The sequence below is a fragment of the Dermacentor variabilis genome, chromosome 3, assembly GCF_050947875.1.
Source record: "Dermacentor variabilis isolate Ectoservices chromosome 3, ASM5094787v1, whole genome shotgun sequence".
Taxonomy (NCBI): Eukaryota; Metazoa; Arthropoda; class Arachnida; order Ixodida; family Ixodidae; genus Dermacentor; species Dermacentor variabilis.
Genome location: NC_134570.1, coordinates 175,832,291 through 175,904,379, shown reverse-complemented (window position 1 = coordinate 175,904,379; position 72,089 = coordinate 175,832,291). Strand labels below are relative to the sequence as shown.

The 72,089-nt window shown below is 45.8% G+C and overlaps 1 protein-coding gene across 1 annotated transcript; it reads left to right on the top strand.

Annotated features, from left to right (window-relative positions):
- The first annotated feature begins 22,188 nt into the window (after nucleotides 1-22,188).
- On the top strand, nucleotides 22,189-47,109 carry LOC142574920 (uncharacterized). Its single transcript, XM_075683913.1, has 3 exons — nucleotides 22,189-22,506; nucleotides 30,974-31,168; nucleotides 46,930-47,109. The coding sequence occupies exons 1-3, from the start codon at nucleotides 22,267-22,269 to the stop codon at nucleotides 47,107-47,109; spliced, it is 615 nt and encodes a 204-aa protein (XP_075540028.1). The 5' UTR covers nucleotides 22,189-22,266.
- Nucleotides 47,110-72,089: the final 24,980 nt, after the last annotated feature.

Below are 72,089 nucleotides of genomic sequence, written 5' to 3'. Positions count from 1 at the left end.
TCGGTCATAGAGGCTCTGTAACAACAGCAGGTGAACTGGTGATCCAATACTGATATTAGTGCTAGATTTGTGTATTTGCACAAGGTTTGAAATGCCAACCAATCTCGAGACAGTGGGATCCTGACTATCTTATTTCACTACAGTGTCTCATGTGGTGGACGCGGGCCGACGTTCTTTTCTTGTTTCTTTCGGTTTGGCTTCGGTTTATCGCCCTTTAGGCGCAGTGTGGAGCCCGCCGCGGTTGCCTAATGGCTATGGTGTTGCGCTAAGGTCACGTGTTCGTTCTCGACAGTGGTGGCCGCATTCCAAAGAGGGTGGCTTTGCGCCTATCAGAAGTCGTAGAATCGTCTACTTCATGTTCGGTGTTCAGTGGAACAGTAAAGAAAAAGGAAAAGCAAGGAATGTGCTTGCTTCTTCTATATGTCTTCTTCTGTATGAATTTACAACGTCCTCCCGCCGGGCCAAATTGGTTATTTTGAAGCTTTCCAGTGGTAGAGATGCTGCACAGTCCGACGTACCTTTTTTTTTCGTCAGGCCTTTTTAAGAGACATAGACGAACGTAATTATCTCGGCCTGGAAATGCCTCCACGATTAGAGCCAGGCCCCACAAATGTCTTGGACTTTTTTGTCCATAATAAGTACAACGTCGCTTACTTTTGTTTTACTGCAGGAAGTGTCATTGACGTAGTGAGCTGATGGTACCTGCAAACTATATTATTTTCGCCATCTCTTCCAGAAGATATCTAGACAAGCCTTCCCTCGTCTCCACCGTCTCTTTTTTCATCCTTTGTAGAATTTGGCTCCTTCTCCAACGTATTGTCTTCAGGAATGGAGATTAACCTTCAGCCGATCAGAAGCTGAGCTGGTGTAAGTAGTGGCTTTTCCAGCTGAGTTGATATTATAGTCAATGGTCGCGAGTTAACCAGAGATTGAGCTCCGTTCTATACAGCCTGTAATTCAACAAAGTTCAGAAAATTTGTCTTCAAAGCTTTTCGTAGCGCTGTCTTGACTGTGCGTATAATTCATTCCCTGAAACCGCCCCACCATGGGGAACATCCCACCATAAACTTCCGAAGTACTGCAGCACACGTTCCTTTCGAACTGACCCTCAGTGTCGTTTTAATTCTTTTGATGCTGTTTTTTTTCGTGAGGCATCTGTCGGAATACACTGTGCTGCAAACACTTCTTGCTGTGAACTGTCTAAATGCATCCAAAAAGTCTGCCGTACTGAGGCTGCATACAAGTTCGAGGGTAATTGCCCGTACAAGAACACAAGACAACGATATATGCTTGCGTTGGGCTGGAAGTAGTTGCGTGGTAGTACATTGGAACTGCAAAGCCTATACCCACAGTGGAAAATGGTTCAGATTCTTCCGCTCTATTTTTGGGTAGAGGTGGAAACGGTTTACTCATTCATTTAGGTGTAAATCGGCTGCGCACGCTCCAGTGGCCAATTATTTTTTTCACCATTTATCGACCTCTAATGCTCAACTAGTTTTGTCTTAATTGAGTTAGTGTGTCGAGAATTGCAGCGTGTAGACGACGTCGGTGTTGTCTTTTTATGACTTGGTGAATTCTTGCTCTGCCTGAAAGCGGTGGGATGCTTTTCGTTGTCGTGAATTACGAATTCTGAAGTCTTTCCCTCACTCTCATCAATTTTTCTTCAGCTTCTAAGGAGAAAATTACATTAGGGTAGCATTACACGCAAACCTTCGCCAAACGCCATTTCTTGTATCTTATAGATGCAAAATTTCTCTGCTTTTTCTTTCTCAATCGTTCACAGTGGCCCTCTTATCCTTACTCCCGGATTCCTTGCGTTTTCAACGGAGAGGAATATGCAAGCAGTGATGATCATACTTTTAGCAAGATTGTTAGTGCAGAAGAGGTCGAGCAAAGATGTGTTCTTGCTTGTCACCAGCAACATTTTCGTTTCTTCTCCAGCTTTCTCACGAGCATTGAACACTTCCGTTGGCCATAACAAGGCTTTCTTAATCAGCCACTCGGGTCCAATCCACCAAAGTTGAAGACGCTTCCTTATTAAGCCACGTGCTAGTAAATTTGCTGGGTTGTGTTCTGATGGATATTATTGGCACTGAGCCGGTAAACTCAAGGCCTGGATTTATTTTGCCCTGTTCGATACGAAGAGCGTCCATTTATCAAAATCTTAGTTTATCCACCCAAGAACGGCTATTGAATCAGACTAGAAGTACGTTTCCTAGTCTGTCGATGTGCATATGTGTTCAGTATGCATGACTCGTGCTGCCGTCAGAGTTCCCAACAGCTCATATCACGGAAGCGTTAACTCTTTCAGTGGTGCCACTTTTTATTTCGCAATCACCAGTCTTGTTGTTACTTCTGAATTTTCTGCCTCTGTTCGTGGATAAATTGCAGCTCCGCATGCCAATGTGCTTGTATCTGAAAAAAAAAAAACTTCGAAGGTTGGTTGGCAAGCCGGTTCTGCAGTAGCGATTACACGTGGAATACTTATCAAGTTCCATAGACGAAGATCTTTGCACCATCTGGCCCAGGAGTCACAAATTTCAACTGGAAGATGGTCGTCCTAATGCAGCTTCTTCTTCCACCACTGTTGAAAAATTAATTTGGCTATCACTGTGAACGGAGAAATAAAGCCGTGTGAGTCGTAAATTTGAGTTACTGTATTTAATACGTACGTTTTTGTTGCTGCGATGGATGGCACCAGCTGCATAATTTCGGAGGTCTCAAATCCCTATATATCATCTTCCGGTAACCACAGAACTCTTAGTATTTTCTTGGATTTAGAAACCGTTAACCCAATATCGTCGTTAACGTCTGTTTCTCTTTCTTCACTGAGATGTTGCATAATTGTGGAATTTGTTGTCCATTTACGCAGGTGCACTAGCGCTTCATTGATGACTAGCTGCATTATTGCAGAGCAACAAAGCTGTCTCCGTCGTGTCTGATCCTGCCACAAGTTGACAGAAAACGGTGCGTTCGTCGTCTCGTCATCTCTTGATCTTCTCCCTTTATATTCTCAAAGCGGTGATGAAGTGTGCCGCTTCGAAGAAACGGACTTGATGCAGCTCGGAATGGTACGCGATTCGTCCTCCATATGGCTTGTCTTGGCAATTCTTCTCCTTGCTTCAAGGGGCTTTTGTGCCATAAATACCGAAGTGCAATTCGGTCAACATCAGCGAGATGAATTTCCAAACAGGAAGCCTTCTCGATGTCAGCCGTAACTGCAGTGTTGTAGGTTTGGAACATTAAAAGAAGTTCGGTGACCGATGGATTCAGATTTGGTTCTGCATGCAAAACATCATTTAAAGACATTCTATCAGGTCTGCACGAAGAGGCGTCAAAGACTATCCGTGTTTTTTTGTTTCTCTTTTGTTGTTGATAGCTGCCCTGTGTGGTAGATAGTAAAACACGTCTGGTATCTTCCTTAATGGGTACTCGTTCCGCAGTCTTCTTCTTCTTCTTCTACTTCATCATCATCATCATCATCGTCAGCCTATTTTATGTCCACTGCAGGAGCAAGGCCTCTCCCTGCGATCTCCAGTTATCACTGTCATGCGCCAACGGATTCCAACTAGCGCCTGTGAATTTCCTAATTTCATCGCTCACCTAGTCTTCTGCCATCCTCGACTGCCTTTCCCTTCCCTTATACCTATTCTGTAACCCTAATGGTCCAACGGTTATCTAACCTGCGCATTACATGAGCTGCCCAGGTCAAATTTTTTCCTTAATGTCAATTAGAATGTCGGCTACACCCGTTTGCTCTCTCGTCTAAACCAATCCTTCATATTCATATTCTCGTATTGATTTGTCATATCGTGTCAACAACTCTTTGTTCTTGAGAAGTCTTCGTGTCAGCTTAACAAACCGGTCCTTTCCTTCCTCTGTATTGCTGCCTAGTTCATCAGCGTTATCCTTCCAAGGAAAGGAAAACTGATCATTTCTGTCAATTTTCTTCTCAGTTATATTCTTGGATAACTTTACCTGACGTTGTCGTATCTTTTTATGGTAGTATTCTCATGGGCTCCGCATGCCATAACGCTTCGAGGTGTTTTGAAGTGTTTTCATCTAGACTGCAGATTTTCACAACGACGTTCATCACAGTGGTGGTATGTGTTTTTCTGACAGTTTCCAAACTTTCGATAGAACCCTGCGAAATCCAAACAAACTGTTTCTACACTCTAAAAACAAAGAGGGTTGCGTGCACTATCTTCGAGGGAGTATCTACTTGTCCCACATTTCACTCTTTCCGAGAGTAGATCGACCCTCTTTGAGAGAGAGTAGGATAGCTCCTCCTGACAGTGTTTTGTGACTCCATCGCAAGGGAGTGCTAGTACTCTTCCGCAGAGTGCTAACACTATCTCCACAGGGGTAATAGTACTCCCCCAGACCGAGTGCTTCTACTCCTCCCAACCGAGTATTTCTTCTCCACCAAGCGGAGTGCTTCTACTCCCCCAAACAGAGTGCTTGTACTCCTTCAGAACAGAGTGCTAATACTCTTCCAAATAATGTGAAAGCACGATGTAGATTCATGGTCACGTTAGAAGGGATTCGCAATACTTACGTGTGGGGAATATTTCATTCCTTCATAAGCAGCTCGTGCACTTATGCTTGAATGAGATGTAATCTGTAGTCGCCGAGTTACTCAAATGAAACATTTCCTCTATTAAAAGGTCAAAACCTTTATTGATCAGTCACAAGACAAACTAAACAAGAATTGCAGAAACATAGTGACAAACACATAAAATCAGATTACAATGATGCCCATGAACTTAGAACACATCTTCTGGTGAAACATAAGTATGTTCTCTAATGTTTCATCAGAATTACAGTGTAGAAATATCCTTTAATTTCAATTGGCTCCTTCATTTCAAGAATAAAGTATACAATGGAAAGTTAAACATAGAAGAAACGTGTGCAAACTCGCAAAGTATTGACACAATGATCGAAGAGAAATATGCGCCACATTTCTGACCAGCAGACACATTTCTATCACAAAACGGATGCATTTATATGGCAGAGGTTACGAGATGAGCTGCTAAGCATGGGGCTGGTAATGTAGATAAACTGTGCAACGAACTTTTTTGTGTGCCATATAACACAGCAGCTCATTTGATAACGCCCTGTACGGTGTATGGATGTTCCTGAGCGAGAGTACAGTGAATTTAGAATTGTATTGTATATTGTCATGTGAGGCCGCAGGTCTAAATAGCTTTGCTTATATTTCACATGAAGTTATTCATGTATGGGCTGCACCCCACTGTTTATAGGTGTGTCTTGTCGTAATTCTGCAGCAATATCATGCCCAGTCTCAAAGCGGTACAGAGGCATATCATATTTCCTATTCGGTTGGCCTGCTCGCGAAAGTAGTTTCCTGGTGCTGTTGGGATTCATCCGTTACCCTTCTCATAAATAAGTAAAATTAAATTTACAACATTATCTAGTGTGTAGGAGATGACTATAACACTGCTAGGAGCCTTGGCATTAAGATCCCGCGCATAAAATTTCTTGCCATATATGGTAGCTTTTCATTCCCATTACTGTAAGAATGCTATACTTCTGAGGTGCAGCTTGCATAACTACGTGATCAATTATTGTGGCTCGTTGAAAATGCAATCCATCTAAAGTATAGCATGACTTCAGATGTGAAGCAAAAAATAAGATGTGATGAATATGATGCATCAAAGGCGACATAAGCATAAGTCCTGGCAGGGAAGTCCACGAAAAGGCAAACAAAGAAACAAGTCATAAATTGAGGAAGGCACCATCCTGTTTCACATATCCCTTCCATGTATGTGGATTTTGCATGCGACTATGCATATACTTGTACAATGAACCAACTACCTGAAAGCAAAGCTTTATTCCTGCTGAAGTGTTAGGATGTGCTAAAGTAAGAAATATTGTCGCACTTCACAGAATCTTCGTCTCAAAGCAAGTACATATGTGACTGGGAAGACTAATACATGGCCTCACTGTGCACTCTATCTTAAGTTCGGAAATTTAACATGTGCCAAAATGCTTTAATGTTATTTTACCTTATAAAAATTGTCTACGGAAGCCATGGAACTAGGGGGCTTTTGCTTAACACTATATGTTCACAACCACCAATTGATGAGCAAGTGTTCTACTCAGATGCTCTCAGTTCTTTACATTGAACACATCTCTCTCTCAAGTAGCATACTTCGTTGGCAAGTAGATTGAGTCACCCGAATAAAAATACCAAATAGCTGCCAGAGGCTATCATATGACTGTTTCACAGCAGGAAAAACCACAGTTTTACATTTTGAAAATAATTTTCAATTCCAAGTGACTTTCCGGCTTCTAAGACGTAAAGTGTGTACCACGGTGTACACAGTTAGAGGCCTTAATTGCTCCTTGCTTTCGCTTGGAGAGGCACGCGCGGTTCTATTGAAGTAGTTTCATGAGCATGCACGTAAACGATAATGACTTCTTAAACATGGGATTATCTTCCCCCAATGCTTCCCCTTTCTGGAACCTATAAGGAAGCCGTGCTTGTAAAATTGGGTGTAAAAAATTGATAAAAGGGAAGACATGAATATCTGTCTGCTTCATGTCAGCATTTAAAATACAGAATGACAGTTGTTTGTGTCTGCACCATTGCATTCACGTGCTGTTAAATGTAAGCTATTAAAGTTGTTAAATGTATGTAAGCAACTAACCAACCATGAGCTGTTGCTTTTTGTAGTGAATACAGGCATCGCGATCATTGCACGTATGTATCATATCACTAAGGAAATATGCGATTTCATTGTACCGCTATATTTTATCACATGATTATATCTGTTGAGAGGCAAGACAAAAAGCAGTCACTTCTCATAAAACTAATCAGCTTTTTTTAAACAGATTTCTAACTTTTAAATGACACTTGCTCCTATGTGTTTGGCCCCAGAGAGCATACTTGATTTTGACTTTCCCATCAGAGACATTACATAAATATACCGTGTTCAGATGACTGCCTAGAGCACGTGAGGATTTTCATCTTAGTGTGATATACTGTATTTTGAAAGTTTTGTTGACACTTTGTCAAACGGTACACCCAATACACCCACATTCTAGTTTGCTTGTCCAATTTTTTTTATTAGTATTACCCTCAGGGCCAGAGGCATTACAGAGGGGAATGAAACATACGGGGAAAAGACACGATACAGGTTTCTCGTCTGCTAATACTATGTTAGATAAAAAGATGAAATGCGGGAAGCAACAAAAATTCAAGCAATTTGACCGGTAACAAATATAATTACATAGTTGGTTAGTTGCATTGCAATACACTTGCGTTTAAAACATTATGGAACTGGGAACAGCGAGAAGTGGACGTGACTGATTCCGGAAGGTGGTTCCAGTCTTGTGAGGTGCGGGATACAAATGATTGATAAAGTGTTTGCGTTAAGCACGACATTATTCCCACATTTTGTGCATGATCGAAACCAGGGGAAATGTATGATGGAGGAAGAATGAGGCCGTTGTGTAGGGCGGGACTGTAGTATATTCTGTGGAAGAGACACGGGCGAGAAAACTTGCTACGACCGGCGAGTGACGCAAGCTGTGGGACATTTTCATTAAAGTGATACTGGCAGCACGACTGTAGTTTCCTAGAATGAAGCCGACAGAGTTATTTGGACAAGTTCGAGTGCAGAGGTTAATGTAGCAGTGCTTGGGTCCCAGATGGAAGAGGCATATTTGGGTTTACTTCGGACTAAGATTTGTAAAGGAGGAGTTTTAAAGAGACAGGAGCAGATGAAGAATTGCGCTGGAGGTAACCTAACGAGCGGTTTGCATTGCTAATTATTTTGCTCATATGAAGAGACCAAGGAGAGGAAGTTATGTGGACACCTAAGCAGCAATACGATGTCACCAATTCGAGGGCGGAATTCTCGAGCAAGGTGGGGCAAGACGTTGTACGGGAGATACGTTATACCTTACATTTCGTTGTGTTGAGTTCCATCAGCCAGGCTTTACACCAGTTAGATATAGAGTTGATATAGTTTTGAAGGATCGTAACATCATTTTGGTCAATAATTTCTCGGAAGACTACGTCATCGCCGGCAAATCAGTGAATGTTAGAGGTTACGCATTGCAGCAAGTCATTAATATAAATTAGAAACAGGAGAGGGCCGAGCACTGAACCTTGGGGCACGCCAGAATGAACTGGCCTCGGAGGGGAAATTAAAGTGTTAGCAGACACGAATTGTGAGCGTCCGGTTAGAAAATATTCTATCCAGGAGAGAAGTTTCATATCAACGTTCAATTTGCTTAATTTCAAGAGAAGTAGACTGTGGCAAACGTTTTCAAAAGCTTTTGCGAAATCTAGGAGGACACAGTCAGCTATAGAACTACGATGAATAATTGTATTTAGCTTGTGTGTAAAGAAGCCAACTGTGTTTCTCAGGAAAGAGATCGGCGGAAACCATGTTGGGCCTTCGAAAAGAACGAGTTGGCATCAAGGAAATTAACAATGTTTGTGTAAAGGACATGTTCGAGGATTTTACATGAGATACTAGTTAGTGAAACCGGGCGGTAGTTTAGGGGTGAATTTTTACTTCCAGATTTATGAACTGGAACCACCTTTCAGACTTTCCAGTCACATGGTAGTGTGAATTCATCAATTGATTGTTGGAATATTTTGGATAGCATAATACTACAATAAATTTTGGCACTTCTTAAGAATTTAGCATTGATAAGGTCAATTCCTGGGCTTGAGGTCACTTTCAATGATTCGATAATTTTTTTCGATGCGAAGGGGTTGAATAATTACTCGATCCATTGTTAGAGAATCAAAACACTGCACGTTGGGAAGTGTAGACGAGGTTGTAACAACATTACGGCAAAATATATCATTTAATACCACAGAGCAGTCGGCAACTAGAATTGCATCACCAGAAGAATCAAGTAACGTGATTTCGCCATTACCGTCGGGGTGAATGGATCACGAAAACTTTTTTGGATCATTACTTAGCATAGCTGGCAGAGTATTTTGGAAGTTATTACAAGAACATTTCAAAGCGGAGACATACGCATTATTCGCTTTCACATATGCATCCCACCGCGGCTCGGAGGGAGAATGCTTGGCACAGCGATAAAGCCGCTTTTTTTTTTTCTTACAAAGTCGTTTTAAATGCGAGTTATACCAAAGTGCTTTTGAATGCGAAGAAATAGTGCGCATAGGTACGTGCCTGTCGATTAGTTCATGTACTTTTGTTGTAAACATATTCCAGTTAGTTTCGGTTGTATGGCTTTCAAAATCATCTAAGAAAACGTTGAGAAACGTAGACAGTTCGTTATTAATAGCTTCTAAGTTGGCTTTACTGTAACTACAAAGGGACTTTTTGACTCTCCGGTTTATTGACTGGCGATATTTTACTTCGAAACAAAGCGCTAAAAGATCGCTAATACCAGGCAGATACGATAAATCAGAGACCATATCAGGACAGTTCGTTAGTATAGGGTCAAGCGTATTTGCCGTATTGTGCGATAGCCTAGTAGGTTGAGAGACAAGCTGATAAAGGGAAAATACCGAGCAAAGATTAATAAAGTCAAATCTTTCTGATGAAAACGGTTTCAAAGCCGGGGGATCAAAAGACCAGGAAATGTTGGGAGAGTTGAAGTCTCCCGAGAGAAAAATGAAAGCGTTAGGATGATGTGCAATAATGGTATCAATGGCATCATATTAATGGGCAGCAAAATTTGAGCAATTATTGGGTGGACGATAGCAAACCCCAAACACAAAGCTTTTATGACAAATATAAGCGTGCGCCCACAGAGTTTCCAGATTAGTTCGAACAGGAATATAGGAAGACGCAATATCTCGTGAGATAGCCAACGTAACACCGCCTCCTGCACGTGATTCACGGTCACAGCGATAAATGCTGAAGCTAGGTGCGTCAAGAAATATTTCGTTGTCCGTAATGTTTGGGTGAAGCCAGGTTTCCGTGAGCGCAATGATAGCTGAATTGCACGTGTCAACAACTGATTCAAGTGACTCACGCTTATTAAGTAAGCTTCTGACATTTGCCAAAACCACAGACACACTGGGTGCCGGCAACAAACCACCACGTCCCCTCGCGCTTACCTATGGTGATGTTTCGGAAGTCAAGTTTGGCGCTGAACGTCGCGATACACTGTTAGTTCAAGCACCAGAAATGGGCGGCGTTAGCTCTTTAATGCTGCTGCCGGCTGCGTCGAACATGTAGCGTTTATTGTGAACAATGACCTTGTTTTGCCGCAGCACCTTTGGCGAATTCAATCAGCTTTATTCTGGCATAGCCAGTGGTGGTGGAAAAGTCTTCGACAATTGACATTGTATCCTCTTTGAATTTTGACCGCAGGCCAGCACATTTTGTATAGTTTTAAAAGAAGTAAACTTTATAATAACAGGCCCACATCTTGATGCTGTGAAAGTACCTAAACGGTGCGTGCGTTCGATCAAGGATTCTGACATGCTACTGCCCATCATGGCGGACAACACAGTAAGTGCTTTCTTCTAGGTTTGTTGCCATACTTAACGTGCGTCAGGAATACCATGTATAATCAAGTTTTCGCGTCTGGTCCGATCTTCTAGATCGTCTGTGCGATTCTGGATTGTAGCTTGCTGTGACGTCAGGCGCGTGACAGTATCCTGCACGGCAGCTATGTGATGACTCATGGAGCTAGAGTCGTTGCTCTTACGCTCAAGAGTTTCAATGTGGTTAAGCATGTCAATGAGCCTAGATTCTAATGTTGCTTGGTTAGACTTGATTGTTTTAATATCGGTTATTGCAGTCGCCGGACCCAATGAAAAATCTTTTGATATTTCTTTGATGCTGTCATTTGTCTTTTTCAGCATCTGCATCATGAGACCTATCTGCGCTTGCTCCGAATCGCTTTCGGATTGAGTAGACCGAGTGCGGGCTGGACCAGGGTTAGTCTCAATGTCACCACACCAGAGAAGCAACAAAGAAGACTCAAAGCAATTACACAAGGTTTCATAAAGCACCCGTGGGCATGGGAGGACTACGAAGCAGCGGTCGTCCGACCTTCTAGCGAAGATAGAAAAGCGGTTACACACCTGCGGAGCGTAGAAAACGAAGTGATTAGCCATGCTTCCCGCGACGGCTGGCAAATGCAGTGCATGGCAATGCATTTTGATTCTTTGGCGTGCGCTCCTCTGCACTACGTGGAGTCGCGCTGGGCCGGCTCTTTGACATCCTTGTGTCTTTGCAGCTGCCTTCTTGCGTTATATAAAGCGGGTGACTGAAAAATATCTTGCGCAAATATCAACATGAGGACATGGTATAAAACAACATCAAAACATTCAAGTAAGGTCATGGCACTAAAATAAAATCTTAGCGCTTTGTCTTCCTACTGAAACGCATGCGAAACATCTAAGTGACTGCAACAGTCAACTGCTAAACTAACTTAAATTTTTAGATTAAAAAAAAGAAATAACCAACAGTTCATCCTCCTCCAGCACCAACGTTAAAATACTCCTACTAATAAACAGAATATAGGTCATTGTTAGATGTCATTAGTCTGTCATTAGTCTGGTGTGTCGCAAACACCACTTGTGAAACATCATAGGTACGTACCCAGTGTGCGCCCCCGCACCATCTCTGGTTGTGGCACTGCTCAAGCCATAATTTTAGGATCATATCTGCAAAGATGATGCTCACTAGGGTTGAAAATATGGTCCTCCAGTTCAATGTATATGACTGGATGTGCCATAAGAAAAGGCAACAAGGCTTGTTATGGCAAGCTTACCCAAGTTTCAATACTAACAAGAATGTTCACTGCGGCCTGCACCTAAGCTTACTAAAAGGCATGAACTTACTTTCATTTATGAGGTGTGCAGTGGAGTTCATTTTTGAGAGATTCGACTACTGCTGCAGTTTGAAATCTAGCATTTTACGTTCTCGAAGGCATGTAAAAGTTGCAGTTGGACCGCAGTTATTAGAGTATTAGACCAACTCTTTGTTTTGTGTACGACAGACGACTGGTAAGACGGAATTAAAACGTCTTATTTTGATACTTTATTTCTCCGCTAAAAATATTAAAGCGACAAAGACATTTTGACCCGCCATGCAATAGCAAGATGCACACATTACGCTTGTAACCCCAAGAGGAAGGGTGATTTAGCTGTTCATATTACATAACTCTGAAACGCCATCTCATATTATCAAATGTACAGGCTACAGGCATGTCGAAAAGAATAAGCGTATGCAAAGCGCCCCTGCAATTGTAATTCCACAGAGGAGCCGTTATATTCGATGCCGATGCATAACTCGCTGCTTGACAATTCACCGAGTTCGTAGGCATAAGCACCCTTTGCGATTCGCACCATACTCGAATACTGCATCAGAAAACATAAGATCAGACATATAATCACACCATTTCAAAACATGAGCAAGAACAGTTCAGTCTTAGTGCTGAACCCCATGAGCGCGATTTTGTGCGCGACGGCGATGAGCGACGGCTCCGAGCGACAAAACGGGCTGTCACTTGAAGAGATCACTCGGTTCTGTATATCTAGAATTCGTCGCTTATCACCCGGAAGTGCTCTGAGCGACTAGCCAATCGCGCGAAGCCGGAACTGGACGTACATCGCTCAAATACTACCGATTGTCGCGCGGAACGAGCAAACGATTGAATTCTTATACGTGAAAGGGTAAGAACCTACTGCAAGACCTTCAGAAATATTTATGCAACTTTTTACAGTAAAATGCATCAGCTTAAATTACTAAAGCGCGCGTCATGCTAGTTTCGACGCGTATTTGCAGCCCTCATACCGGCAACACCAGTGAGACGTCGCTCAAAATCGTCGCTCGCACGGAGTACGACTTGTAGGCGACGAGCGAACGCGACAGCCGACTCCATCGCACCGCTTCTAGCTGCCGCACGCAAGACCGCGTATATGGGGTTTATACTTTATTCAGCATAAAACATGAATTCCTCATGCATATTCAGTAAGTTCAAGATTACGCGCCCAAGTGACTTCTTGCAGCATGCAGCTGAATGCCTGCGGCAAGATTTCTGACTAGCACTGGCGCTGCACGTAACTTCAGTGGTCGTAGGTTACCCATGGGCGAGACACCGTCAAGCGCGTGGCTTATTTATAACGAAAGTATGTCACCAGCCAAATGACGCCTTCTGTTATGTGACTCCTTATTTCAACAGCGTTCCGTACACAGTAGACTGCCAAACTGAATAAATTAAAACACACAAAACGCACACTAGGCACGCTTCGCATAGACTCGCCATCATGTTCTGGGGAACAAATAATTTTAACGCGATAGCGTCAAGGCGCTCGTCTCGCAGAAAAGCCGGTGTCGTCGGCGGCGTTGGCCGTGATCGAAAAATGGTAGAAGGTAATTCATAAATACAAACAACTTGCAAGATGGGCTGGGTGGGAAACGAACCAAGGTCTCCGGAGTGTGAGACGGAGACGCTGCCACTCAGCCATGAGTTCGATGCTTCAAATTGGGACAAAAGCGCCTCTAGTGAATGCGGTGTGGCCTTAGAAACGTGCCGTAGAAAGTTATACTCCGGTGTATATCGGTAATTATGTGCATGTATATTACAGAAGTCGCAGTTAAACGCGTAGCAAAGTAGGTTTCCGCTACATTTCTTCCGCGCTTGGTGCGCACGCAGAGCCATCTTGGGGCAAACGCAGAAGACCCCATCCTCGCAAGGTACGGCGCTGCCCCGACAGCTGGCGCGCCACTCGCCCGCTTCTAGAGTCGATCCCATCGAGGCGTCAGCCCCATGATCGCGTCCGCCTTCATGGCACGTCGCGGCCCGGCTGTCCGTGCCGATCACGACGTTTGGATCGCGTAGATCGTTTCTCCCTCCGAGACACCGAGTTCTTTGGTTCGTTCCGCTTGCTGAGGCGCACGTTTTGTCTTTGTGTGACTCAAGAGCATGCCGAGCGAATGAGTGGGCGGTGCGAACGGGCTGCCATAACGCTATTGCGTTCCACTCTTGAAGGCGAAGCTTAAGCGTCCTCTCGCCTCACGTCTTATTTAAAATAGCATGGTTCTGGCAGCGTTTGTGATTTTCAAAGCGCTTGCGGATAGCGACAAGTGATAAAATCACATGCAGTTATCGCAACGACTGGCTTTGTCGATTGAAATCAAGAGACACGGCGCGCTTGCCTAGTCCGCTGTCAATCGCGTCGGCTAAGCGCCCCGACGACTTCCTGGCGATAGCATTTCATATACACAGAATGTGCACCTAAGTGAGAATTCACTTACAGTGGAGGATATGCAACGAATGACGAACGACTGTCGTGTGGTCGTGGCGACGCGAGATGGCTGACACGAGGTCTCCCTTGGATGGCCTTCGTTGCAGCTCACTGGACGGATCACCCTTCTCCGGCGCTGTGCTGTTCCGCGATGTTGAGCGCGCGCGCGGTGGAGCAACTCCGAGTGAAAAACTAGAGCGCTCGCTCCGCGTTCCTTTCAACTGTGGCTGCCTGTTCTCTTAGAAGGAAAACGGCGTGTTCTATGCTCAGCGTGCGTGAGTGATACATCATGTTCGGAACCAGCCTCCTACAGTTGAAGCAGAAGCTTACGCAACGTTTTGTTCTCTATTGCCGCAAGAGTAGAATGGTCATTCTACTCTCTCTCAGAAGGGAAGTGTGAAAAGCACATTTTACTCTCTCCTTGCTGACGGAGTGAACTGCATTTCACTCCACTCGATATTTTGCGCGAGTAGAACAACGCTTTGAAGAGTAAATCAGCTGGTTCACTCCTGCGATACCGTCTCTCTTTGTTAGAGCGTATGGCAGTCAATCTATTATTTAGTCCTCTATTTTTTCCGGTAGCAACCTGCCAATAGTATTCAGATCCTACCAGAACATATATATTGTCGTTGCTGTCGTTCATGTGGGCACCATCCGCAATTTGGGCTGGCGTCTTTTACATGTCGGCGAGGTAGAATTATGTGCCGTTATAAATATAGAATTCTAGGGCCTCCACTCTGACCTGCTTTCCGTCATATCGGCTGTTTTCGTGTTCTCCTTTCCTGAAATTATGCGTTTATGTTTTCTCGACATGTTTTCGGTGACGAATGTGCGTTGACAACGTACGTGCATAAGGCAGGCTTCGTCCGGCATGAGAAGTATCTGGCACGGATTATACGATGTCTGAGCCCAAACTTTACCCGGTTGTAGCAAGATCGCCTTATCAGTTTTCGAACACGCACTTGCAACTTCCATATATTTCACTGCTTTCTGGTCTGAGTATCTCTGGCTTTTTGGAGCCACGCTCACAAAGAAACGCGGTACGTCTTCCGCGGCACAAGTCACAAAGTGATAACCTTGTGTTTTAGGACTCTTTTGCGAGAAGATATTTCTTAAAGCACAGAAAGCAACGTCCGCTTCATTTAAACTTTTCTTTGTTCTATTACAGGGACATCTCTTTGTCACACTGGGTGAAGGAATGTTGATCTGACTCGCAGGAAAGGCAAGCTTCTTTGTGACGTTCAAAGGTTCTCGTTAACGCAGCAGCTGAGGCGACACGCCGTTGAGTAAATTCCATCTTGTTTGCCTTGAATTACTTCTGGGTTGCATATCTCTGAGCAATCTGAAAAGCTTCTTCGCTGCTAGCCACTTCCCTCTTCAAAAACATGATAAAGTCAGAAAAACTGCTATTTGCGTCTGCTTTGTTGGATTTGTTTTGGCAATAGCGAAGCACAGTCTTCACTGGGACACACCTTTCAGCTGTCACTTTCAAAATGGTGCTGCACTCTTCCAGCTTTACACCTAAGACATCCAGACCTTTAACATGGTTGAATATTTCACCATAAAGAAGTCACGGAGAAATCACGTCGTCAGCGGAAACTACAGGCTTCAACGAAGCATTCGATTCATGTGTTCGTTCACAGTAACTTCCTTCAATCCAGAACGTTCTTTGAGCAAGTCTACAGCAAATTCACGATTGTTATCTGTCAATGATAGGCCAGTTATGCTTTCTTTTGCCTTGCCAACAATGTAGCTCTCCAAAGACTTAAATTTGTCAACGTTTGACAGATGCTGATGTTTGTGCATACAACACTCGTACTGATCCCAAAAAGAACACCAGCTTTGAACACTCCCATAGAATTTGGTGATCTACAGTTTCGGCAGTTTGATAGTAGCTTGGAATTTTTTATTCTGCCCACCAGTATCGCGTTCAGAGCTTGGCACAAGCACTTGGGTATCGCGTATGGACTTCTGCATTCCTTCTATGCGTCTGATAACATTAGAGTTCGCCAACCATATCGGTGTTTGGTAGCTGTCCACGCTTTTGAGTTCCCATTCAAATTGCGCGTCCACTAGCAATTGTTCAATTGCGTTATCTTATCCCCGTAGAGCTGCCTATTTCGTTAGTATAACGTTTAGGTTGTCTTGCAGCTCACCGACAGTGCTGAGGCAGATGAGATCAGCACGGTGAGGTCGTTGCTGACTTTCATCGCCCCAGCCCGCAGTGCACTCCGCTTCCTCTTTTGGCGATCCATTCTTTGGCGATGCATGCTCGCGGCGGTAGCTGCAGGGAGCGCGGAGGCCTAGTTTTTCTGTTGCTGTCCCAGGGTCGGATAGTAGTGGAAGAGGATGCCGGTTCTAGACTTCAATGGACATCCTTCGTGAGGGCAGCTTCTTGAAAGCCCAGGTCAGGTCGTCGTCGTTGGAAGTCGGGTTTTGGGCACCACACTTATCGGAAATACAGAAGTCGTAAACTCGTCTGCTACACGTTCGGTGTCTATTAGAACAGTGAAGAAGAAGAAGCAGGGCATGCGCCAGGAGAGTTAAGAAATATTCTTTGTCTTCTTTTATATAAATCTCCAGCAGGTGGAATTCAAGAATGCTCATGTACTAAGATTTAGGATCATGTTAAAGAGCCCTGGGTGGCCGAAATATTATTCCCAGTCTCCCACTGCAGCTTGAATCATAATCATGTAATAGTTTGTGAACGCGAAACGCCAATTTACTTTTTCTATTTGTCTTGGGGTATCCCAAAAAGCTGTGTTGAGGAGAGAGAAAGCACCAATGACATTCATGGCACAAATAACATGGCACCGGATAGGCTCAGCTGGGCGCCTCCGGGTTCACGTGGATTTGCATTGATCATGTGCCCCGCCGCATTTATTTGAGCCACTTCCACAAAGCTTCGCACAGCATAGATTAAAGGTGCGTTACATATGTTGTATTTTTCTTTACCGGAGCATGAATAAAAGCGAGCAGTATGCTGCAGCACTTCTCAAGCATAGCGCAAACCACCCGCCGTGGTTGCTCAGTGGCTATGGTGTTGGGCTGCTGAGCACGAGGTCGCGGGATCGAATCCCGGCCACGGCGGCCGCATTTCGATGGGGGCGAAATGCGAAAACACCCGTGTGCTTAGATTTAGGCGCACGTTAAAGAACCCCAGGTGGTCAAAATTCCCGGAGTCCTCCACTACGGCGTGCCTCATAATCAGAAAGTGGTTTTGGCACGTAAAACCCCAAATATTATTGTTATATAGCGCAAACCAGCATGTTAATGAAACCATCGGTAAACGTATACGCAGCGCCCGCCGGACCCCATGTCCGTGAAACCCGTGGAGTACGAGCAGCCCAGCCGAGTGAGCCAGGAGCAGTTCTGCAGGCGAGAGGTAGAGCTTGATCCTGCCACCGGGTACAGTGGGAAACTGCCAACGACGCCGGTTTTTAGCATAGCGGGAAGCAAACGAATCGCCCTTCGCCACGTTTTATGCCACCTGGACACACAGTGAGTACTTACTGCCTCATTTTCTTTCATGTAACGCGCTTACACAGTTAAAATTTGTGGAGACTGTCGCGAGTATAATAAATTCTTGGCTGGTGTATTACATCATTTTACAGTGCGTCGATGTAACCTGGCATTTGTGCGCACTCTGTAGCATGGGGAGTTAGATGACACAGAAACAAGTAATATAACATACACTGTGAGGAATTAAGGCTCACATTGCTTTGACCGGAGCAGTCAGAACGTGACCAGCGCAACGTTCCTTACACAAATTACAATGATTCGCGAGTTCCGTTACGCGGAATGCTTCTACAAGAACTAAGCCGGCAAATGGCTGGTATTGAAGGCAGTAATAAATATGATGTCCAATGTAGTTCAATTAAGAGAGCTTGCAAATAAGTAGATGTCAGTCGTAATTACAGCCTTGTCGCGGTTCCGTTTGAGATATGCGCGGAAAAAGCATTGTAGTGACATTACTAATGTATTCAATTTTGTTTTTTTCGTACTAAGAGCTAGCTTGTCACCGATTTCAGCGTGAAATAGTCATGTTCCCTGAAGCTCGATAAACTGATGCAAGATTTCCCCCTTCGAGAACGGCTTTGCAAGTCTCAACCTCATAAATTTGCAAGTCTGTCTCGTAATCTCGCAATTCTCAATGAAAAATAGAATTGAGACTGTTGAATAAAGTTTTAGAAATGCAAGTTTGGTTTGTGTCCCCGTTAATTTTGCGTTATTACCCCCATAGCTTCGTACGGACTAGCTTGATCAAATAGCATGTTATGGTATAATGGAAAGCGCGAATCATGAACCACTTAGAATGCGCAACGTGGTTTTAACAGCACATTTTATATATCCTCTCTAATATATGGAAATTGTCTCCTCCCCCAGTATTTGCACGACCCCTTTTAAGCACTCGAACAGGATCGACTACAGTAAAACGATACTAATGATCTTTTAGAGGCCCTTTTTATTCGAACAATATGTATCGTACTGCTTGGAGCTTTGTCACCTTTGATTTCTTGAAGTGCATAGAAGCGATAGAATATACGCGAATTCATGCCCTCATTGTTTAACCCACTTCGTCATGGTCCCCTGAATAGGCCTGCAGTATCAGCAACTAAACACATAAGTGGATAAAGAAACAATACAAACGATTTTCGCGATCAACCGGGCGCCGTTTGGCGCAGGTACGGGAGGTCCAAGGCGCCCTACCTTATTTCACTGCTGCCGACGCCTTTCTGCTCATCGCTGGTGCTCACCGGATACGCGGTCGATGCTCATAACGCCCACATCATCTGGAGGCCGATAAGTGGCGACCGCTATCGCCGTGAATTCTGGACTGCCCAGGAAAAGAAGCAAATCATGCACGATAACGTGGAAATGAGCATGTATTATACCATTGGCGGACGACGAGAGGACAGCCGGAACTTGTCCTTGGTCGCCGAAGATTCCGCCACGCAAGATCGTTTCGTGAAGAACGTCAAAGGGCAGATCTATAAACAAAAAGCGGTACGTGACATTTTTCCGGCCAGCCTAACTCGAAGCGTAAACTACAGTAAAGTGTGGCGGAAAAATGGTGCAAGAAAGGAATGGTGAAATGATAGTTCACACGTTTTGAACCGTCTCAGCGGTCGCCATGTTTCCACAACGCAAGCAACTGGCATATGTTCTCCCTTTGAACCGCGCGTCAGAAATCCTGACACGCAATTAAGAAATTATTGAAAATTACCTTGAAGATGAGCACTAAAATGTCCGAGAATTGACAATTTGCGGTAAGGCTTCCCAATGTGCAGAAATTTTGAATTTTGGCGCTCAAGAAAGAAAATTAACAAAAATGTTGCGGTGGGTTTTATTAAAATCATCTTGTGTTAGAGCAACTTAAACATTGCGCTAGCATGGCAGTTTATAAAGAAGGAGAAAAAACTAGCACCTTCGCTATCCATTCTCGTACATGTGGTTGTTCGCCAGTGTTTGATGATATAGTGCTTAGCGATTCAAACGCGATACGCGAACCGCAAGGCAGCCGGCACATTTAACCAGATAGCTTTAAGGGCCCCGTTTTGCAGAAAATCCGCTGTTGGCGTTCCCGTGACCGAAAATTCCCGTATATGTTTAGGTACATGTATATGCCACGCCTTGCTATATGACATGCAGTATATGCAGGTTCCATTTCCATACCATTCTATCGCTACAGTTGCTCATACCTTGTCTTACATTCTTGGCCAAGTTTTTACTCGGACTTTCGAGAATGACAGCCCACAAACAAACGTCACGAAACACAACACCGAGAGCGCGCTCCTTTTATGTGAAATCTTCTCCGAATGAAATAGTAAAAGTGCGAAACAATAACAGAAGACTGAAAATTATGTCAATTTTCTTTGCGCGGCTTCTCGCCACCGCCGGGATCGACCCACGCAAGACGCGGCATTTCTACCCGAAAGCTCGCATTTCTGTACAGTGCGCGGCCGTAGCGTTTCGCGGTAAACATTACGGTTACGTAAGCTGCAGTCGTGGGGAAGTGTGAGAAGCAGTCAGTGATCTTCGAATGGTATCGCGTTTCGCTCTTAAAGGCGAAGCTTGAACGTCCTCCAATATTTTGCGCCACCGGTGAGCGCTTGGTGATTGAGCTGGTGGGGGGGTGATGCAGAATGCAGTCATAGTGTATCACAAAGGGCTTTGCTTACGTGTGATGCAAGAAATGCACCAGTTCGGTGTCTTCAGTGCCCACTAGTTACGGAAAAGTGCACCGGCGGACACGTGCTCCGCGTGTCGCGTTTCAATCGCTGACCACTGTACGTGTAGTGAAGAAGTACCATGAGCAGCGGGCACACGAAATTCGTTAGGTGTGCATCACTTCTGGTGATCGTCATGCGTCATCTTCCACTTTCTTTCAAGAAAGAGAATAGGTATTCCTACTCCCATGCATGTGATTCACTGTGCTTGCCTGTTCTTGCTATGTATTTTGTTTTAGTTTCGCGATCTTGTTGTTTACATCACTTCTATCACGTGTTTAGAGATTTTCTTTTTTGCCGATTCCTGTTGTAGTCTTTTACATGCGTCGTCCTATTGGTCTTCCTAAAGTTTTTACTCGGACTTTCGAGAATGACAGTTCTTTTTTGATTAAGTGTGACAGTCTGCTTGTTTATTTTTGACCCCTTTTCCTTACTGGTAAAAGACATGTTTTTACCGCATTTGAACACTCACAAAAGGAAGACGCATAAAGACAACACGGGCGGCACTTCCAACTGATTTATTTTGAGCTGTGACCCAAGAATATATATATACATACAGGCATGCGCTGGCTGTTAACAAATCTACGTAACTCAGCGGCCAAACAATCTAGTTTCCGATTTATAGAGCACGATAGATGTATCACTAATGCAATTTGTACCTTTCTTTTTTATATAGTAGGCTTCCATCAGCTAACGTGCTGTTTGAAATCTACTTCTGCCAAGAATCCTAATCTCAGAAAACCGTGGTTTGCACATGCAGGCCTTGCAGTGCGCAGGCAAATGTGCCACGCTATTTTCATTAGATTTAGTTCGTGTTCCCTGGCTTGTTCATTTATGCAGCGTCCAGTCTGTCCCATATAGCACTTGCCGCACTCAAGGGGAATTTCATACACCACGCCTGTAGCGCATCTCCCGTAGGACATGCTATGCTTCTTGCCGCGACCTTGCGAACCGGTCTCCTCGCGTGTGGTTTTCGAACAGAGTCGACCCAGTCTTTATGTGTCTTCCTTTTGTGAGTGTACAATTGCGGCAAAAAACATGTCTTTCAGCAAGCACCAACTAGGCCAGCAAGCTGTTCTGTTGCAACATATTTCCTTACAGGGCAGCCGAGTCGCTTATACAGTGGGTCCCACCTACCGTTTGCCAAGAACTTCAACGAAAAAAAAAAACAGATTCAAGAAACAAGGTGCCCGATGCAATTACAAATCCTTTCGGTTCGGTCGTCAGAGGTCTGCCGACCGAACACAGTAGCTCTTCAAATCGTACCGTGCACCATTTTTTTAATAATTTTGTTTTTGCTCAGCAGCTTGGCTAACCTTAGCTTGGACACCCTATAGATAGCGTAGTGTGTTTTGTGTTATCTCTAGGTTAGTGCGCCCTTCTCTTTAATGGAAGTAATACTGCAGGGAAAGCGCTAAGCGCACGAAACTATACTAAACGCTGCAGTCGTAACAGACGCATGGCATTGTAAGCTTTCCGGTATAAAAGAACGAACAGGACAGTTGTCATGAAAGTGGATAGTTGCTGTCTTGCGCACAACTACTGTAAAAACCTCACGACATTGGGCGGTGTAGACACCGGAAAGCGTACAAAAATAAATAGGAACTCCGGCGCTACCCTTCGTGGAAGCACTATAGCCCCACTTTCAAGCCGTTTGCAATACTACACACTGCACGCTATAAAGTAATCACCACTGAAAAATACAACCGGTATTGCTTCCAACAGGGCATACACATCGATTGGAACTACCCGGGCGGCGGATGTAGTGTCCGTGGTTCCACAAGAGACTTCGTGCAGATCATCGAGAAGATGCACCGCGCCAACATATCACTCATGATGAGCGTACCACCGGACGAGAGCCGGATACAGTTATACCACCTCAGTTACACGGCTACCCTCGTGCAGTTCGTGATTGTGAAGACACACACACTCGTCAGACCCGGCATTGTCACCTGCAACGGGGACCGCGTGTCCGCTGCCAGAATATTCAACAAGGTCATCGAGCCTATCAGCATAACTTTGAGACACAAGTTCGGATACAGCATGTCCGTGAGTATGCGCTACCCACCGTGGTCATCATCACTGTGATCATTACCATCGTCATGTTGAAGAACCCAGATCCACCACCAACATTGGAGTAAGGAACGCCGGCCCTACCTAAAATGCCTCTCGCTCAACGCTCCACCTACACGTCTCCGCCTAGTGCCGCCGATATTACGGTGAATTATCTGAGGAAACTGCTTAGGTAGCACCGCACGTGCAACTATTGTCGGGTATTCTTGGTACCAAAACATCGAATGGCCCATTGAGCGTGACACGTGTACTTGTCTTTATCGGGCGACACGTTTTGCCGCCTAACAAATGTTATCGCACAGCGCGGGACGCGCCTGCATGTATCCGAAGTTTCTGGAAAGTTATCGATGCTTCTATCCACAGTCTGTTGTCGCCGAACCTCGGGTTATTTTACTTCAACGCTTGACGCGAATGGTGTAGAACTTTGTAGAAGGCATGCGGGTCCCGACGATTAATGTGGAAAATTCGATGACTACTGTATAAAAGCCGACGCGCTTGACCCGCTGATCAGATTTTCGACAATCGCCGACTGTGTTCGCCGCTCTCGTTGTGCTTTAAGTGTAGCCTGTTTTTGTGGGCACAGGTTCGCCCAGTAAAAGCTAGTTTTCCCTTTCACGGTATTGCTACTGTGTTCTTTGACGTCACGACCACGTGACAAGCGATAAAGCCGACGTCTGTGGCAGCGAAACGGCGCATAAATTGTTACTGGCTGCGTCGCGTGTGCGCCCCGATGGAGCAGGGCTGGCGGAATAGAACAGCGAAAACAGAAAGCAGGGCTTGCTACCGCGCCAGGTGCTGCGGGAGGGGTTCGCCGCGACGCCCACGTCGCTCTACCTTTCTGAAGCCTGCGTTATTCCTGCGTTCCTTGTCCGCGCAACGTCTCGCATGCGATCTAACTGCGGCTCAGTAATCTCTACAAAGAAATTGAAATATTTAGAAAAACGGAATAAAATTCAAAGGAACAGCGTTGGCTGTAGTGAGCTTCGAACCTACAGCCCCACTCTCAGAGATCGAGTGTCCTACCCACTAAGCTAAAGCAGCACCCCTTAGATAGCAGGCATGTGTACTGTTTTATGACGTCATCCTACTTGGACTGAAATTTCCGTTGCGGAGGCCGGCGTGACGAAAGTGTGACGCCAAAATCAAAGCGGCTTATTCGGTCGCATGTGACGAAAATCGCCATCGCGGGCGCCGACCCTCCTCCTGCGACGACGCTGTTAAATTATGAGGTTTTACGTGCCAAAACCACTTTCTGATTATGAGGCACGCCGCAGTGGGGGACTCCGGAAATTTGGACCACCTGGGGTTCTTTATCTTGCACCTAAATCTAAGTACACGGGTGTTTTCGCCCCCATCGAAATGCGGCCGCCGTGGCCGGGATTCGATCCCGTGGCCTCGTGCTTAGCGGCCCAACACCATAGCCACTAAGCAACCACGGCGGGTACGACCAAGCTGTTGCTCGCTATTTTTCGTTGAAACTGAGCACAGTCACGAGAGCATTTCTATTTTCGTGGTTTGTTTTGGGAAGTGGCGTTTATCGCTCAACATATCCTGAACAGGGCAACTAACTCAGTTGAGACATCGATTGCGCAAACGGTATGTACTATCAGCACCGACATGCGAAAAAGGCCGATGGAAACTCATAGATCTGATTCGGTTCTGTGATTTCTATGCGTTCGTCAACGCGCTACGTCGCTAATCAAGCGACATTTTGTTGCGATGGCTTCGGTCGTTTATAGTACGTACCACTGCATGCCATTCGTTTATTCGCGTGCGCTGCGAGTTGTAAATACTACGATACTACGACTACCTCGCGAGCAGACATCGGCCTCGAATATCGTCCCAGTTTTCTAGTTTGTTGCCCAGAAACTACTCGCGACATACGAAAACGCACCAATGATAGCGCGGTATGCTTTTACGGACGGAGAAATTCAAAGAATGTGTAACTATGGTCACATCGCGGTATCAAGGGGACATGACAGCGCAGCACCCGGTGTTTCAACGACGCGCGACCATTCAGTTACAGTTCCTGCCGGTATTTGCGTGTATTTTTCCAGGCCATTAGGCGTCTAACTTCAAGGTGCCGCTACTTCTGCAGCAAGACGCGGTGGCTTATCAAGTTAGCCATCGAGTGTGCAAACTACGTACCGCAATTAATTTTCTGCCGTAGCGTATTTAACATTTTCACTTGGAATGAACAGCATTGTCAATTTGTTTTCGAAGCCTTAATGCACAATAAGCATCCTTTAAGCTGTTTTATCTTTCTGTTCATATATGTCAGTTTTTTCGTGCACGAAAACCAATTTGCATTCAATATGTTACGCACTGTGTGTTCTTACTGCGCCTCTATTGTTCTCACTTTAAAACATAATTGCATATTTCGCTTCAGTGCACTGAATTCTCTTAAGTCCACAGCTAATCAAGTGCGCAGACATAGAACGAGCCGTAAGCCACGTGCAACAAGAGAACATCAATGCTGCTCATTAGTCTGCTATTAAATGTGCTGCATAAACTGACATAACCATACCCTGTTATTACTATGGTTATAATTAAAGTATCTTGGAACTTGCACGATATGCCAAGACAGCATGGCATTTCTAATCTCAAGCTTTTTACGAGATTATGAGCTGCAGGTGCTTGCTGGTTTATTCCGTGTTGTCATTTCATTTATTTATTTATTTATTTGATACTGTCAACTCCTTTCTTTGGGTCATTACAAGGAGGGTGTTGTGAATACATCATACATAATTTTCATTCTATATAGCATACAAATTCAATGACGCTGTTGGTACTTAACAACAACATCGAGAAAAAAAACAAGATGGAAAGAACAGTAGTTATACGAAGAAAAGTCAGCCAAAATGCTCGAATCAAAATTTAGTATACATCCTCGCAAAAGAAAGTATCTAACGCAGTTTCAAAGTCGGCAGACCCCTCGTTGCTCACAACTGCATTGGGCAATCTGTCCCACATTTCAATCGTGTCAGGACAAAGGGAGAAACGAAAAGCATCAGTACGTGTTAAATAAGGTTGGATAGCTCTGCTATTGTTTAGACGATCGCATCTCCTTGCTGGAGGTTGTAGATATAGATCTTTGTTTATTTTTGTTCGCTCGCTCACGATTTTGAAAAGAAACTCTAGCCTATGATTACGTCTGCGTTCCTCCGGAGGCTCTAGTTCACAATATTTCAACAACGCTGTAACGAACTCCGTGCGTCGGTATTTAGCGCATATGAACCGGATTGCCAGTCTTTGTATTCTTTCTCTTTTTGCCTTCAGGACTTTCTATGAGGGGACCATACAACACAAGCGTACTCCAAGACTGGTCGTACAAAGGTCACCTAGGCTGTTAATTTCATGTCCCGTGTAGCACATTCCAGTTTCTTTCTTTAAAAAGTATAGCTTTTGGTTTGCCTTCGAACATATGTTATCAATGTGTGAGTGTCATTGCAATGTGTGCATAATACTGACTTCTAAGTATTCGAAACAAGCTGCATTATTCAGTATTTTAATGTGTTGCACACAAATGATATGTGTGGGCAATACATTAAATACTGCACACACATACCACTTAATGGTATGTGTGTGCAGATTACTTAAAATTCTATTTAGTGTAGCTCACGCTAAACTCCGACTCAACCAAAATTATATTCAGCCGTGCTTGCTCCGACTGGCACTCACCAAAAATAAACTCAGCAAGGCTGAGTTGAACTCAGCCTCCCTGGTCGGTCCAAGTCTTAGTGAGCCGACTCTTGAGTGAGTTCACGGACCTACGAGTACATTGCGTGCTTAAGCAAACATTGCATAGGAGTCCGTGTTGCATCGGATGAAACTAAGGGCAACTGTACACATTGCGGTCAGTTTTATAGAATTTAACTGACTGTTTCATGAAAGGTTCGCCTCATATCCATTACTACAAGTCAACTATATGTGCGTCATACGTTTACTCTATAGGGCTGCCTATCTTCGCCATTACAGAGTGGCCACATTCTGTACATTTCAACTAAAAGTTTAAAAGTCGACTGTGGTGCAATATAACAAAAACACTTAGATAATTCCAAGTAGAACAACCGAAACATGATACAAACTCATGTGCACAATAGGATGCACATGAATCCTAATTATATGTGCGGAATCGCACTTTGGCAGAGTTGGCTGTCACCTTTCGCAAAAAAAAAAAAAAAATAAGAAGCACAGGCCGGCACTGCAATGAGATCATATAGTCAGGTGACTTGGCGGGTTCATGGGCTACGGGAGAAATGCACATGTAGCCTTACAGTTACCGCGAGGTAGCACCTACGGACGCTAGCATAATCCACCGAGGGCCGTTCGACCAATGTATGTAAGTGCGTTAAATCGTTACCAGTACTCAGGCAAACTTTTATTATGTATATTTTAACGTTTTCTTGTGATCTCCTCAAAACCTCAAAAATGAATAAATAAATATTAATTAAAAGATAACTAGGTTTGGATTCTGGAACATGTAAAAGCAAACAGTTTTATTCTATTGTTGCTCATGAAGAAAGCTCGTATAAAAGTTCAGAGATATTGTCAATGCTAAACACTTTTCCTGAGAACAACATGTAGTACGCTGTCGACATTCAAGCGCCTTTACAACAGCAAGAAAAGAAATCTGTCGCGCCCGTTGGGGTATTTGGTTAATGCAGGTATTCAAGCCGGCATAATATTTTGCTAATACAATCCGTTCGGGAGCATCAGATTACATTGTTCCTTGACGCTTCAATGCACTTTTTAATTTTGGTCGATTGAACTAGTTTAAAAACTAGATTAATTGAATTAGATTAATGAAAACTAGATTCATCTATTAGCGTGCTGTAACGCTGATGTAGTTACAGGTTAAGTACAGTCAACAACAAAAGTTAACGGACCACGGCACGAAAAAGTCCAATTTTCTAGCAGCCTGTAAGAGTAATCAGTAAAACCGAACTTCGCAATGTTGTCCGCATACGGTAGCAGAGTCTGTCAAGCGCTCAAGCGCTCTCTCCACTGGCCCTGTCTAGGCTATGCAAGCGAAATTCTTTCCCTGCATTCTCACATACCGGACCTCGAGGATCGCGTGACGCATACGTCACAGGTCCTGCCTTCATTATATTTCTTGTCGCTTTTTTTTCGGCGCTACGCACTTCCGCCGACGGCGTCGCGCGCGAGCTGTTGTCTCGTTCGCGCAGAGCACGATTTCACGCGCTGTGCACAAGGAAACATGACTAGCGGTATATTTGACTGCTACACGAATACTGAGGTAGTGCAATTGGATGGCAGAGGGTGATCACGCGCTGGAACACGGTAGAAAATGGCATAGTTTCGGTACCTGCACACGTGACCGCACGACCGTTGGCACAAGCAGACGAAGCGGAAGTACGTCTATCATGCTTAGATGTGAAGCAAAACAAAAAACACGCAGACATTCCGCTTGTGTGTTCTATTAATTCTTTAAACTTCAATGCGTCAATTCAAGCAACAGATCGCACAGATAACAGATAACAGATGTTCTCTTGCACAATTCTCGAAGTCATGTGTAACCACGAGAGACGTCACACTGCGAACACGACTACGTAGGCGCAGGGGCATGAGTACGTCACCGTCCGCTTGGAGCGCGGCGGCCGCGAGGAGAAGGAAAAACGGCCTTCGGTTTGAAATTTCAGATCTTCCCGCGGCGCGTAGCGATGCGATACTATGCAGACACGATCGTTATCGCGCAATGTAGGCTCTGCGCTTGTCAGCTCAAAATGGCCAGACCTGGCGAGGGGCCCTTTAAACAAACAAGCAGAAAGTATTTCATGTTTGCCGTAAGGCTACGCAGCGGCAATACGAACGGCGCCCCCCTTACTTGGTCTTGAGAATTCAGTATGTATTACGTAAAAAAATATGAACTGCAGTATATTTATTTAAGCTCCTTTGTACGTTTGTAGTATGGTGACATCTCGATACCCAGAACGAAAAATTACACGACTCGTCTGTCTGCTAGAATGCTATACTGCTACGTACGCAAGTGACAGCAGCTCCCCAAAAAATTGTGGTTTCGGTTTTAACGCATTTTAACATATTCAAAAATGACTTCTAGAGATATTTAAAGTACACGTGTCGCGATGCACGGACCAGGCTAGCGCTAAAATTGGAGCTCTCAAGAGGAGTTCTATTCCACATTCATTAATCACACACATATCACTTGCGGTTTCCATGAGGGGCAGATGCTGCTGCGGTTGGTGCAAGAATATGGTTAGGAGCAGACACCACTTATGCGCAATCACGAGCGATATACACACATGATTCGTTCAGAAGCTGACGCTAAGCAAGGGTTGCACGAGGGTCTGACTGCGCTGACACCACGACTTCACTGTAGCCATTACTGCATATGCGGTGAAGATGGCTGTACTGGCTTGTTGATAGGTTATCTTGTAAGTTATTGTAGCGCACGGAGAATGACACGGACGTACAAGGCACACGAGACAACACACAGCGCTGAACGACAAGCTACCAGCAGCTGTGAGCATCCGCCGTGTCTGCATGCACTGAACATCAGGAACTGCTGTTGCGCACTCCACTACAAATTCAAACTTCAAAGCGTTCTTAGATTACAGAACACGCGTATTATTTGATCTTATTGAAGACAGGCTGCCATTATCATAACGGACAGTTTATTTCTTTATTACATACGGCAAATTGTGCGCCTTCTGCGGGAACACCTGGCAGCAAGCAACCCTGGGAATTTCGCCGGCCGCATTCTAGGAATCGCAATAGTGTGAAATGAGCCCTCTAAAAATCGCATTACGACGCGCTCGACTGCACCGATTTCTTCTCACGCTCGCTGCTGACGCAGCACGTGAGCGAAGCTTCGTGAGGCACCCGGGCTCCTCTCTCGCGCTTCTTTCCGGACACGCTGTGCCATCTGTCGGCGCTGCCGAGAAATCGGCACAGGATGACGCGTTTGTAGGCGCTCGCACGCACTGGTGCACCATTCATCTCGAAAGCCACGCGCAGGCTTCGTGGCAGCAGTGCTAGATGGCGCCGGGCGTTCTTAGGGAACCGAGAAAGAGCAGTCCTTCTGCAGTGCACGTCTCGTACATAACTCGTTTGGAAGGTCGCAATACGTTGTGGGGCTGCATTGATTCATCGCTAAACGCATTACCATCGACAGTCATTGTTAGGTGGACTCCAGGTGGTCTAAAAATGTCTGGTTTCCCCGAATACGGCGTGCTTCACAATCATATCGTGGTTTTTGATCGCAATGCCCCAGGACTTAATATAAAATAGAAGTTAAAACACAGGTCTCGAATTCTAAGACATTTGTAAGACTTCCACTGTAAGAAGTTATGACGCATCTTGCATTAGAATTTCGCATACTGTTTCCGCGGGAGGATTAGAATATCTTTTTTTTCATACCATAAATAAGTGTATTTCTGACCTACAGTGTGGCGAAATTGGCTTGCTGGTAGAGTTTATAACGGTCTACGAGCACCCTGTCGTTGCAGTCCCTGGCCAGCAGAAAAGCCATGGTAAATTTTCGCACCAGTCTCGTGTAGGCACACCGCACGCAGCAAGCGAAGCACATGAAGACGCAAAACGCTTTGTTTCGTGTTCTCGCGTGTCCCTGTTCGTGGGTGCGCTATATTATACTGCCATCGAACATCGATGTCTACGGACTAGTTATCAATTTCCGGGTCCCGTGTTCTCACGTGTGCACTGTTAGACGCTCCTTCGCGTGCTCCCGAAGATAGTATTTTATCAGTTATGCTTCGTTTTTTTTCACTACCAAAGCTTCTTGCACTAGCTGTTTTCTGTGCAAAAATGTGGCGGCCAAATTTCTCTTCCTTACTGTGGAATTCGAGGCAGAGCCCGCCGAGCCGTGCTTATTTAGGCTCGCTGTTCCCATGGAAGGCAGAATTCATGCAGAAGTGCACTTTTTTTTCTCTAGCGAAGAGCAAGCGGTCTTTTCAAACCGAATGAAGTGTAACGCCCGAGTCTCGACTGCGGTGCTCTTTACTTCAATATATTTCTAACGTTGTCAATTTTTTTCACAGGAGACCGTTTTAAGAACCTTTCTCTCTTTCATGCTTTCACTATTATTGGACACTTTATATATTTAGCTCAGAGAGTTTTATCACCCTGGTCTCTCTCGCCTCGTGCATCGAGCGACAAATGAATGCTAATGTGCACAACCAGACAATGCAATGCAATCCAGTCGGAAGAAGCCACGAAATAGAGATGCAAGCGGGCTGCAGTATTGTGCCGCCACACTCACGGCATGCCGCAGGCCGTCTGCAACCAAAAATGCAAATTCAAGACAATAGTTTTGCCACATGTGAGTAAAGGCTTCTACCCTCTGCCGTGTATGCATTCGGTGACGTCAGGTGACGCGTGAAATTGTTGTTATTAAACGTTGCCAGTAGCCTAACCGGAATCTTTTGCTTTTTTTAACGTTAAGGTGGCTCCCGAAACGTTCACCGCGGAGGAGGACAGCATGTGGGTGCGCTCGTCCGGACCATCGAGGTGGGAGAATTATACACTGCAGCTGGGGAAGACGCATATGGCTGCAGTGTGCCATCAGGCCCCTCGTTATTACGGCACCGAGGAGGAATGCTTATTCACGTCGCAAACCGACGACAATGTCACTTTTCGCGTGAGTAGCAGCCGAAGCTTTATCCTTAACTAGGTACTAAATGTAGCATACCTGTAGCATCTGAACAACGCAAACATATTCCTACATAAGCTTAACAGTGATGATATGACTAATGTTTCTCTTCCACTACCTGCTTCCTATAGCCGACATTGTCCCCTTACTTGGGCGACAAAACTGTCCTCTTTACCTACGGCCTTTACCGCTACCTTCGTTAGTTCTTACCGTCGCTGGTGGGATACCGTAACCGCTACGCACATAGAAACAGCGTGATTTTTTATACATAGCATTTACAAGCATTTAAGTGCACGTCCACATTGGATCGGTCACATCAGAGTGGGCACAGACGGAACTCCAGAGCCCCGTTCCTAAATCTACAACACTCATGAAACGCCGGGAGCTCGCTTCTGAAACCTCGATCGCTTTTTCTAAGCTACCTCGCAAGTAATCGCAACGTCACAGTTATCTGATTAGGTCACTGGGATCGGGCATGCACAAAACCATTTCAGTTTCTCCACTCCCCGCAAGGGCGTCTGCGTCAGCAGGCGTTTGGTGTGTTGCGACACCGCGTACCCGAGCACGCCAGGGTTGGACCCTCCCGCGTGTAGCCGTGCGTGGCTTAGCCGTGCCTGGGGAAAAGAGGATCCTGGGGGTTGAGCCGATGATGGGTGTTCGGACCTTTAAGGCCCCCCGGCGAGGCCCCTCTTCGGCCTCGGCTTCACATAGACGGCACCTCCAGACTGACCCACCTGGAGGAAATCGGCAGTCGCCTTTTCCTGTCTCTCTCTTCCTACAACCTTCGTCTTTCCCTTAGTTTCCACCTTTCCTGTCGCCTTCTCTCTTCTATTTACTTCCTTCTTCTTGGTGGCAAGGGTTAACCCTGTGTGTCTATCCAACCTTAGGTACACCATATCTGGTTAGAGTGGCAGCGTACGACTGGCGTCGTGGAGACTTGTATGCAAGCTCTGCCGCGTCCCCTCGTTGGGCTCCATGGTGGGCGGTCGGCGCTGTTACCGAATTTTTATATGTTTTCATGAAAACTGCTTTCCCCAAACTTCCTGATCGCCCTCAGAAACGAGGGCGCACCGAAGATGTCTAAGTTTTTTGGCAATGGTACACAGAACTTTCCCCGCTTTCATGTCATCCACTCTGATAAGCCTGAGAAGACGGTAAGGATTATCTCACCTTTCGTTGTCTCGATATCTCTGACGGAAGTTTTCGGTCCCGGATACAAAGCATCGAAAATGGCTAGCAGTGATCTTCTCCTAGAGCTCCGCGATCAGAAACAATATGAAAAACTGTCCAAACTTGTATCTTTTGGAGGTGTTCCAGTCACAGTGACCCCACACCGTACCATGAATACTACCCGTGGCGTTGTATCGGATACTGATCTGCTAGATTTGTCTGAAGCTGAACTTCTAGAGGGTTGGAATGATCAGAACGTGATCAATGTTAAGAGAATTAAAATAAGACGTGACGGAATAAGAAATCAATACCATGCACCTAATACTTACATTTGGCTCAAGCAACCTACCCGACACTATCGAGACAGGGTATGTGAAAATCCGAGTGAGACCGTACATTCCTAATCCCCTATGGTGCTTTAAGTGCCAGCGATTCGGCCACAGCTCACAGAACTGCCGAGGCCGCCAGACATGTGCGAAATTCAGAGCCTACGAACACCTATCTGAAACATGTCAAAACTCTCTCCACTGTGTCAACTGTGATGGGGAGCACGCTGCGTACTCGCGGTCCTCCCCATCGTGGAAAGAAGGAAAGGAAATTGTGACAATTAAAGTAAAGCAAAATATAAGTTTCAAGGAGGCACTTAAGCAGGTATCCCACCTGCCCAAGAACTCGTTTGCCGATGTGACGCGTCAGGGGGCAGCGACACAAATGCTTCCGGCGGCTGTTCGACCCACAGGCAGTGAGTAAGCAGTGAGTCGGCAGTTACGCCATCTGCCCCCGCGGTGGTTGCAGCTGACGCTGATCCGCCAACGCAGCAGAAGGAACCATCGAGCCCGAAGGTGGGCGCAGCCGAGGCTGCCCCAACCTCCCCGGCGCCCTCCAGCGCTTGCAGCAGCCGGCGCAGCCAAATCCCTCAGGGAGCCCCATCGCCCTCCAGGCTGGTGGGCGAAGGGGTCTTGCCCTCCAAGGCGGGACTCTCTCTGGTAACCTCTCGCTCGCAAGAGCACGTGTCCGGAGCCTCACTAGAGGCAATGGACACTACACCTGTCCTGAAGGTGCACGAAGCGCCTAAGGAGCGGCGATGCTCTCTCGAACACTCCAGAAAGGGCGAAACCCCCATTACAGGGCCTCGAAAGAGCTCTGTAATCTAAGGCATCATTCCGTTTCCGTACACACAGCACTAATTTACTTTAAATATGGATACACAAATTATTGAATGTAACATCAGAGGTCTCCTTAGAAACCTTGATGATTTGCAAGAAATCATCCACAAACACAATCCAAAAGTGCTGTGTTTACAGGAAACACACTTAAAATCCAAACACGCGCACTTTCACCGAACGTATGTTACGTTTCGCAAAGATCGCGATGATGCCGTCGCATCATCGGATGGTGTTGCGATTGTCACTTATAAAAGTTTAGCCTGTCAACCTTTACAGTTACGAACGCCCCTTGGAGCAGTGGCGGTGCGAGTTGTTCTGCTAAACAAACTCATCACTATTGGCTCGCTTTATATACCCCCACAATACAAAGTAAGCAAACATGAATTTCAGTCCTTTGTAGATGAATTGCCAGAACCTTATGTTGTTCTTGGCGACTTCAATGCACACAACTACCTGTGGGGCGACCCTCGTATAGATGTGCGAGGACGTCTTGTTGAACAGTTCCTTTTTTCTTCTTGTGCGTGCCTAAGAATGAACCTACATATTACTCTCTCGCAAACAGAACCTCTTCTTGAATACATCCTAGCCTAGTCTCCCCGTCACTACTGTCTGAACTTGAATGGGAAGTTAACGACAATCCTTACGGGAGCGACCACTTCCCCATACTACTAAGAACATATAAAAAAACGAGTATCTACCACAGGCTCCTAGGTGGAAAATCGATACAGGCGACTGGGAGAAATTCCGAACTCTCACTAGGATCTCATGGAACGACATGTATTCTTTAGGATTTGATGCTGCTGTGCAGTATTTTACAGCCTTCATTATAGATGCCGCATCTAAATGCATATCTGAAGTAAGTGGTTTCGCATGCAAACGGCGTGTTCCGTGGTGGAACAACGAATGTGGCACCGCCCGTAAGAAACAAAACAAAGCGTGGGGGTTGCTACACGCCTCTCCCACTGCCGAGAATCTTATTAACTTTAAAAAAGCAAAATCCGAAGGCAGGAGAACGCACAGACAGGCCAGAAGAGAGAGAGTTGGCAGAAGTTTTTATCGGGTATCAACATGTATACAGATGAGGCCGAAGTCTGGAACAGGGTAAATAGCATAAGAAGGCGACAAACGTACTCCCTCCCTTTGGTAAACACACAAGGCGATATCCTAAAAGACCAGGCTGATGCTCTGGGTGAACACTTCGAGCGCGTGTCTAGCTCCACTCACTATTCAGAGAACTTCCTTAAATATAAAGCAATAGAGGAACTCAAGCCTCTGAATCGGAAGTGCACTCCAAACGATTCTTATAATCGCCCCTTTTACCATTGCTGAACTTAGAGCTTCCTCAGCATGTCGGAGCTCTGCACCGGGCCCCGATAGAATCATGTATGATATGGTTAAGCACCTACACTCCGACACACAAACCACGCTACTCACACTTCTCAATACTATTTGGGCTGCTGGTTATCTTCCATCAAAATGGAACGAGGCTATTGAAATCCCTGTTTTAAAGCACGGTAAAGACCCTTCATTACTTAACAGCTACCGTCCTATAGCGCTTACGAGCTGCCTCTGTAAGCTTTTTCGAAAAAATGATCAATCGCCGTCTCGTACATCTCCTAGAGTCCAGTAAAATGCTTGACCCATTTCAATGTGGTTTTCGGGAAGGGTGATCTACAACGGACCATCTTGTGCGCATCGAAGCGAGCATTCGCGATGTCTTCGTGCACAAGCAATCTTTCTTATCTGTATTTCTGGATATGGAAAAAGCGTACAACACAACCTGGCGGTACGGAATCCTGCGCGATCTTTCCGCGCTAGGTATCCGCGGCAATATGTTAAATACTATAGAGAGCTACCTAGAGGATCGTACATTTTGTGTGAAAATAGGTCCTGCACTGTCGCGTACATTTATACAGGAAACTGGTGTGCCCCAGGGTGGCGTATTCAGCTACACGCTCTTTGTCGTAAAGATGAACACGCTTCGTGCATCTTTACCACCAGCTATTTTCTATTCCGTCTACGTAGAGGATGTACAAATAGGTTTCAAATCCTACAAACTCACAGTCTGCGAGAGACAGGTACAGCATGGTTTGAACAAGGTGTCTCAGTGGGCAGAGAAAAATCGATTTAAAATCAATCCTCACAAGAGTTCTTGTGTTCTGTTTACAAGAAAGAGAGGCCTGGTTCCGGATCCTTGCCTAGAACTGTGTGGACAACAGATACCTGTAAACAACCTGTAAAAATTTACAAGATACCTGTAAACAATTTCTACGTGTCTTGACAATAGACTCACTTTCATTCCACACATTAAACATCTTAAAGAAAAATGTCTGAAAACAAAGAACCTAATGAAACTTCTATCGCAGGCTACGTGGGGTAGTGACAGGACGTGCCTAATGAATCTCTATAAGAGCCGGATTCGGTCACGATTAGATTATGGTGCCGTGATCTATCATTCTGCCGCCCCGAGCGCGCTAAAGATGCTAGATCCGGTCCACCATCTAGGAATCTGCCTAGCCACGGGCGCTTTCAGAACAAGTCCCATTGAACGTTTATACGTAGAATCAAATGAGTGGTCACTTCATCTGCAGAGAACATACATCAGCCAAACATATTTTCTGAAAGTGCACTCTAATCCTCAACATCCGTGTTTTAATACCGTTAACGATATGACATATTCTACACTCTTTCGCAATCGTCCCTCCGTAAGACAACCTTTCTCGCTGCGTGTGAGGGAGCTTAGTGAAGAAATGCATGTCCCACTCTTCGAGCTTCGCCTAATATATCCAGCCAAGCTGCTACCTCCTTGGGAGTGGGAGCTGGTACAATGCAATATATCTTTCATGCAAGTTACAAAACACGCTCCAGAGATTGAAATCCAAATGCATTTCCGGGAACTCCAGCACAAACACTCCTGCACGGAGTTCTGCACAGACGCATCGAAGTCACACGACGGGGTGTCCTATGCAGCCGTCGCTCCATCCTTCTCAGAATTTTTGTGTGGAATATTGCTACCTCAACAACACTACGAAGAAAGACGCTTATCCGTTACCATGAATTGATGCCCTTGAGTGTCTGTATGGTGCCGCCTACTTCTCTTCTCTCGACCTTCGACCTTGTTATATGCAAACTGCTGTCGACCAAATGGGCCGAGAGAAAACGGCTCTTGTAACACCTGACGGGCTTTACCAGTTCATGGTGTGCCTTTCGGTCTACGTAATGTCCTACCTAGGTTCGCTTACGTTTTACACACCCCCAAAGCCTCTGAGCGATCATTGTCTTGTTCCGCCGTGCCGGGTTTCACTTTAATTCATCTAACCGCCGTTCTGGCCGTCACACCACTACGATCCTTAGCCATATTGTGGACACTGCAGCTATACAGTTGGCCCAGAAAAAAATTCGAGCCGTGAAAGACTTTGCCGTGCTCAAGTCTGCCAAAGATGTTCGCATCTTTGTGGGTATCTGCTCGTATTTTCGCTACGTTGAGAAGCAATTTTCGGTGATAGCGAAACAGCTCACAGATATTCTTAAACAAGATGCACTTTTTACTTGGTGTCCTGCACTAGCCGTGGCTTTATCCGAGTTAAACACACTCCTCAATAGGCCTCTCATGTTGGCCCAGTGCGGCCCATCAACTGATGCCTAAGTCCGTACTTACTGGATAGGCACTGTATTGGCCCAACGTCGGCGTGGAGCGAACTGCGCCATCGCTTATGCCAGCAGGCTGCTGTCTGCATCGGAGGGAAGTTACTCAATTAGAGAACGTGAGTGCCTCGCTCTTGTATAGGGAGTTCCAAAATTTCGCTCTTATCTGTTCGGCCCACGGTTCACACTAGTTTCCGACCACTATGCTCTCTGTTGTCTCGCCTCTTTGAAAAATCCTGCAGGCAGCCTCCCACGATGGGCACTGCGCCTGCAAGAGTACACCTACATGGTCGTATAGAACGCAGGGACCCTGCACAATGACACGAATTGTTCTTCCCGATACCCTGTGGTTGACTGACTCTTCGCCCAATGACTCCCTCGATTGCGTTTTTCCCCTTGAGCCATTTGCTTAATGGCTCATTCACACCGACGACTTGAGGAGGTCGCGTGATCATTTGCGACTCGCGACCAAAAAGCGACCAAGGCGACTGATGTTCACACCGGCAAAGCCGACTGAGCGCGACCCGCAAGTCACAATCCCGGAGATTATCGATCTGAGCGAGGATTCTCGGAATATATGGTGGCGTGCACCTTGTATTTGGCGCGGTGCGGGACGAGGCCGGATGTAGACACATGAAAGATCACTTCCGGTGCACCACTGATTGGTGTATCAGTTTTGCGACCACGGTCGCTCGACTAAAAATCGAACAGCGAGCGACTGGCCCAAAATGGTCGCTTTTCGAGGAAAGCGACCATTTGCGACAAACTTGGTCGCGTGACCACTGTCAGTCGCCGGTGTGAACGAGCCTTAACGTCGCCGGCGAGCTACATCAAGATGCATACTTAAGGAAAATAATCGAGTGCCTGAGATCCTCTTCAAGGGACGCCTCTGTGCGCATGTTCACCGTGAAGGATGATACTTTATATCGACGTAACGTGTACCGTAATGGTACCGATCTTCTCCTTGGTCCATTGCACCTGCTCTCCACGTTTCTTCGTCAGTTTCATGACGCTCCAAGCGCTGGCTGCCTTGCTGTAACTCGGACAAATGACAGCGTGCGCCGTCGCTTCTACTGGCTTGGCCTAGCCCGTACAGAACAGCGTAATATCGGCGCCTGCGAGCTCCAACGGAGTCTTCGCTTACTGTTGACACCACGTACCCAAGCACACGAGGGTTGGACCCTCCCGCGTGTAGCCGTGCGCGGCTTAGCCGTGTCTGGGGAAAAGGAGATCCTGGAGGTTGAGCCGACGCTGGGTGTTTGGACCGTTAAGGCCCCCCGGCGGAGGCAACACACCTCTTCGACCTCGGCTTCACATAGACGGCACCTCCAGACTGACCCACCTGGAGGACATCGGTAGTCGCCTTTTCCTGTCTCTCCCTCCTCAAATCTACGTCTTTATCTCTGACTTTTTGACCTTTCCTGTCTCCTTCTCTCTTCTATTTACTTCCTTTGTCCTGGCGACAAGGGTTAACCCTGTGTGGCTATCTAATCTTGGGTACACCATATTCGGTTATAGCGCCGGCGTACGACTGGCGTCGTGCAGACGTATGCAAGCTCTGCCGCGTCCACTCGTTGGGCTCCGTGGTGGGTGGTCAGCGCTGCTGCCGAATTTTCGCATTTTCATGCAAACTTCTTTCCCCCCACTTCCACATCGCCCTCAGAAACGAGGGCGCGCGGAATATTTATTCCACTTTTTCGGACCCCAAATCCAAAACTTCCCCCGTTTTCACGTTATTCACTCTGAAAAGTCAGACAAACCAGTGCGAACCATTTCACCGTTCCTTGTGTCAAAGACCTTGACGAATGTTTTGGTCCAGGTTACAAGGTGTCGAGGATGGTGAGCGGCGACCTCCTCTTGGAGCTCCGCGACCAGAAGCAATATGACAAACTACCGAAGCTAGCGTCATTTGGGGAGACCCACATAATAGTAACCCCGCACCGTACAATGAACGCGGGTATTATGTCGGATGGTGATTTGCTTGAGCTGACTGAAGCGGAACTCCTGGAGGGTTTCAGCGAACAAAATGTGATCAATGTCAGAAGAATTAAGATGAGGCGAGATGGTAAAGAGATTCAGACGAGGCACTTAATAATCACATTTAGTTCAAGTGTCTTGCCCGAGTCAATCGAGGCCGGGTATATCAAGCTCCGTGTCAGGCCGTACGTGCCAAACACACTCCGTTGTTTCAAATGGCAGCGTTTCGGCCACAGCTCGCAGAGCTGCCGAGGCCGCCAAACTTGTGCTAAATGCAGTGCCCAAGAACACACCATTGAAACTTGTGAGAACGCTCTCCACTGCGTAAACTGTGATGGGGAGCACGCCGCGTCCTCGTGGTCGTGCCCCTCCTGGAAGAAGGAAAAAGAAATAGTAACGATCAAAGTAAAAGAGAACGTATCTTTCAAAGAGGCACGCAGGCGGGTAGCATACCTGCCAAAGAAAAGCTTTGCCGCAGGGGCGCGTCAAGGGGCAGTGTCACAACGGCCTGCAGCGGCTGTCCGACCCACAAGCAGTGAGTCGGCAGTTACGCCATCTGCCCCCGCGGCGGTCGCAGCTAGCGCTGCTCCGTCAACCAAGGAGAAGGGACCATCGACCCCGAAGGTGGGCACAGCGCACAGTGCTGGCAATGGCCGGCGCAGCCAAATCCCCCAGGGAGCCCCATCGACCTCCAGGCTGGTGGGCGCAGGGGTCCTGCCCTCCAAGGCGGGACCCTCCCTGGTAACTTCTCGCTCACAAGAGCACGTGTCTCGCGTGTCACAAGAGGCAATGGACACTACACCTATCCCCATGGCGCGCCAAGCACCTAAGGAGCGGCGAGGCTCCCTCGAACGCTCCAGAAAGGGCAAAACCCCGATTACAAGGCCTCGAAAGAGCTCTGGAATGAAATCTCTAAAACCTCTAATGAACACTTCTGTGTCTGTACACACAGCACCTATTGACTTCCAATGTGGATACACAAATAATTCAATGGAACGTCAGAGGTCTTCTTAGAAACCTTGATGATGTGCAGGAACTCATCCAAAAACAAACAATCCGAAATTGCTGTGTTTACAAGAAACCCACTTAAAATCCAAACACACAAACTTTCTCCGACAGCACATAACTTTTCGCAAAGATCGCGATGAAGCTCTCGCATCATCGGGCGGTGTCGCCATTGTTATCCATAAGAGCATTGCGTGTCAACGTTTACAGATACGAACGCCTCTCGAAGCCGTGGCGGTTCGAGCTATTCTCCTAAACAAACTCGTCACCATTAGCTCTATTTACATACCCCCACATTACAAATTAACGAAACATGAATTACAATCCTTTATAGATCAATTGCCAGAACCGTATGTTGTTCTTGGCGATTCCAATGCGCACAGCTCCCTGTGGGGCGACTTTCGTATAGATGCGCGAGGTCGTCTTGTTGAACAGTTCCTTTTTTCTTCTGGTGCGTGCCTTCTGCATAAGAAGAAACCCACATATTACTCTATTGCAAACAATACCTTTTCTTCAATTGAGCTGAGCATAGTTTCCCCGTCCATACTGCCTGAAATCGAATGGGAAGTTACGAACAATCCTTGCGGAAGCGACCACTTCCCCATACTATTAGGAACACTTAAAGAAAACGAATATCCACCACGGGCTCCTAGTTGGAAGATTGACACAGCAGACTGGGAGAAATTCGGAACCTTAACTAGTATATCATGGAATGACATGTCCTCATTAGAAATTGATGCTGCTGTGGAGTATTTTACAGGCTTCATAATAGATGCCGCATCTAAATGCATACGTGAAGTAAGTGGCTCGGCATGCAAACGGCATGTTCCGTGGTGGAACGATGAATGTAGAATCGCGCGTAGGAATCAGAACAAAGCGTGGGGGTTGCTACGCGCTTCGCCCACTGCAGAGAATCTTGTCAGCCCTAAAAAAGTAAAGTCCCAAGGTAGGAGAACCCGCCGAAAGGCCAGAAGAGAAAGTTGGCAGAAGTTTTTATTGAGTATTAGCTCGTTTACAGATGAGGCGATAGCCTGGAACAGGGTAAATAGAATAAGAGGGCGAAAAACATATTCACTCCCTCTAGTAAATACACAGGGCGATACACTGCAAGATCAGGCAGACTCACTTGGGGAGCACTTTGAGGGCGTATCAAGTTCGAATCATTATTCGCAATCCTTCCTAATATATGAACAAATAGAAGAATGCAAGCCACTCATAAGAAAATGTCAGCAGAATGAACCGTACAACTGTCCCTTTAGTACTGCCGAGTTGAGAGCTGCCTTCAGCGCATGCAAGAGCTCTGCACCGGGATCTGATAGAATCATGTATGAAATGCTCAAGAACTTACACAATGACACGCAGGTTACACTACTCACACTTTTCAACACCATGTAAAATGCAGGGTACTTTTCAACCGCATGGAAGTAAGCCATTGTAGCCCCTGTTTTGAAACAAGGCAAATACCCTTCTTCAGTGGCAAGCTACCGCCCGATAGCCCTCACAAGTTGCATTTGTAAGGTGTTTGAAAGATGATAAATCGGCGACTCATTCATTTCCTTGAACAGAGCAAAATAAATGCTTGATCCTTATCAGTGCAGCTTCGGAGAAGGGCGCTCCACAACTGACCTACTTGTACGTGTAGAAGCAAATATCCGGGACGCATTTGTACACAAACAGTTCTTGTTATCCATATTCCTCGATATGGAGAAGGCGTACAACATGGCGTTACGGAATCTTAAGAGATTTGTCAGACATCGGCATTCATGGGAATATGCTAAACCTAATAGAAAGCTATCTGTCCAGTCGTACTTTCCGTGTAAAAGTCGGCAATGTACTTTCACGTCCTTTTACGCAAGAAACGGGTGTTCCCCAAGGAGGCGTGCTCAGCTGCACGCTCTTCATCGTGAAGATGAGCACGCTTCGCGCTTCATTACCACCGGCCATCTTTTACTCTGTCTACGTAGACGACATTCAGATAGCTTTCAAATATTGTAACCTCGCAGTGTGCGAGACAAGTACAGCATGGCCTGAACAAAGTGTCAATGTGGGCAGACAAGAATGGATTTAAGATCAATCCAAGCAAAAGCTCTTGTGTTCTTTTTACAAGAAAGAGAGGACTTATCCCAGATCCTTGCATAGAACTGCGTGGACAACAGATACCTGTAAACAACGAACACAAATTTCTAGGTGTTATACTTGACTACAGACTCACTTTCGTACCCCACATTAAACATCTTAAAGGAAAATGTCTAAAAACAATGAACATAATGAAACTTCTGTCCCAGACTACATGGGGTATTGACAGGAAGTCTTTAATGAATCTCTATAAAAGCCTCATTCGATCACGACTAGACTATGGTGCCGTCATTTATCACTCTGCCGCCCCGAGCGCACTAAAGACGCTAGACCCAGTGCACCATCTAGGAATCCGACTGGCCACTGGCGCTTTCAGAACGAGTCCCATACAAAGTTTATATGTAGAATCAAATGAGTGGTCACTTCATCTGCAGAGAACATACATCAGCCAAACATATTTTCTGAAAGCCCACTCTAATCCTCAACATCAGTGTTTTCATACCGTTAACGAGATGACATATGCTACACTCTTTCGTAATCGTCCCTCCGTAAGACAGCCTTTCTCGCTGCGTGTGAGGGAACTTAGTTATGAAATGCATGCCCCACTCCTCGAGCTTCGCCTAATGCATCCAGCCAAGCTGCTCCCTCCTTGGGAGTGGCAGCTGATACAATGCGATATATCTTTCATGCAAGTTACAAAACACGCCCCAGAGATTGAAATCCAAATGCATTTCCGGGAACTCCAGCACAAACACTCCTGCACGGAGTTCTGCACAGACGCATCGAAGTCACACGACGGGGTGTCCTATGCAGCCGTCGCTCCATCCTTATCAGAATCAGACGTACTGCATCCGGAAACTAGTATCTTTACGACTGAGGCCTACGCTATATTGTCGACCGTGAAGCATATAAGGAAATGAAAACTCAAAGAATCAGTTATATATACCACTCCCACCACTCCCTAAGTGTTGTGAAATCTTTGATATCGTTCTGCAAGCACAAAAATCCTGTTATAATTGAACTTTATTCCGTCTTATGTAATGCATATGTATCTAACCAGCATGTGATTATATGCTGGGTGCCTGGGCCTAGGAGCATCCAGGGTAACGTTCTAGTGGACCAGGTGGTCACATCAATTTCATTGCATGCAGTTAATCCTACTGCTTCGGTCCCTGTCACAGACATGAAGCCTTTCTTAAGAAGGAAACTGCGAAGCCACTGGCAACGTATATGGGACGCAGAAGTAAATAACAAGCTGCACGTGATAAAGCCACAGTTAGGTTCTTGGCCCTCCGTAACAAAATCACGGAGAACAGATGTCCTATTCTGTCGCCTCAGAATAGGACACATATTTGGCACGCATAACTTTTTACTCACTGAAAATTATCCTCCAACCTGCGGTAGATGCGGGGAGAGGCTGAGTGTCCTCCACGTCCTCCTGGAGTGTCGGGCAGCCGAATCTGAGAGAAGGAAACATTTTTTTCTAGCATACCGGCAGCACATCCCCCTACATCCCGTAATGCTACTCGGCACAGAACCTTTATTTGACACCAACGCATTCCTAAGTTTTCTGAAAGATGTTGTCTTGCATGTTGTTAGCCCCACATGTTCGTAGCAGGTCCTCTCTTCAGAAGATGCCGCTGCGATAGCTCTTTCGTATAGCACATGCCTCTAGGCCCTTGTGTTTCAAGGGCTCTGTCGAGGCAGCAGTGCTCCAAGTAATTTAACCGTCTTATATATTTTCTATTTTTCATCATTCTTCTACGATAGATTTTAATGTTCATAGTATTCGTCATTAGTCATCGCCATAATTTTAGAGCACGTAGATTTTACGCACTTTACAGCGACTATTTTAGGCCGCTTTACAGTCAAGTCATCTTCTTCACAGAAGTCATCATTCCTCCGCGAAATCACTAACACTGTCTTGGCGCTGTTTGGCCATATCTTGCCCTTGCCCCACTAAACCACACACATTCATTCATTCATTCGCTTACTATTGGGTAACCTTAGCCCATTGTCACCCCATCTGACCCATTGTTTGGTGTCGGTTTGGACCTTCTCGTACCTTTTCCTACATCTGCTTCAGGAAACGAATACGTTGCCGTCGCTACAGATTGCGCGACGCTGTACGCAAACACGCGAGCGTAGGCGACCAGCTATGCTACAGATGTGACCGACTTTCTCCTTCGTGACATAATTTTAGCGCACAGTGCTCCACGCCAATTGCTGACTAACTGAGGCACAAGACGCAGCACAAGTTCAACCCCTCATACCATACCAGCGCGAACGGCCTCACCGAGCACTTGAATCGGACCTTAAGAGGCATGCTTTCAAATTACGTGTCGGCTCTCTACCGTGATTGGGACCTTGCACTGCGATGCGTGACGCTCGCATATAATTTATCCCGCGACGACACTGCTAGATAATCTCCCTTTTACCTTTTATTCGGAGGCGAATCAACTTTACCCTTGGATACATTTCTTCTTTTTCCTGCAACTTCGACTAGTAAATATGCGCGCAACGCGATTGATTACGTGACTTGCTCCTTCCTAATATAACCAGAAGTGCCTTCACGACCAGCGACTCCGCGACGAACGTTTTGCTCCACGTGGCCCTAGTGCTACTTCGGACCCCCTCCCGACGTGCGTACCTTTCTCAAAAGCTCCTTCCTTGATACGCGGGCCCATGCCGCATCCTTCGACAAGTGGCTGACGTCACGTACGAGATTGTGTGCGCCAGTTCCAGCGCATCACATATTGCGTTGACCACCGACGTCGTCCATGTTTCGAGATGCAAGCATCACCGCTCTTCCTCTGATGGGGATGCTTAACGGTGCCGGGCCGTCGCTTCTGCCGCCGGAAACTATTGCTACGTGCTGTTCGAAAAGATGATGTGGACATTTGGATTTAGTTGGACGTACCCATAAGCGGTCTCTGGCTGATCTAAGGATGACCACGTGTCTTGCTTGATGATGGCTGGCTTCCATGTTGGCCATTGCTTGGTACCCCTTGTACTTAGACCGTGAAAAGTTCCTCGTAACAATGTTGAGTTGCAAAAATGACCCCGACGGCATAATGTCATTCATACTATTTAGGTCATCACATGCATGCCATGACAAAAAAATTGGAGGACGCTTAAGCTTCGCCTTCAAGAGTGGAACGCGACAGCGTTCCCGTCGACCCGCCAAGAGGTGTAAGACAATGGGCTACGGCGCAGATACTACGCGCCCCGCATCGGACGCGGTGAGCGTCGAGCAACGCAGCGTTCGGCGCGACAACGAAATGTGCGCCTGAGCAAGCGACGCACGCCTGCGCCTTAGAAACAGCCCGTTTCTAAGGCAACACCGCGTTCACTAGAGGCGCTTTTGTACCGCTTTGAAGCATCGAACTCGTGGCTCAGTGGTAACGTCTCCGTCTCGCACTCCGGAGACCCTGGTTCGATTCCCACCCAGCCCATCTTGGAAGTTGCTTTTTATTTATGAAGTGCCTGCCGTGATTTATCGCTCACGGCCAATGCCGCGGACGCCGACACCGACGCCGACGACACCGGCTTTTCTGCGACACGAGCTCCTTAACGCTATCGCGTTAATATGTTGTGGCATTTATGTTGTGACGTTTCAGCCATGTTATGTATGCACGTATGTCGTGGCGCCCCGTGGCTATTGTGATATATCTCCAGTTGCAGAAATGACCGCGATGGCATCCTGAAGTACGAGCAAGGCAGACATATAGGCGAGTTGATCAGGCTATATAGACACAGATAGATAGATAGATAGATAGATTCAAAACACCTGAAGTTCACAACATTTCTAAACAGGGTTAAGGCGCCCCAGAAAGGCTGGCCAACGTTTCGATAAGAGGATATATCTTCGTCAAAAGCGAAGGTCCGCTTATCGAAAAGTTGGCCAGCCTTTCTGAGGCACCTTATTCCTGTTTATAAACTTTATACCACAGTGTGCTATTCCATCTGTCAGCCCCTTTCTTAATGTTGGACTGAAGTTCACAAAGAATCTTGTGCATTAAAAGACTCGTTACAATTATTACAAGGAAAGATATGTGCTAGGGTGAAACTGCTACACATTACAACCAAAAGTAACCGATTGCGCGAAGGCTTTCGCCAGAAAACCGAGAAGTAAACCTTCGATTACGACTATTACCCATCTTTTTCTGCATTGCTTCGAAACCTTGTATTGTTCGCGGGCTTCATATAAGTTGCGATAATTTGTTTGGTCGGCAGAGAACACTAACCAGACTTCAGTCGTCGTTTGATAATAATATTTCGTTAGCTTCGCATATTCGAAAACGCCGTATAGTTTCTTTTCGACTACAGTTAGGAATAGTTAGTGCGGAGTGTTGGATTCGTATTTGAAATTTTGACTAATCGTCCAGCCCTAATTAAAACTGTTCGTAGGAGCAGATGTTCGCCACATATTGCATCGGACATTCTAGTATCAAAGACGTCCGCCCAATAGAAAACGGCAGTTTCGAAGAAAAATATTTGTGAATCCGGCGTCCGCTTTGTATGAAGTCTATTCCTGGTACTTTTTATTATGATGCTATTAGGCTTAGCCGTAATTTTTCTAAATTTTGAAGGTTGATCAACTTGTCCAAAGCTAAAAATGAACAGTCGGAATTGTCATGTTCCTAGTACTTTAACCACTAGCCAAAGTGTTTCTTCCTACTCAGTGCTCTCGGTCTGTTCTTTCCTCAGATTGCGACCCTGCTTACCCCCTCTGCAGTCAGGGAGCGCATAAAAAGATCCTACGATGAGGGCATGGGCATTGCGCCTGTAATGGCGTACGACATCGACTTGGACGACTTCGAAGGAAGCTGCGGCAACGGCACGCATATGTCGCCCATCATTGAAGAACTGGCTGTGTCCTCCTTTTGACCACCCCAGCAATGCTGGACCTTTGACCAGTCTGCCACGAAATAGTCATTACTGTCTTATCAAACATAAGCTCCAAATAAATGTATGATCGCCTTAGTTGCCTGAAAGTTGCGCTTCCCTGCTTTTATTAGATACCTTCCTTTAACAAATTATTCACGAAATATAATTTTGCGCCGAGAAAATAATATAGTTTCCGGATAGACTTTCTGAACGACTACAACGTCCTTACAAAGTTGACAGAGGAATGCTCAGAACTAGTATTCTAAACTTTTTTGCAGGTCCCACCACGAAGAGGTAAGTAGTGGAATCACCTCGGCTCTCCAACTGTGACTGTACATGATGATGACCACATCAGGAGTTCATTGCATACTAAGGTTCTTTTTATTTGTATTGTTTGTAAACCAGTCGCCTATTACTGCAGATTTGCCTATATATATATATATATATATATATATATATATATATATATATATATATATATATATATATATATATATATATATATATATATATATATATATATATATATATATGTATATATATATTGTGTGTGTGTGGGAACGAAAGCGCTTGCTTGCTTGTACTGTACTCTACCCTATGTTCTCCACTATAAGTCCCGCCCTCACACCCGCCGCGGTGGCTTGCGGCTATGGTGTTGCGCTGCTAAGCACGTGGTCGAAGCAACGAAACCCGGCCGCAGCGGTCGCATTTAGATGGGGGCAATGCGCGAAAACGCCCCTTTCCCGTGCTTTGGGGTCCCATTGAAATCCCCTAATGGTCAAAATTAATCCGTGGTCCCCCACTATAGCGTGCCTCATAATAATACCGTTGTTCTGGACCGCGAAGCCTCAAAATTCAATTTGGTCGCCGCCCCACGCACTTTTCTCTACTTTCGAAGATAGGAATGTTTATATAAGTCCGAGCGTGTATAAAACGCACATATATTAATTAGGTAGGCATAATGAATCATGATTATGTGCCCTTGTACACTCATCGCAAGATGTCTTACTTACCGATCTCAAGGCACTAAATTCCGGTAAACAAGAATTTCACTAGCCGTGATATCAAACAGAAAAGATTTACTCACCATCAGGGCCCTGTAAAAGCGGATGGCTAGCGAAGCTTTTGGAAACCAACACTACAACGGTTGAGGAGGGTATGCAATGTTTTATTGCTTTAGAGTAATGATAGTAATGGTAATTTGGACAGCACGCCTGCGTCCATAGCGGTACTGCAACAACATTGAAATCAGTTGGTAGGCAGTTTATTTTATATAGGCAATGGTAGGGACGTCACTCCCCCGTCGCAAACTGCCGAAACCGCGGTAGTTTGCGCAACCGTAATATTTACCGGCAAACGTATACGGGGATCACCACGTGCTTCGCATTGTAATTAGCACCTTCTTATTTAGTGGCGTAGCCAGAAATTTCGTTCGGGGGTGGGATAACCTTGGTGCTCGGCCTGATCATTACAAAATTTGTCGATGGATCAAATACATGAATAATAACTGCATTGCCATTGCCAAAAATGCTGCAGACGAAATCTTGGACGCTACGCAATATCAAGACAAGTAAAATATGTACTTATTCATAAAATAATATAGTCGGATGTCTCAAAAATGTGCCACTAACTGATATCAATGCTTCCACGTTTTGTATCTATTTACTAAGTAAAGACAATATCACACGAACTTTAAAACTATATCAGTTCGAAACCAACAAAGCAATGCATGCCGCTGATTTACATGCCGCTGAATAAACAGTTTCTGTCTTTCTATCTAATAATTATTAGCGTTTTTCAGCTTACTGATGATTCCCGCGACCTACAAAAAAAAAGTTGCAACAGTTTGTTATAGCGATAAGCAGACGCAGCGGTTATCGTTTGTGCTGCAAGAAGCAGCAAGTCCGTCATTTCGCGATATAAGTAAAGAAATTTAACATCCCCCAAAAAACAAAAACTCAGTTTTCAGAAGGCTGAAAATAGTAGAATACATCCTAAATGACCAGACGCCGTCTCTTATTGCATTTACGTTTATTTTTGATTCACTTTCCCAGCAAGTGCTCGAAGAGGTCACCTTCTGCAGCGGTACAAAAAGGGATCTTCTGAGAAGGCTTGCTGTCCTCGCCTTGAGCACCGTCAGTGAAATGCTGTGACAGGCTTCAATTATCTTCTCCTGTAACGCTTCTGTAGTCGTCGTTTCCGTGGTGTATACGTAACCCTTAATATAGCCCCACAAGAAAAAGTAAAGAGGGTTGAGGTAGGGTGACCTTGTCGACCACAGGACAGGCCCGTTTCTCCCTATCCACTGCCCTGGGAAGGTAACACCAAGCCGTGCTCGTGCTTGACTGCAGGTGTGGGCTGGGGCCCCGTCGCGCTGATACCGCGTGGCGTCAAGCCGGGCACGTTGTAGCAAAATCGTCAACCGGCCCTTCGAAGAACTCACATACCTACTGCAGGTCAGTGTTGTTAAAAAACACTGGGCCAATGACTGTGTTTTCATATATTTGGCACCGAACGTGAAAAGACCACTGATATTGGTGGCGGGATATTCCTAGCCAGTGGGAATTTTGCTCCACCCAATAGTGTGCGTTGTGGATATTTACTGGGCAATTTCGGGAAAAGTTCGCCTCGTCAGTCCAGAGTTCCTTGGTGTGAAAGTCAGAATCCTGATCCTGCTGAATCAAAATGTAATTCGCAAAGTCGAGTCTGTTTTGGAGATCCCTAGACTCCAGGAATTGATGCAACTGCAGAATATAGGGGTGCAATCTAGCTGTTTTCAAAACCGTCCAGGTAGTTGAGTTGGACACACCGAGCTGTGTCCTCAGGCTTAGCGTGCTAGCGTCTTGATTAGCCGCCATGAAAGACAAAATGTTGGAGCGAACCTCATTATTCATGACTGAAACTCTCTGCCTCTTTCTTGTGAAGCTCCTGGTTTGCTTCAGCGACTCATAGGTGTTGAATATTGTAATCGGGCTCGGTCGCGTACCCGGGTGACAGCTTCGAAATATTCTTGCAGCCTGCCGTCTCTGTCTGCTTGCATGCAACTACTAGGGCAAGGATCATGTTTGCTTTTTCCTCGTTGGAAAAAGGCATCACGAAATTGATCGCGCTTTAGCTGCCGATGCACGATAATCTGTTTATCGCTGTCTGGAATTACCACTACAACCACGTCCATCAGTCTCTTTACGCAGCTTAAGGGGTAACGGTTTCTAGCTTAAATCGAACAGCCAACGCTTGCGTCGCTGCCCTGTCGCTTTTAAGTGGCACCAGGCCTATGGCTGTTTGTGCACAGAACGCTTGGCAGCAGTACAGTCACGACGCGGAAGCGGGCATGTAGCGTTGTGTTTTTTTTGTGTGTGTGTGTTTCGCGGGCCATCCGAAGTAAGCTGAAAAACACTAATACCTAATAGATAGAAAGACAAAAACTGTTTATTCGGACGTTTTGCAAACCGCCCTGCAACTTTCTAATTGGATTGTTTTTCTAGCTTCGTTGCTACAAGTTGATTAATTCTAACTTTGCTAATTATATAATTAAACAAAATAGAAGAAATAGCTTGACACACTGCATAAGAAGTGAGCAACAGGCACGTACCCAGGACTTCTTTTCGGGAGGGGGGGGGGGGCAACCGAAGGTAATTTTTTGTGCAAATGAGGGTGGGCGCGGGGTGTACCTTGAATAATACAATTGCGATTAATGCCCACCATTCACAATAAATACGCGTAAACCCGTAAAAGAGAAATGAAATAAGGTGTACTTCACAGGCATGCCTGTAAGATACACCTCTCCTTTACTAGGCAATCAAGAAACCACATCAAATGGACTCGCGCATGACAGAAGCGCAGGAAGAACATTTCCAAGAAGAAGTGAGCAAGCGAAAATATAAAATAAAGATTTCTAGTAGCGTTGCTTGAATTAGCTCTGGAAGAATTTATATATATATATATATATATATATATATATATATATATATATATATATATATATATATATAGGCGGAACAATCACAGTTTTTTTAATCCCTCGTTTTTACTGCTCTACCAATTCCCAATTGAAGTGCCAAAACCGACTAGTGTTGTTATTCGCGAAGCTCCGTAACGATGCGTGGTTGCCAGTCCCGTACAACTGCGTAGAGTGCAGGACGCTGCGTTTCTACACGTACTGGGCGCACCGCGGAGGATTAGAAAACCACCCACCTTAGCACAGCAGAGTATTGGCTACGTCAGGCGGCTTGACTGATGACTGTATAAGCGTCGTTCAAGACACACGGAATTATTCTCCATTTCCGGCAGCGTTTTCTCTACTTCATTTTTTAAAAGAAAAGATGCTGATCCATAAATATTCTCTCAAAAAACGGTGAAAATTGTTAATTTGCGGTTTTGCTTCCTGTTTGGCTGTTGCCTTTGCTCTCTCCCTTAGTACATCGCTTAATTTCTAAACTCCTTGCGATTCTCGTTTCCAATTGCCAATTTTGACGAAAAGTGATGTGCAGTTAGAGAAAAACCAGACGAGGTAATGGGTGACATTCATATTACTTATGGGTTTAACGGTTACTGCAGGGTCTGATGACGGACACTGTTTCGCATTGCTTTATTAACCTGTATCAAATCATATCAAAACAAATCAGCTTATTATTATTAATACATCGTATGTTAATTACAGTATATAAGTATCTGGACGAGGGCATATGGTTCTGACGATCTGCCAGCATTTCGGCGAGCCGTCACTCGGGGAAATAATGAAGAAAATGGAAAAGTTAAAGGCGACGGACGTTTTCTCCGGCCGCAACTCGTTTCACGAGCATACAGACCAGCTGACTACAAACTGAATCCCTTTCCTGGTTCCTGGATCAGTCTAAAAAAAAAGCGTTGAAGCAACAACAATGTGGGTCAACGCTGAATAGACGGTGACAACTGAACTCATCTCGAACTAATGCGCGAGCACCGAATCAATGACAAAAGTTGCCCTCAAACCTCAGGAGAGGTCCATAACTACCACCATCCAAAAAGAGGGAAAAAATTGGCAACCATTCCACTCCGTGGAGACAGAATGGCAGTGAGAGCTGACGACAGTCAAAGCTCTCAAAGGAAAAGCAACGTGCTTCACCACCGCCGTGGATTGGCCCTAAGGTAATGCAGTGCCGGACCGGCCCGCGGCAAAGGTGAAGCTGGCGTTAAGCACTCCCCATGCGTGGGCCGATACCGAAAATAGTGCAGTGCCGGGCCCACACGCGGCGGAGGTGAAGCAGGCGTTGAGCGCACCGCATACATGGGCCCATCATGAAGGTACTGAAATGCCGGGCCGACCCGCGATGGAGGCGTTAAGCACTCCCCATACGTGGGCCCATGTCGAAGATTTTGAAGGGCGCGTTACTGGTTCCCGATCCCACAGGGGTATCTACCGTTGAGCCTGGACCCTCTCTGAACTATCACCGGGATCGGCCCACATGTTGATTTTTTCTGTTGACGGCCGCCGAAAAAACTATGGAAAGTTAGTCATATACAGCTTTCAGTGTAAAAGGCAGCAAAATGTTGACCGCCGAATAGATTGATTTGTCGCCGCTTTAGGAATGTGTGTGAGAAGTGATGGCGTGGGCAGAGAGTGGAAGGGTATGGCACTTAATTTCGGGGGGAGGGGGGCCGGGCACCCCGGGCCCCCCTTGGGTACGTGCCTGGTGAGCAACATGCAGTTGGTCGCGCCGTCTTAGAGTGCATGGGTATATTTTTAAACTCTGGCTAATGTTCGCTGAAACAGCCTGTATAGTGCGACAAACAAGGCAAATGAACATGATGCGCAATGACAGGTTCACAAATGCCAAAATCGTAAGCCCCTACCCCTCTCCCTCCGTTCGCTCCGATGCATCGCGCGTGATGGAAGGCGGCGCGCTTCCTCCCCGCTTTTCTGCCCTGCGCACGCAAGACTGACCCACCACCGCTGGTTCACGCCATCCCTCCACCCCCCCCCCCCCTTACGCTTTCACTCGCACATAAGGCATGCGGCACGCGCTGACAATGTTATCGGCCTTGGACTTCATACGGAACATGACTGCACGACAGGAATGCGCCTTGAGTGTCCATATAATTGCTATCGCAATAATATAGCAAGAGTATCCGGCAACTGAAGAGTCCCGTGGCCCATTACTTTCCGCAAAAGAAGAAGTAACAAAACGGAAATTTCGCTATGCGATAATTTGCCGCACCGCAACAACGCCTTTTTTTGTTTTGTGGGGCGGGGGCACCGAAATAAAATAAACGCAAAAGAAAGCATGTTGGCCACAATCGAATGCCCACTTTGGGACCTAATGTGGCTGCCGAAGGAATATCGAAGAAAACGTGAGACACTTGGTTTACAGAGAACCCTCTGCATGCTCCTCGTTGTTCTACATTGGCGAGACAAAAGCTTTTCCGGAGAGGTTGCGATAACATCCAAATGAACGTGATGCGCTCAAGCGAACACGTTGCAATTCGTCGAGTCCCCGCAGTGGTGGTGGCGAGTGACCGTTGCTTCTTCTTCTCATCTGCTAGCCAGAAAGCGTCCAAAACTCTTGGAGAGACCAAAATTCAGTCGGCCAGAGAAAAACGAATGCGCACCGAAGAGTGCCGCGCAGTTGTCAGGGCAACACGTGAAAAACTCATGACCTCATGCTGGCTCTGGCAGCCCGCGGCTAGTCAGAACAAGAAAATTGAAGAGGCTCAGTGCGGTCCTCGCGAATAAAAGAAAGTAGAAAATATAATTAAGAAAGTAGTTACCTTTGCTGGCTTTAGTGTCTTGACATGGATGCTTTGGCGCAGGGGAAAGAAATGTTGATATTCTTTTCTGTGACATGACGGCTCAAATGAATCATCACAACGCTTCGTCTCATCGGACTTCGCTGCGCGCTTTGTCAACGTGTCTGATAGTGTGTTGATTTGGCTTGTCTCGTTGTATGGTTCGATGTACGACTTTAGAAAAGTCAATGCACTTTTGGCGTCAAATGTTTATAAGAACATCAAGCCCACAATGTTCCGGAATTGAAAATCTACAGCACGACTTTGGAAATGTCAATGCACCTTTCACATAAAAAGTTTGTGGTTTTTATACGCATAAAGTTTCGGAATTAAAATCTATGCGCTGCGTAGATTTTGCAGCCTCCGCGAGATGCCGCGACGAGCCCGCTTGCCTTGAAAACGCCATTGAAACATTGTGCTTGGATGGGGATCCTTGAGTTATGTGTGGATTTTTGCTTGGCAACGCCCACGCACCCCAGGTGCCTCGGCGTTGCCACGAAATCCAGCCCGAGTTCACAATCCTTGCGCCGAAATGTCTTTTCGAGAGTGCAAAATACATTCTAGACAAAATCCAGAATGAGTTCCAGCGTCGTTAGTTGTTTTGGTCGGCGGTGCATGATAGCAAGAACAAATTTCGAGGGGGGGTCTGAAGCCCCATTAACCCCCCCCTGGCTACGCCCCTGGTCTTATCATCAATGAAGTGTTTTGGATTACTGGTTTGAGCATGTTCTCTATTGAAAGGTATGCTGTTCTCTATGTTGTATGCGCGGTTAAAAAATTACTGTTCACTTTCCTCAGTGCTTGTGGCGTCGGCCTTAAGGGGATATAAGCAATTGCATTTTTTGCTTCCTTATGTGGTTGCAGGGAATGGTAATTTCTACTTGAGGGCGGACATGAACAATGCCGACCACCGAGAGACTTACAGCTTCGCTAAAAAAAAAGAAAACATCGATCGATACTTTTTGGAGGCGCTGAAACGGAATATTTAATGCACTTCACCCGAAGCCAGCGAAGGCCCCAAACCACCGACGCAGTCGAGAGGTTCAGCTACTTTGGCCGGCAGCATCACTGGGTCACCTTCGTGATCCTCGAAATAAATTTTACTATTTACAATTTTACAGTTTTCACCTACTAGATATGAAGAACAGTGAAAGAGAAGCTGAACACACTGATAATAAAGACATACCATTTGGCAATAGGACTACCACCCACCACGTCAACAGAAAAATTGGTGAAACTGGAGGTACATAATATCTAGGAAGAATTGGCGGAGGCTCACAAGACGAACCAAATTGAAAGACAAGAACTTAGCACTGCTGGTAGAGCTTTCCTCAGAAGACCTGCGTACCGTGTCGAAGAACGCAACAGTCCACAACGTGTGCCCCCGAAGCTGAGAGTAAAGATTCACGTAGCAGCCATACCTAGAAACGTGCATCCAGAATACAACAAAGAGAGAAGGGAAGCGAGGGCCACCGCGCAAAAAATGCATGCTAAGCAAAGAAGTCAACAAGGCAGAAATAAGGTACACAGACCTCAGCCGATTGAAGGTAGCTATGTATGTTGCCTGCGTGATGAACAAGCAGAAGAAAGAGATAGCAGCTGCATTAGCAGTTGCTAGGGGCATTGAGGTAGCCGAACAGGTCGCCATAACAATGGTCATACGGACCTGCGGGTGGGACGTGCCGGTCATCTTTGTCACAGACTCGCATGCAGCCTGTCGCCATTTTCGGGCAGGACAAATTAGCAAAACGGCTATGAACATCATTAAGAACTAATGCATCCCTGAAATGTACATTGTTTGGACCCCGGGACACTAATCGTTGGTGGGAAACCAAACGGCCCACTCCGCCACCAGAGAACACGAACGCCGGCCAACCTCACCAGTACATCGTCTACCGTCAGGCCAAGAGGAAATTATACAAAGAAAATACTACAAGATTCTAGAACATTGAAAGAAGAAGAGAAGGGAATATCCGCCACCACATATCAAGCTTAACAGAGAAGAAGCTGGCATACTACGCCTACTTGAGATGAGTAGTTACCTTCATGACACTCTAGTACACGTGGTGTACCTTTCGACATTTAATATAGACTGCCAGTTCTGCATCACACCAAAAGCCCTTTACAACATGATCTGGGAATTGAAAAAGAAAGCGTGGACAACGCCTATCCAAGCACCAACAGAAGACCAGCGGGAGACGCAGTTGACATGCTGGTCATGCCAGAGCACCAAATACAGCTGGTGAACAGGGTCAGGCTATCAGCACAGCGCCACCGCAACATGGAATAGGGTGGCCGCCCACCATCGGGCATCAACAGCTTGGTCTCTGAAATATAGTTTTTGACAAGACGTTGCACGTCACTGCCATTCCTTGTCTGGCGTGGCGTGCTCGGGAAACAAAGAATGATTGTAATTGTCGTGCCACCGTGTATTCCTGCTGATGCAATAAAACTGTCGTTTTATTGCTTCAACCCAACCTGTCGTTTTATTGCTTAATGTTTCATGTCGGCCAAACGGGCTTCCGTCGAAACCTCGACTCAAGAGTTTTATGTATATACAGCTTACACCGTTGTATCATGCGCACCGAAGAAACTTTGGGAAAAAACTCGGACATATATTCCGAAAAATATGACTTGCCACTTTTGTCACTGAGCCATCTTTTTATCGAAATGGAGAAATGCATTTAAAGTTAAGATAAGCTATTTCGTAAATATCTTGCCGCAAAATGTACGCCAATGCGTTCAGCAGAAGCGAAGTTTTTGGCAATCAAACGCGCAATTCGCGGCGCTTCCGCTCTTTCAGTGCCTTGCACTGCGAATGCTACGGTGCAAGGGGGCGTGCCACAACGCTACGCCAACTGAAAGTCATGGTGGCGCGCAGTGCAAAGTTATTTTGCATTAAAGTAGACGCCACTGCTTCCAACTTCGTCGCCTACAATGCGCCAGACGTAAGCCAAACGGGGTTGTCCTCAGTAAGCCGCAGTGCGCTGAGAGAGAGAAAGAGAGAGAGAGAGAATAAACATTTTTATTAGGTAAATGCAGCTTTGGAGAGGCGTCCTCATTCCAGAATGCCTTCAGCTCAGGCCGCGTCCTGGGCCCTCGCAATCAGCCGTTGCTGATACTCGAGGTCGGAGCTGGCCAAGGCTCTCTCCCAAAGCTCGTTAGTGGGGTAAGGGTTCGGAGGATTCAATGGTGCCGCTCTGCAACCCCCTACTATGTGCCTGAGGGACCCGGGCTCTGCGCAGAAGCGGCATTGCGGAGAGAATTTTGTAGGGTGTATGGGTGATTTCTGGTTGGGTGGGGGAATGTATTAACCTGTAGAGCTCGGAGGAATCGCTCCTGCTCGCTAGGTAGTGACTTGTGTGGGGGTGCATATGTTCTGCGGGTTAGCTTGTAGTGTTGTGTGATGTCTTGGTAAGAGACTAGAGGGTGCATGCGCTCAGGTTCAGATTCCTCGGCGTCGGCTCGGTGGGTCAGATCTCGAGCCACGTGGTTGGCGACCTCGTTGCCAGGAATGCCTTGATGAGCTGGCGCCCAGATGATCATGACTGATCTCGTTGGCGGCTTTTGATTGATGATCCGGAGCGTAGTGATATGAATGCCGCTATATGCCGCTAGCAAAGTTGCGGCACGCCTGTTGGGAGTCGGTCACTATGACTTCAACCTCTGTTTGGGAGAGCGCGAGGGCTATGGCAGCTTCCTCGGCTTGGAGGGGATTGTTTCGTGTGAGCAAAATGCTGCTGCGATGTTCTGTTTTGACGACTACGGTGGCTGTTGTGGCTGCGCGTCTGGAGTAAGAAGCCGCGTCCGTGTAGGCTGTAGAGGGTAAAGTTCCGTATCGCTTGTGTATGGCCAGGGCGCGGGCCTCCCTTCGCTCTGCGTGGTGCACTGGGTGCATATTGCGAGGAGGACGTACGGTGATGTTTCTCCGGATGGCATGGGGTAAGCTCACAGTCTGAGGCGGTGGATGGCTCAGAAGGGCAGAGAGCCCCAGGCGCAAGAAAATGGACCTCCCTGCTTCCGTAATCGCCAGCCTTGTTCGCTGACTGGACAAATGTGCCTCGATCAGCTCCTCGGCCGTGTTGTGCACACCTAGTCGTAGTAGGCGTTCTGTAGACGTACTGATTGGCAGGCCCACCGCCTGCTTATATGCCTTTCTGATCATTGTGTTGATTTTCTTGAGTTCCGTCTCGTTGAGTAGTGCGTATGGAATAGCGTAAGTTATTCGAGACACGACGAAGGCTTGGACAAGCTGAAGCGTGTCCGCCTCCCCCATGCCTCTTGTCTTGGTTGTTATTCGCTGGATCATGTGCGTAACTTGGGCTGTTGTATTCTTAAGCTTTTGAATTAATATTGTATTGGTGCGATCCGACTGGAAAACCATTCCCAATATCTTTACGCTCTGAGACGGAACGATGGTGTGTCCCTCCAGTTGTATGTTGATAGTGGGCGAGTCGGATGTGCGGTTCTTTCGCGGTGGGACCAGGAGTAGCTCCGACTTTTGGGGTGCGCAGCTGAACCCGCATGACTTAGCATAGTCGCTCACCACGTCTGCAGCTTCCTGCAAGCGGTTCTCCATTTGCCCGATGGACCCTGTGGACTACCAGATGGTAATGTCGTCGGCATATAGGCCATGCCGGCTCCCTGGGATGTTATCGAGGAGCGGCGGTAGGCCTATTATGGCGATATTGAAAAGGAGAGGGGATAACACTGCACCCTGTGGTGTGCCGCGCCCACCCAGTAGGAAGGGGTTTGTAGCTTTGTCCCCGACCTTTAGGATGGCTTTTCTATCTGAGAGGAAATCTCTGATATAGGAATACGTCCTGGCCCCACCGCCCAGCGCGTTTAGCCTCTGTAAGATTGCTGTGTGCTTGACGTTATCGAACGCCCCTTTAAGATCTAAGGCGAGGATAGCCGTGTGGGAGTTGCGTGTCGCTGGTACAATCACCTCCTCTTTCAGCTGAAGTAGGATGTCTTGAGTTGAGAGGTGTGGACGGAATCCTATCATCGTTGTTGGAAGTTTCCCCGAGTCCTCCAGGAATGGTTGTAACCGATTGAGAACGATGTGCTCTAGGAGCTTTCCTACACACGAAGTGAGTGAGATCGGTCGTAGGTTCTCAAGGCTGGTGGCTTGCCTGGCTTCGGTATCAGACGAACCTCGGCTATTTTCCAGTCCTCGGGAAGGTTTCCTTTCCTCCATACATCGTTAGGATGAGCGGTAAGCTCTAGTAGCGAGGGGCTGTCAAGATTTACGAGTGCCTTATTGGTAATTTGGTCCATTCCCGGGGCTGTGTGGCGTGGCAAGCCCATTATTGCCGCTGTTACCTCATGGAGATGAATGTCCTCATCTAGGAGCTCGTTAGGGGTGCCGGTGTAGGGTGGCAGAGGCTCCGATGGTTGTGTTGGGAAGTACTGGGCTTTGAGAGTCTAAAGGAGGTCCGCCTCGTTTCCAGGAAATTGGTGAATTACTCGGGCCATATTGTGGTGGGATTCCGTTTTGCTGCTGGCCGGGTTGATTAAATACCTCAATAACTTCCACGTCTTGGAAGTACTCAGTCTTCCTCTCAAGCTGTCGCAGAGGGATAGCCAATTCTCTCGGCATAGCGTGGTAGCGTATTCCGCAGCCTCTTGTGTGAGTAGTGCTATTCGTCTCTTGAGCTTGCGATTTAATCTTTGCCTTTTCCAACGCTTCAGCTGGCTACGCCTGGCTTCCCACATGTGGAACAAGCGAGCATCGATGCTTGGAGTGGTGGTGGATGTTTCAAGCATTTTGGTGTGCGCCTTCACATCCTTCTGAAGCTGAGTCATCCAGTCCTTAATTGGCTCTGTTCCTTCGCAGCTCTTTCTTCTCTTATGTCCCGCAGCTTGGTCCAATCCGTGAGGCGAGCCGTGCCTATCCTGGCTTTGTATTCGAGCCCATGGAGAGTGGTGGCTAGCAGCGCGTGGTCGCTGCCTAGGTACTCCTCCAGATTGGTCCAGCAAGCTTGGGGGATATTTCTGGTGAGGGTAAAGTCGGGGTTCGTGTCTCTTTGAACACTTGTGCCAAGCCTCGAGCTATTCTTTGGATCGTTGACGAGTGTGAGATCCATGTCCTCAATAACTTTGTGAAGCATGTTTCCCCTGGGGTTGGTGTACGTATAACCCCAGAGGGAGTGGGCTGCATTAAAGTCGCCCACAATTAGAAGGGGATGGTTGCCTGCTGCGTGCGTGGCTTGCTCCAAAACCAATTTGAGGACCGATGGCGCGCTTTTCGGCCGACGGTAGACGTGTAGAACAAACATGGGACCCTTCTTTGTTGCCTGTGGGATAGTTTCGAGCAGAATGGCAAGCGGTTCGGATTGCTGGAGATGGTGTTGAACTGCCTGTATCGGCGCCAAAAGTGACGAGCGCTGAGCCACTGCTCTCGTCGCTGCATCCCATGGTGGCCGCGGCAACTAGGCTACGTAGCAGACTGCAGCTACATGAAACTGTAGTGCATGTGCGTACGTAGCGTTTGCTGGCTGCACGAAATGGCCTGAGTGCGTGCTCAGGCTCATAGTTTCCTGTCTGCCCGTGCCACGTGATGTGGACTTCACCAGTTTCACTGAAGCATAGTAGCCACATCCAACTTGCGCATTTTGAAGAGATATCAATAAGTCTCCCAAGGTGCAGAACTAGGAGTGGCTAGCAATGAGCGAACGCTGGCTATCGTGTCAGTCTTTATAAGTGTTTTTTTTATTTTTATTTATTTCATACTGCAGACCTAAAACAGGTCCAAGCAGGGTGGTTAAACACAACAATATTACAATGCATTATTCAATCAAGTAAGGTGGTAAGACACAACAGTAATACAATGAGTCAAACAATTGAAACAGGCAACAACGAGTTATTCCAGTCTGTTATAGTTCGGGGAAAAAAAGAATACTTGAATACATCCGTCCGTGCAAAATAAGGTGTTAGTGAATTCGGATGATGGTGTCGAGTAGGCCTAGAAGTTGTACTGAACAGATACGATGCAGGATTAATTGATAAGTCTCCATTAATAAGCATGGTAAGAAATCGAATTCTTAAGTGTTGCCTTCTCTGCTGAAGGACTTCGATGCCATTATCATGCATTATTCGTGAGGGGGAATCATAGCGAGAGAATTTAGAATATATGAATCGTACGGCTTTTTTTGTACCCTTTCGAGACATTTAATATTTTGTTTAGTAAACGGGTCCCAAACAACACATGCATATTCAAGTTTAGGTCTAATTAATGAATAATAAGCAAGCAGTTTTACATTAGGTGGGGAATTTCTAAGTTTATGTCGCAAAAAGTATAATTTACGCAAGGCTGAAGAACAGATATTATCAATGTGTAAATTCCACGATAAGTTGTTAGTAATTGTGACGCCCAAATACTTATATTTTGTTACTTCCTGCAAGGCCAACGAACCTAACGTGTAACTAAAGGTTAGTGGAGCTTTCTGACGAGTGAAGCGAAGAAAGACCGTCTTTTCAGCGATAAGCCGCATTCCCCATGTTTTGCACCAATCAGTAATGCCAGCTAGAGAAGCATTTAAATCAGTTTGATCATTGGTTGAAGTGATTTCCCTAAAAAGCACACAGTCGTCAGCAAACAACCTAATTTGCACGCTGGGATGGATTGAAGTAGTAATATCATTTATATAGAGTAAAAAGAGCAGCGGCCCTAGGACACTTCCTTGAGGAACTCCCGAGGTGACCGGAAGACAGCCAGACTGTTGCTGATTAATTTCCACGAACTGGCGGCGATTTGTTAGGTAGTTTGTTATCCATGCGATTAATATTTCAGGGAGCTCAAAATGTCTAAGTTTTAGTATTAATTTGTCATGTGGAACTGTATCAAAGGCTTTGCTAAAATCAAGAAATACGGCGTCAATTTGACCATTATTATCGAGGCATGAGGCGAGTGAATGAATTACGGTGACAAGTTGTGTAACTGTTGAATAGCCTTTTATAAATCCGTGTTGAAAATTAGACAGTATTGAATGTTTATCTAGAAATTCGTTAATCTGATTGCCAATAATATGTTCAATTAGTTTGCAACATGAGGATGTCAATGATATTGGCCGGTAATTTTCTAACAATGAACAGTCACCCTTCTTGAATACGGGTACAACTCTGGCTACCCTCCAGTCATCCGGTAATTTTCCAGCAAGCAACGAAGCATGAAATATAATAAGAAGGAACCTTGCAATAGTTTCAGCATAACGTTTCAAAAAAATGTTCGGAAGGTTGTCAGGACCGCAAGAAGATTTAGTTTTTAAGTTAACTAGCATCGAAACTAAGCCAGGGTATGAAATAAAATTAGCTTCGGATGGGTGAAACGTTTTGTCTGTAGATGAACTAATGCCAGAGTTAGAAAATACACTATGAAAATAATAATTGAAGTGACTCGCAATTTCCCTGTGATCGGTAATGATTGAACCATCGATGCAGATTTGTGCTACTGGCTTCTTTTTTTCGCTCAAGTAATTCCAGAACTTTTCGGGCTGTTCAACAATAAAGTTTGGTAGTACTATATTGAAATAGTGTTCCTTCGAGGTGCATACTGCACGCGCAAGGTTTTCTTTCATTTCTTTAACTCGATCAGGTTATAATCGTGTTTTCTTTAACCTTTTTATCTTGCGGGTCATATGGATAATATCACGTGTCATCCACGGTGTTTGTTTGCGGACTAGTTTGTATTTATCAGGCACAAATTTATCATACAGAACTCACACATGTTCTTAAAACGGTGCCAGAGTGCTGTCACATCACAGTCGTTAAAGTCGGTGAGACATGTTTCCATATGTTCTATTATGGCTGCATCATTTGCGCGTGAGTAGTCCTTGAAGGAACGCTTCACAGGTTTTTCAGATGGGGTGGAAGAGACTATGGATATATCGATACTGACAAGTAGATGATCAGATATACCTTCTACAACTGCAACGGTATATTCAGTTAATATTCTGGGCAAAAATACCAGATCAAGCAAAGATTGGCAAGATCCTTGCACACGTGTGGGTTCCTGAACGACTTGAATTAGGTCATGCGTTAGCATTATGTTAAGCATGCTGTTTAAATGTTTATTGTTCCGTGAAAGTGCTTGCAAACGCTCCCAAATGACGTCAGGTAAGTTTAGGTCACCCACAAGTAACAATTTGTTTGACTGGAATTGGGACATGCTTTCTTGTAGCTTGACTAGATATTCAGGTGATGCATCGGGAGGTCTGTAAATTGCGTACAAAAGGAATTTGTGACCCCAACACGTGATTTTTATGCACAAGCATTCAAGACTTTTATCGTCTTCTAGTACAACAGCTTCTATATGGTGTTTAATAAGGACTGCAACACCGCCTCCCCTAGAATTCCTATCCTTGCGGAATACTTGATAACAAGGTGGGAACACATCCTCGTCACTTATTTCGGACCGCAGCCACGTCTCCGTTATAACTGCAATGTGTGGGCTGTGCTCTAATAAAGTAATTTCAAGATTTTCTGTTTTGTTTAGGACGCTGCGAGCGTTTAGGTTAATAATACGCAAGTGTTTGTCGCATTCTTGGGAGGAGCGTCAGGTTTCTTGCTGCGAAGAGTGTTTATTCATTATTTTTACGCGCATGTTCTTTGTCTCATCCCAGAAAAAAATATCTTTATCAATCTTAAGTTTATCATGAATCAGGTACACTTTATTACCCCCAAGTTTCTCAGCTTGCGCGCTGTCCCACAAAAGCTTCCTTTTTTTAGTGTAGCTTGTGAGTAATCGTTCCTAATGCTTATGCTCGTTCCTTTAAGCTTTTTACAGTTATCAAATATCAGTTTCTTTTCATTGAAATCCTGGAGATATATGATAACTGGACGGTCAGTACCTTTTCGGCCAAGTCTGTGAATGCGGCCAATGGAATGGCACTCCACTTTCAACTTATCTTTAATTACCTCAGTGATTATCTTTTCCTTAAGCAGCGCTTCAGTTTCATCGGGGATGTCAGTTATGCCATGAATAATTATATTTGACCGCCTGTTTCGGTCTTCCAGATCTGTTAATTTTTTTGTCTGGAAATCAATAACATGCTCCAGTGATTTAAGGGTGGTTTCAACCTGATCATCATGAGCAGGAGAAGCTTCTGAAAGTTTTTCTTCAATTTTAGCGAGTATTTGTTGAAGGTTACCAATCATTTTTTCGGCGTTGGCTAGTTGAGCTTTCATTTCGGAAATATGATTACGAATAGTAGTTTGACCCTCTAGTAATTGTTCAAACAGCTCTTTCTGTGTTGGACCAGGGTTGCTCTCGATGTCGCCACAAAGAAGTAGTTTACAAACATGAACACACTCATAGGCTAGATCGAGACATTTCCGTGGGCACGGCAGGACAATAATGCTACGACAATCGCTGTGCAATGAATTGCCGTAAGGACTACTGACCTGCAGAATACAGAGCAGATTTCTGGTCAGTGACATTGCCAGGCTGCGTCCGCCGTGCCCACTGAAGATGAACTCGTGAGGTGCTTGCTTTATAGCTGTACGGTGAGGTGACGTCACGCCATGACTGCCAGGTGGCGTCGCTAGCAGAGTCACGTTGTCAGGTAATGCCGTCGTTGGAATCTTGTAGGCGGAATAATCAGGACGTAGTCGATAGGTGTCGATGATGCCACCAGCTTGCGGACACGTGTAGCCACTTGCTTCCGTAGATGCGACGAGCTGCAGAATACAGAGCAGATTTCTGGTCAGTGACATTGCCAGGCTGCGTCCGCCGTGCCCACTCGTTGAAAATTAATTGAAATTAGTGAGACCCGACGGCTATGATACCGATAAGCAGGGCGGCCAAAGTTAATTCCTATGCGGGCGGTTGCAGCCTGGCATAAGCAGACTGTATATACTCTGCTTATTCCAGAAGCGCAGGCGCCGCCTGTGGTGGGCTCCGGGGCCCGAGACCCCTCCGAAGTTTTCCATCCCTCCCCATCCCGGCGATGCCGAAGCCGGGTGGAGATGCCGATGCCTCTCCACCTGAAGTGTTATTACCAGAGTTCCCTCACGCATATCATTTGAGGTTTTCGTTGAGTAGCCTCTACAATTTCACATAAACATTTAATCATCATCATCAGCAGCAGCAGCAGCAGCAGCAGCAGCGTGTTTTATGTCCACTACAGAACGAAGGCCTCTCCCTGCGATCTCCAATTACCCGGGACCTGCGCCAACCGATTCCAACTGGCGTGCGCCAATTTTCGAGTTTCATCGCTCCACCTACCCTTGTGCCGTCCTCGACGGTGTTCCATCCTCTTGTTACTCATTCTCTAACCCTAATGTTCCAACGGTTATCTAACCTGCACATTACATGACCTGCTCAGCTCCATTTTTTCTCTTACTGTCAATTAGAATATCGGCTATACGCGTTTGCTCTCTGATCCAAACCGCTCTCTTTCTGTCTCTTAACGTTACACCTAGGATTCTTCATTCCATCGCTCTTCGCGCGGTCTTTAACTTGGTCTCAAGGTTATTTGTCAACCTCCAAGTCTCTGCCCCATATGTCAGCACCGGCCAAATGCACTGATTGAACACCTTCATTTTCAATGATAATGCTAAGCTTCCCGTCAGGAGCTGACAATGTCTGCCGTATGCGATCCAACTCATTTTATTCTATGAATTTCCTTCTCATGATCATGGTTCCTTGTGACTAATTTACCTACGTAACCGTACTCCTTCACAGACTCTAGAAACTGACTGCCGATCTCGATCTCTTGTTCCTCTTCCGGGCTATTCATCATTGTCTTTGTCTTCTGCATAGTAATCTTCAACCCCAGTCTTACACTCTCTACGTTAAGGTCCTCAATAATTTGTCGTAACTCGTCTGCATTGTTACTGGATAGAACAATGTCATCGGCAAACCTAAGGTTGCTGAGATATTCGCCGTCGATTCTTACTCCTAACCATTCCCTGTTTAATAGCTAGGATACTTCCAAGATCTCAGTGAATAGCATTAGAGAGATGGTGTCTCGCTGTGTGACCCCTTTCTTTATAGGTATCTTCCTGTTTTCCTTGCGTAGATTTAAGGTAGCTGTAGAACCTCTGTAGATATTTTCCAAAGTATTTAGGTAAGTGTTTTGCGCTGCTTGATTACGTTTTGCTTCTATAACTGCTGGTATCTCTACTGAATCAAATGCCTTTTCGTAATCTGTGAAAGCCATATAGAGATGCTTATTGTACTCTGTGGGGTTCTCAATAACCTGATTAATGCCATGGATGGGATCCATTGTAGAGTATCCCTTCCTGAAGTCGGCCTCTTACCTTGGTGTACTAAATTCCAGTGCTGCCCTTATTCTATTGGAGATTATTTTGGTAAATATTTTATATAGTACTGGGAGTAAGCTAATGGGCTTATAATTTTTCACTTCCTTAACGTCTCCCTTTTTGTAGATTAATATAATGTTTGCATTCTTCCAGTTTTCTTAGACCCTTGCAGTCGATAGACACTTCGTATAAAGAGCCGCCAGTTTTCCAAGCATGTGTCCTCCACGTTTGATTAAATCGACTGTTGTTCCATCTTCTCCTGCCGCTCTTCCTCGTTTCATGTCTTGCAAGGACCTTCTGATCTCGTCGCTAGTTATAGGAGAAGTTTCTGTATCCTGTTCATTACTGTTTCTAGGTGATGTATCCTGACTCCTCTGGGTACTGTACAGGTCAGCATAGAATTCTTCTGCTGCTTTTACTATACCTTCGAGTTTGCTGATGACATCACCCTACTTATCTTTTAGTGCATACATCTAGGTTTGTCCTATGTCAGGATTCTTTCTCACTGATTTCAGGCTGCGTTCATTTTTTACGGCTTCTTCAGTCTTTCTCACGTTATAGTTCGAAATATCACTTATTTTCGCCTTGTTGATCAGTCTTGACAGTTCCGCGAACTCTATCTTATGTCTTGCGTTCAAAACTTTCATTCTTTGCCGTTTCTTGGAGTGCTTGCCTAGTGGTTGCCTTGGTGCCTTGCCTCTCAATTCAATTGCTGCCTCTGAAGCCAGCCTGATTACAGGTTCATTCATTAGCTCTATATTGTCATTGTCTCTCTGTTCTAAGGCTGCATAGTTGTTTGCAAGTACCAGTCTGAATTGGTGAGCTTTTACCCTTAGTGCCTCTAGGTTGACCCGTTTCTTCATGACCAATTTTGCTCTTTCTCTCTTGAAATTGAGGTGAATCCTTGCCCTCAACAACTTATGATCACTGCACTTTACCCTACCTATCACTTCTACATCCTGTACTGTGCTGGGATCAGCAGAAAGTATGAAGTCAATTTCATTTCTTGTTTCACCATTAGGGCTTTCCCTGGTCCACTTTCTGTTACTACGCTTCCTGAAAAAGGTGTTCATTATTCGAAGCTTATTATTTTTTGCGAATTCTACCAGCATCTCTCCTCTAGCGTTCCTAGAATCGACGCCGTTGTTGCCAATTGCTTGTTCACTAGCCTGCTTTTCCACCACTTTTGTATTGAATCGTCCATTACTACGGTATACTCAGTTTGCACTTTTCTCATCGCTAATTTAACATCTTACTCAAAGTAATCGACTTCCCCATCATCATGACTGGATGTACAAGCGTAGGCTTGTACTATCTTTAATCTATACCTCTTATTAAGTTTGATTACGACTACAGCTGCCCTCTCATGAATGCTGTAGAATTCGTCAACGTCGGCCGCTATGGCCTTAAGGATTAGGGAATCCTACTCCGTATTCACAGACATTCATGTTGGCGAAATGCGAAAACACCCATGTACTTAGCTTTAGGTTCAAGTTAAAGAAACTCAAGTGGTTCAAATTTCGGAGTCGCCCACTACGGCGTGCCCTATAATCAGAACGTGGCTCTGGCACGTAAAACCGCATAATTCAAGTCTAAGAAATTGGTGTTGTCGCTTTCTTCAAGACTTGTGTTTTGCTTGCAGTAACTTCCCAAAATCATTTGTCCTTAGGTGTTCGCGGCATAGTATAGAGCACTGCATCGGCCCTGGTGCGAAGGCGCGCTGGGTCGATGCACTTTCGGCGCGCGCTATGATCGAGTATAGCCTGACGGTGTCGGCATCGTAACGACACCATGTTATTCATTATTTCTTCTTCCAAAGTCGCGATTTGAAACCCAAACGCGACATTTCAGCACGCATGCAAACGCGACACGCAGTGGTTCGCATGGGTGCTAAAGTGTAGCGCCGCGTAGGTTCCTCCGTTACATGCAAGCCTAACTTAATATTTGAAGTGTACTTTGTTATCACGTTTGCTTCCGTGCCTATAGTATTGAAGAGTAAAGCTTAACTCATTCCATTGCCAATTTTTATACCATTTCCTAACAGGCTATTTCAGGGACACCACGGGCTCGTATGACAACCGCGTACGCCTTATTGCAGGGTTGGCTTTCATCTGCGCAATACTGATTCTGCTTTTTAGAATAACAGAAAAAGAAGTGCTGAACTTGTTAAAGCTTCCAATAAATGTGAAGTCGTGAGCCCTAAGCAAGCTATGCCTCACTGAAATATTGTTTGCTTTCATTTTGTTGCAATAGCGCTTGCACGGACTGTGGAGGTGCGTTCACGCCATCACGGCCGCGCTCTCGTCTCCTGGATGTCGCATGCGCGAAATGCGCATGAAATGTTATGACGTCTCCTGAGACGGTGCATTGCGTTTGACTGCATAAATGACGAATTAGCGTTCTTGTATAAGAGCTGCTTGCTTACCTCTTTGCGGTGCGTACAATAGTGAGTATAAAATGGTCAGTAATTTGCTAGGTAAATCTGTTTAATCCTTTCATTGAAAGCTGGCAAACGCTCGCCGCGCCATCAAGCCTTCGCCTGCTGTTGGGACAGCGTGCCAGCTCAATCACAACGCGAAACATTGCTAACAATTTTGTTGTTTCGTCCTGTGGCGAAACTTCCTATTTTTCCTGCAACCAAATGCGTTGAAGTCGATGTTTTGACGGAACCACGTCTGGTCTGTAGGCAACACTCTAAGTATCACATCATAGTACTGCGTTGCTTTGTACTAACTGTTGTTCCCCCCCTATGTAATGCCTGCTGGGCCTTTAGGGTATTTGAATAAATAAATAAATGAATAAAAAAAAGGATAGAAGGCACTGACCAATAAAAGAATACAAAAAGTTGTTTTGGCTCCCCTGATCCCCTGACGAGAGCTTTGTTCAGAACGTAATGAAGGACGTGTCATACAATGTCTATAAGGCTTTGAAATATGACGCAAGCCGCGAATGTGACCGAATACGTTACATATTCTTAGCAATTACTATTAGAGTACATGACGTCGCCTTTCCAAAAGTACCCACCATTTTTCTGACAACTGCAAGAAACATATGATAGATCCGTGTTCTGTATATCATGCTCCGTATTAAAAACAATGACTCATTTCACGTGAATGATGCCAGGTGCATGTTCCTTACAGTTTACAAATCGCCAAAAATTTTCAATTCCTGGCGTATAAATATTTATATAAACATAATTACCAAACTTTTCAATTGTAGTTCTATGTAAAGATTTCCATTAGGTTGAAGTAGATAATCGTAAGACACGCCAAAATGAGGCGTTTCCATCAAGGCGCACATCGCTTGTTTACTTTTTTCGCAAGTAGAGAAAGCCCACGATATATGAAAAATACAATGTCACTACGCACCCGTGGCCACCTGTGCGCAATAGCAGCGCCATCATACAGTCTCAGTGAAAAAACAAGCTGCTGATTTCGGGCATGCTTTTACTCAATAATCGCAAGTACGTTTGTCCATCCGAGGAGGAATTGATATGTTTAAGAGAGCGCACTTTCCCAGAGTAGGTATGATGTACCAAATTCGAACTGGCGTTCATCCAGAGCTTAAGGCTTAGAAACGTATAGTATGCAGCAAATATGTCGCGTTTGCTCGGCTATGTAGCCCCCCCCCCCTCTCTCAGTTCGGCATATACAGGCCGGAAATGCTATGAAAAGATTCATTAAACAAGACAGGAGCTTAACCAACACTTTTACTACGGTGGAACGTGTCCGTTATCCATTGCGAGCGGAAGAGCAGGCAATTGAGGCAAGCGAACAAGCGCCAACTAACTTGGACTGTGGCGGGCTCGAGCGCCACAGGGCAGTCTCGGGCGTGACCGGTCGGGCGTGACCTGTAGGGGATGGGAGGCGGCTTCTTTACCTTAGTGCCCTAGACCCTCCACAAAACAAGCGGGCCCACTACGAATAGGGAGGAAGCTCGATCGCATTTGAGACCCCCACTAGCTGTAGCATAAATTAAGCATGCAACCTCCCTAATGCGGTAATAAATATTTTCACGATCATAACAGTTGGCTGTGTAGTGGGTTAGCCGCTTCTACAGAAGCTGAGGCCGACGACGAAGAAGACGCATTCTCAATGAAGGTGTCGGACGGGAACTGTCTGCTTCCATTAGATTATTCTTAATAGTTTTTGTCATATATATACTAACGTGCCTATAGAACTTGTGTATTTGGTTTCGTCATTTCTACACCCTAGTACTCGTACTCCGTCTGCAGCACGCACAAAACTTTCCAGTACCCCACTGCAGCTGCTTCCCTTACACAACTACCCTGTTTTAACACGAAAGTTACACTTGTCCGATGTACGTACTTCACGCAACCATCATCACGCAAGTACGCCAGATGACGATACTTTGTTTACCTAATGGTTAGGATGCTGGACACAGAAAAGTTAAAAAGGTTTCGCTTATTAAATAATCATGCTCTTGAATACATTTATATGTTGCAATAACAATATTTAGCTATTATTTATTTCATCACGGAATAATTTTGTAGACCGTACGCCCTGCAGCCTGGACACCTAGGGGTGTAAGGGAGGTAGTGCCTGAAAATGTGTTTGCAGTCATATTTCCTTCTTTTGTGCCTACGTAATTATGCCTACGTGCCTACGTAATGTGCCTACGTAGAAACAGCACGCGCATGCGATCGCATAGATGAGAAGAATACATATATATAGAAAAGCATCAGTCATAGATCTCGAAGTATAATATAATATAATATAAAATAGCTCTCGAAGATAGCTATTCCGGCGGCTAGCTTCCCACGCTATGCGTGCCGTCCTCGCACCTGTTAAAGCTTTTCCTAGACGCTAGAACTATACTATTCCTACGCAACCTTGAGCGATCGGAAAGCGCGTTTTCCACGCCTGGCCGGCGGAGAGGGGAGGCTTCGTTCCAGCCGCGAAGCTCTCCACATCCCCGTAAGGAGCCTGGTGGTGGTATCGTGATGACGATGCCCTCTCGGTGAGCGCATATTTCCCCCCTCATCTTTTAAGAGATTCAATACATACAAGCATTTGTCTCGCAAACCAGATTTATTTCAAGGGAATTTTCCACGTCTCAATTATTTCTCTCGTCGTATTCGAGTGCTCATTGCCGTGTTATAGTTTGTTAACAAAGCTTCCCCTCAAGTCTAAATATTGTAAGGCAGTTTGTCGTGTGCGTATCATGGCCACGCATGCTTATATCGCCTTTCCGTTTCTCTTCCACGGTTGCGCCTTAAAACCACGGCGCTGCAAGTTTGCTTTCTTTTCCTTCCCTCTTCTCCGCCCTTAAACTGGCTCTCTTAACTACTACACGCAGAGGCAAGAAACAGCGCGCGCTTTAGATCCTATAGATGAGATGAATATTTACAATTATTATTAGGGTTATAATTATATTCGAGTGCTGATTGCCGTGTTATAGTTTGTTAACGAAGCTTCCCCTTAAGTCTAAGTACTTTAAGGCAGTTTTCCTAGTCTCTAAAGCCGCTCGAGTTCACGCTGCTCCTCTGGCGGCCATTTTTCCAAGAAATTATGCCTTCCAACCACTCAGAATCGAACGTCGCGGACAACATCAGTCCCTTTCCACATAAGTATGAGGCTCGGAGCAGGAGCTATAGCGCTTGAAAGTAACCGCTGGCTTGACGAACCAACCGACTGAGCTACCTTTCCGGGCAACATTAAAGGATCACGAGTTCAAATCACATGTTATGTTCCTTTTTTTTCTTTCTTTTAAGGTATTTTCCTTCCTTTTATCACTGTACGGAAACCCTCCTAAAAAAAATTATATATCCTCAATTATGTGTGGCCACACATGTGCAGGTCATAAATACCAGGTTCTCTAGCCGAGTGCCATCCATGCGGTATAACCGAGCTCAGATTGGTCCACCTTGACTGATCAAATAGGGCACCACTGTAGGTTAAATGAGGCGTACAACTCCTGCGGGACCC

Bases quoted from the DNA above. Each gene is read 5' to 3' on its own strand.
- LOC142574920 (XM_075683913.1), top strand. From the start codon at position 22,267: ATGCACCGCGCCAACATATCACTCATGATGAGCGTACCACCGGACGAG. The intron at 22,507-30,973 runs GTGAGTATGCGC...TTTAACGTTAAG, and splicing joins AGTTCGGATACAGCATGTCC to GTGGCTCCCGAAACGTTCAC. The intron at 31,169-46,929 runs GTGAGTAGCAGC...TTCTTTCCTCAG, and splicing joins ACGACAATGTCACTTTTCGC to ATTGCGACCCTGCTTACCCC.